We start from the raw sequence: 70903 nt of genomic DNA on the forward strand, positions 1-70903 counted from the left end.
CTAAAGTAAATATTCGATAAACCTAGATAGGGTATCTGAAGTTTTTTATATATAATTTANAATGACAAAGTTAAAACAAAAGGGTACTAAAGTAAATATTCGATAAACCTAGATAGGGTATCTGAAGTTTTTTATATATAATTTAATGAAATATTAACAGAGGAGCCGATGAAAAGAGAAAAATGAAACCACAGGATATTAAATTGATGCACTTTAAACCACAGGGTACTAAAGTGAGAAAGTGTAAAACCACAGGGTACTAAATTGATACACTTTAAACCAGTGGATGCTAAAGTGAAAAGTGCAAAACGATGGAGGTGGTATTTGAAGTTTTTCTACTTTTTAATGTATGATTGTACGTGTCAAACATATATATTTTTAAGAAAAACATAGCACGCATGCTGTCTACTTCGTTTATTTTTGAAAAATAAATTCAACTAGAAATATAAAGTAATTAAGTTTCAAACTTAGAATTTCGAATATCAACAATCAAATTCTCAGCCAACTGTAATAATTACAGTCGGTAACACATAAATATATAAGATAGGACAATTCTAGTAGGGACATCAAAATATTCCCCTATGTTAAATAATAATGGTACAATTTTAGATGCATAAATAAATTGATATATTTCAATTTGCCTTCTTATAATTTAGCACGTATTTTCACTTTATCATTCATAATTTTTTTTAAAATAATTAATTATTATGTAGTTTTTATTTTTATTTTATTGTGAGAATCTACTGTTAAATAAGATTATAAAGTTATATTTTTTATTTATCGCAAGATGATGAACGAAAGTATTTTATCATACGATAAGCTCTGCTTTACTACCTTGTGGTTCGACAAAAGGAAATAATTTTACTATCTTGTTTAATGATCAATTTTTATGATAAAACAAAACACAAAGTAATTAAAAATAATTTTTTAATCATAGAATAATAAATTAAAATTATGTTAGATCATACTGAACACATTGAAATTATATCCTAAATAAATTGGCTCTGGTCTTAATATACCTACTATATATAGCACGTAGGTTTGCACAAAATAATCATAATACACTATGAATCCTTCATGCAACATATATAAAAGTTTTCATAAATATATAAGTGGTTGGTGGCCGCACAGATCACATCTACATGGGTATGACTCATCATGATTGGTTTCTTTGTACCTAGTCCTCCTCTACTCATTGTATTTTAAGAATACAATATTGTTTGATTCTTTTCATTTTACAGCACATTTTGGAGACCACTAAACTTAATAAAAGGTAAAATTATAGAACTAATATAAATTTGAGACATTCAAAAAATAACTATCCTAACTTGAAAAATTTTATACCTTTTTTTTTTTTATTTTTTTGATTTGATTTCTGAAAAATTATTGCGTACACCACCCAAGGCATCTGTCCACATTTTTTTTTTTCGTTGTTAATATACTTTTTCATTTTATCCCAACCATTGAATTAGATGGGTCAGAGCAAATAAAATCATGATACAGAAATGTATTAAATTATGATACAGAAATGTGTAGATGCACAAATTTGTTAAAGGTATAATAAAATCAAATCAAACATATCAAAAATTAGATAGTAAAGATAAAATTTTTCAAGGTTAAATAGTTAATTCGAAAGGACCTAAAGTTCATGTTTTTATATGTTTTAACCTTAATAAAATTTATACAAATTGTTGAAATTATAAGTTGTATTTTAAATCCTGATAAGCAGTACTTTGCTAGATAGTGGAGGAGAACGGATTTGAATCCTGGTACTGGTGGAGGAATACGTGAAAAAAATTTACAAACTGACATGTTATTTTTTAAAGGTAAAAATTTACATAATTTATCTGAACTATTTATCATTTTGATTTGGCTATTCAATCTCTCAAAATATTGATTTTACCGCCTAATCTTTTAATTTCTTTAATTTAAGTCGGTCAAAGATATATATTTTGATTTCAAAATTTGAATGTATTATTTATTTTTACAGATGTAGTTAATTGACTCATCTCAACATATTTGAAATGTTAGATAGTAAAGTCTAAATTTTAAAAAATTAAATAACTAAATTAACATAGTCTATAGTTTATGTACGTTTACAATCTTTTTATTTTTTGTTTAAAAAAGTGAAGATATTTTTAGTACATGTATACGAAGGTAGTGTACATGTGAATCTCTCTTCTTCTTCTTCTTTTTAAAATACAATCATTGAAACGATTCCTTATAAAACAGAACATTGTTTTTATTTTTAAGAGGATACATGAGCATCATGCGATTGAGACAGTAGTCAAACTTTACATCTCTCTCATCACATTCTCTCTCTAGAAATATTTCTTGCACCCTGTGTATGAATCATTTTTTTTGGTAAAACTGCAAATACCATCATGTGGTTTCACACTTTAGTACTATGTGGTTTAAGGTATATCAATTTAATATTATGTGGTTTTATTTTTATTTTTTTATTATCGATTCTATTAATTTTTTTCGTTAAATTAGTGACAAAGTAAAAACTAAAGGCTACTAAAGTAAATATTCGATAAACCTAGATGAGGTATCTGAAGTTTTTGTATATAATTTAACGAAATATTAACGAAAAAGCTGATGAAAAGATACAAATGAAACCACAGGACACTAACTTGATACATTTTAAACCACATGGTACTAAAATGAAAAAGTACAAAATCACGGAGATGATATTTGAAGTCTACCTTTTTAAAAAATATACTTAATAAGTAAAATTTTATATCTTATGCCATAGGTGCACTTGTGTTATGCATTACGAGCAATCTTGAGCTAAGGTAAAAACTATTGGTGTTTAGTCGCATGATTAATTTTCAAAAAATTATTTATTTTTGTACGAGACCTGCATATAAAATCCCTGTAAATCTTAGAATCTCTCTACTTCACGCATGAAGGAGGAACTCAATGCCATTCTTGTCCGGTGCAATGTCCAGTTTTATGAACTCAAAAAGAGTTTGCTAGACCTGAGAACTAGGGGTGTCAACGAGCCGAACACGAGCGAGCTGGTCAGCTCGTGTTCAGCTCGTTTATTAAACGAGCTAGAATTTCAGCTCGTGCTCCGCTCATTTATTAAACAAGCGAGCCGAACACGAGCTAGCTCACGAATAACGAGCTGAATTACCATCCCTATGAACAGAATCAACAAACACATGCTTTGCTATCACGTTGGATACACCAAATGCAAGCAATAATTTCGCCAATCACTCTCTCTGTAAAAGAAAATTAAAAAAGCAAATTCCCATCATCTACTGCTTTATTGCTTCCCCTCACCTCTCTCTCTCCAACTCCACCACTACAAAGACGTATGTATACCCTCGCGATGTTTATGGCTATGGTTATGGTTACACTCACCCCGCCTTTCCCCTTCTCCTCCTCCTCCTCTTCCTTTCTCTTCCACCGTAAACAAACCCCCGCCGGCCCAAAGCTCCGCCACCTTTCCCTCTTCCCCGCTCGCAGTCTAAACCCTAATTCTCTCTCAAAAAAGCTGCTGCTTTTCTCTCTCTCTCTCTCTCTCTCTCTCTCTCTCTCTTGATGGGTGTGGGTGTCGAAGCAGGGCGGGTGAGGAGGAGGCGGAGGCCGTGGCGGGGGCGCGGCGCGGGGGTGGCGCACTGCCCGCGCCGCAGCGCGCTGGTCGCCGACGAGCGACCGCCACCGGCTCACGCCCTCGCCGACGCCCACGCCGCCCACGCGCGCTCCCTCCGCTCCGTCGGCGCCGCGCTCCACGCCCTCCTCCGCTCCCCCTTCCCCTCCCCCCACTCCTCCTCTCTCCCCCTCCCCCCTCACCGCAAGCTCGACCACCCCCCACCCCCTCCTCCTCCTCTTAACCCCCTCCTCCCCTCCTCCCCCTCCTCCTCCCACCTCCATTTCCACTCCTCCGATTCCGATTCCGATTCCGAATCTGCCCCGGTCGCCCCCTCCTTCGTCAACCTCAGCTACGCCCGCAACCACCCCGCCCCCGCCTCCTCCGCCGCCCAATTCCCTTCCTCCAACTACCAATTCCCGCCCCCAAGCTCCGATTTTTACCCCCCCTACTCCTACCCTTATACGAGCGACGGAGCCGCAGGGGCCTTCTTTGGGCCCTCTTACCCCCTCCCCCCTCCTCCCTCAACGGCGGCGGCGGCGGCGGCGGCGGCCGGTTCGGGCTCTCCGTCGTCGTCCAAAGAGCCCCCGCCGCCGCCTTCGCCGCCGAGAGGCTCCTCCTGGGACTTCCTCAACCCCTTCGAGTCCTACGATAGCTACTACGCCGCGGCGAACGCCTCTGGCCGGAGCTCGAGGCGGGTGAGGGAGGAGGAAGGGATCCCCGAGCTCGAAGACGATCGGCGCGACGTTGTTACAGGAACGAATGGGGAGCTAAAGAGGTCATCGGTTTCGTCCTCTGGTAAAGCGGCTGTAGCGGAGGACGACGGTGCGTCGATTAAGAGGGGTGGTGGTAGTGGCAGCAGCAGCAGCAGCAGTGGCACTTGTAGCTTGGAGCGCGAAGATCGTGCGGCGGAGAAGAGTGCGGCGGGTGATGAGGAGGGGAGAGGCGGAGCGCGGTCGGGCTCGGCGCGGGCCGGACGTACGGTGATGATTCGGAGGTGGCGCAGGAGATTAAGGCCCAGTTCGAGAGGGCGTCGGAGTCGGCCGATCGAGTTTCCAAGATGCTTGAAGTGGGAAAGCTCCCTTACCATCACAAGCATTCTTCCTATAAAGGTGAAATCTTGATTCAGATGGAGCTTATGCAGAAGTGTTATTCCCAAAGTTGCGCTGGAGCTAGAAGTAGAAACATCAAATTGAGGGCTTATGCTTTTTGGGTCCAGAACCTTATTTCAGCTTCGTACTTGGGCTAGATGTTTTTGACTTTTCTGAATGACTAGCAATTTGCTTCAGCTTCTCTAAAAAAGAAGGATTTCCAAAAGCTAAGCCAAACAAGCATCTTTAATTTTGTTTTTCCCATGACATACTTTGCTCTAATTAAAGGTATTATCTGAATATTTTTGCTGGAAAATAAAAAAAACCAGTGTCAGCAAAGATGATTTGCGGGTTACCGGCTCTCTCCGCTTCTACGGACGAGGACTTGTATCATTTCGAAGAAGACAAGGCGATGGATTGCGGTAACCTCTCTTCAACATTGCAGAAGCTGCACATGTGGGAGAACAAGCTTCTTGAGGAAGTAAAGGTGTGCTTTTGTGCTTCTCTATCCCCTTTGTTGTTTCTTAATGAAATAATTTAAACACCACCTACTGTTTACTTTGTTTTAGGTAGAGTGTGATCTTATTGCATAAAGCTTATTGGACAACAATGTTGACATTCTTATCAATGATTGAGTTCTAAAAAGTAAAATATATTCTCATGCGCGGTGTCTACTATGGAAAGCGTTGACTTTTATACTTTGGAAGGAGCTATCGACAATTAGCCATTGACCTATATTGAATTAGTCTACAATTAAGTTGACTTGTTCAATTGGTCTTGCCTTTTTGATTATTTTATTCAGTTTATATTATATATTATTATATATATAATAATAATAATTTGAAAATGCTGGTGAGAAATTAGAATTGCTTATCCTTTTAGTTTGTGTCTCACCTTTCAATTGCTATTCAATAAAGCTACCTTAGAAACACGAAAGGTTTGTTGTTTTCAGCTTTTAAAAGGACCAATCATATTTAACTGTTGATGTTTAGATTTTAGTGGTAGGTTTGGTCAAGTGATTCTGTCCCATATTCTGGGTAGGACCTGCAAGATGATAGCTCAGTTTCTATCAAAATCCTCAGTGATATTTTTCTTGTACATCTTCTCTAATTTTAATGGCTTTTCCTTCACATTTTATAGGATGAGGAGAAGATGAGGGTGCTCTACACTACAAAATGTGAGGAAATGAAGCACCTCGTTGATAGAGGCGCAGAGGCCCAAAAGATTGAGGCGATCCAGAGTTCCCTTAGGAAGTTATCCATGAGGATAAGAATAGCCATTCAGGTTATTGATCATATTTCGAAGCAGATCAGTAGGCTAAGAGATGAAGAGTTATGGCCGCAGACGTTTGAGCTAGTCCAAGGGTACGCGATTATTTGCAGTTGCTGCAATTTTCGAATATTCAAACATGCATAAGATATGAAAGTACATTTATTCATCTTTTATGTCCTGTTAATGCCGGTTAAAGCCATTTTCTTATCGTCTTCTTGTTCCTTTGCCTGCATATTACTTGTTTGCCTTCATAAGATATGAATTTGTGAATTAACCAAGTTTCTCAACAATTATTTGGTTCTTGATCAGTTTCTCTTGGAAAAGTTGCAAATCTAAGTTTTCGCTGAAATGAGAATGGTAAGATAAATGTCTTGTGTTAGTGCGAACAGTAAAATAAGAAATGATTGTCTTTAAGACTAGTCTGATATTGCACTGATAGAGATAAGTTGCTTGAAATCCAATTAAGAGTTTGGACATAAGCAATGGAGATCACAGAGGACAAAAAGCATCAGAGATCACAAAGGGTGAAAGTACTTGCAAGGTAGATCCAAATTAACTACGGAGGAAATGGTTAGAAAAGATGTGATAGCTCTTATGCTGACAAAGAATTATGCCCAAAACTGGGTTGAATTGAGGAAGAGGAACCATTCAGCTGAGCCCGATATAAAGCGGGATTAGACGAGTAGTTATTGTTGTAGAGTATAGAAGAGGTAATCAGGAGTTTCAAGGCAAGGCTGCATGAACTGGTGTTACCTTTTATTTAACTAGGGATATCCAATGATCTATCAACACCAATAAATAAGTCATCCTTCGTACATGCCTGTTTTGATTTCTGCCTGACTGGTTAAAATGGGTGCTTCTTCATGATTCCTATCAGCAAGAGAGGTGGTTGTGAAAAATGTGAATGAACTGTGTTTCTTTGTGTTCGTAGCTTTCGAAAATAATATAGCTGCTAGTTGCAAATGGTTACACTCTGATTTTCTTGGTTTTCTTGTATAATTGGATTGCACGCTTGTGTCGGCTTGACTTATTGACTTATTTCGTAAGCTTGGCAGCGGCCTGTATATAGTCTTTTAATCAATACTCTTATGTTTCAATTAGCACTTGTAACATGAGCTCCACTTGTTTTGTGCTGATGAAAAAAAGCCTTGCAGATTAACGAAAATGTGGGGAATGATGTCAGAATGCCACTGTACTCAACTCCAAGCCATCTCGCAAGCCAAAAACTTACTTTCTATTATATCTGGAGGCAGGCTCACTGATGCCCACATGACAGCAATTAGGCAGCTTGAGCTTGAGCTTCTGGAATGGATTATTAACTTCTCCAGTTGGGTAAGTGCTCAGAGGAGCTTTGTGAAAGCACTTAACGGTTGGCTTGTGAAAGGGCTCAATTACGTACCTGAGGTAACCGAAGATGGTGTTCCTCCATTTTCTCCAGGTCGATTGGGAGCGCCTCCTATCTTTGTAATATCTAATCATTGGTCACAGATTATGGATAGGATATCCGAGATAGAAGCAGTCGAAGCTATGCAGGTTTGTGCATCCATTGTTTTTAACTTATGGGAGCAACATAATTCAGCGCAGCGCCAGGATTCGATTGCGAATAGGGATACTGATAGAGCCCGTAGAATAATGGATAAGGAGCGGCAATTCATGCACAAGGCAATTGAGGCACAAAGTAGGAAAATGTTACACATATCGGGTCAGAGTGGTGCGCCCTTAGCCGAACCGGTGGCAGGCCCGGGGGGTGAGATGAGGAGTTTGCAGTCTAGCTTAAGTCAAATATTCGAAGCCATGGAAAGTTTTACTGCTATTTCCACGAAAGCGTATGAAGAATTACACGCCCGTGCAGAGGAAGAAAAGGAGAAGCTGGCGAGAGAGAATGCAATAGGTCCCTCAAGTTCATCTAGGACTTAAAATTTAACACATGAAATTTAATTCATGGATGCTGATGGTTATGGAGGTCTCCAAATTGCAAATTTTAGTTGGTTGGTCTCCCCAATTAGTCCCCATTCTTCCTGGGGTCAGACCAAGGGAGCTGCTCGGTTGGAGTATCGTTGCCAGTTCAAGGAGCTCATCAATGGCTCGTAGACTTTGAGGTATAAATGGATTACATGAAACCTCTTAAGGAATATTTCATTTGGTAGCTTTATCACATTAAGTGTTCATTACTAATGCTTCTCCCTGTTTGGCCTGGTTTTTGAGTAGCTTCTTTACTCTAGAAAACAATTGCTTTTACTAACCGGACTTCTGGAGCTTTTGCTGAAATGAGCTTCTGGGTCCCAATAAGTGAAAGCTCCAATAGAAGCTTTTGCTTCTACTGCATCAAGAGCTGTTGAGAAGATTTTAAAGAAAAAGCTGTCAAGTGTTTCTTCTAACCACTTCACTCAGACAGCACTCCAGCAAGTCCAAAGGCCCTCAGGATTTTTCGGTTTGCTTTCTCAGCAATAAGCGTAAGTTCATAATTTTCTTCATATTTTTGGTGTATTCTCATGAGCAGGTTGTCGATGCGAGAAATCGTCATCATGATGGTGGTCGATGATGATTGAACCAACATGCAAAAGCTTCCACCTCTGCTGCTCGGAAAAGAAGAGAGCAACTGTCGAAAAGAACTGAACAAATGTTAAAAATAAGCGGTAGCGATGTCACATTGTTGGCATCTCAGGTTACACTTTCAATGGCAATGCGCAAACCGAATCAGTATCTGCTTCAGCCTCAGACAAATCACAGATGGAATGAGATGAGAAAGAGCAGCATTTGGTGAGAATAATCCACAAGTTTATTCGCGATCGGTGTCGGACTCCGAAAATGCAATGTATCGACCACTTACATTATACTTGTAATTAATACGAAGTTCTCTGTTTCATAGAATGCATGAGATTAACTTGATTCCATTTGTAGGGACGAAAATAGTTCTAATCTTTCTTTTCTCTGTAAATTACGCAGAATTCAGTTCAACAATGTTCTTTCAACTGATCAATTAAATTTATGTCAGAACAGACTCATTGATTTTATTCATTTCTAACAAAATTCATCAATTCATTGCTTTGCCTCTAATCATGATGTTCCTAAACTATGTTAGCTGTGATTTTTCTCTAAACCATTCTACCACTTTTCTATTGCATCTTTAACATATTTAACAGTTCATTCCACTGACTTTGGCAGGTGCATCTACAATGAAAAATAAACAAAATTTAAGATCTAAACCAGATTGTTGAAGCTGATAACATTTGCTTTGTATTTGTTTGACCTAAACTTTAACAGTGCGAGTTAATAAACAAAATTAAGCACAACAGAAAAACCTTTAGTGAACTACATCAATGTGTATTTTTGTGTTTGAGGCCACCAAGTATGTTATACACAACAGGAAAGCAAAATTGATTCAACTAAGTTTCTCTCATCCAACAAATAGCTCTGCTTGGCCATCAATGAACAAGCTCATGAACTCCTCCCCATCTACAGTCTCCTTCTCAATAAGCAGCTGTGCAAGCTTGTGCAGGATATCTATGTGGGTGTTGATGATGTGCTTGGCCCTGGAATAAGCCTTCTCCACAAGGTCCCTCACCTCGGCGTCGACCACATCGGCAGTAGCCATGGAATAGTCCTTTTGCGGTGACATCTGCGGATTCACAAAGGCCGAAACAAGCTTTAACAGAGCTGTTGGAATAGGAAGTACCATTTGTTCCTTTTTCTTTTAAAATCTCCTCAATGACTTCTTCCCCTATTGGCAGCTAGAAGAAGCTCTGATCTCGAGCTTTTGCTTTTCAGACCCAAAAGTTTTTCGGGGCTTACTTTCCAGCGAACCATTCCAATAGAGAAGCTGTTGTAGGATCGATGACAAACATACGTTTTGGAAGATATTGATTTTGCAACAAAATATAAAAGAAAACTGATATAGCAACTCCTTCAATTGCTGACACAGAGGCATACCTGCTGGCCCAAGAATGGATTTCCACCAGGCCCACCTATCGCAATCTGCCCAATCTTTTTACTGAACCCAAATCTTTCAACCATTTGTCTTGCCACACGCGAAACCTGCATAAAGTCGTTAGAAGCTCCAGTCGTCACATTCTCTTCGCCGAAGATCACCTCTTCCGCTACCCTGCAAGGTAGTTTGGTACATGGGGCTTATTAACTTGAATATACATTGCAAACCATAAGATGGGTATTGGATTAGATAATATTATTTGTCACTAAACTCTGAATAGAATTTCATTTAGGTTATCAAAATCCAATTTGCTGAAGTTGATGCATTGAACTTTTAAGTTTTCCCCATCAATTCCCCCAACTAAGGGATGATGCGGCAGGTGATTTGGTAAAGCCATCATTCATGGTATGATCTGACAACCATATCAACTGCCATGTAACCCCCCGTGAAGTCGGAGGGCATCAGTGAAAAGACCGGATCTTAATGTAAGTCAAAGTTCGAAGCAAGGTTTAAAGTGCCGTGGCACGGGGGCGTGCCGTTACGTCCCTGGCACGGTACGGCACGGGCACGCTTGCGTGCCGACACGTGGCACGCTTGCGTGCCGACAGATACGCATGACCTCCAACTGGCACGCTTTGGCACAGACTTATTTTAGCTTTTTTGGTTCCAATAAACTCTTATAATATTATTTTGGAATATTTAAACAAAATAATATGAATATTTACTATGTATATCTTACTATACTCATCAATTAACATGCATGAAAGCTTTTTGGTAGTAAAATACAACTATATCTGATGTAGAATAAAAATTAAAATATAATAATAAAATTCACAAGTATAATAATTATTTAAATTTACATCTTTACATAGAGATGACTGCTTAATTTCACATAATCGTCGCGCTGGATCATATGGCATATTGTTATCTGCAGATACAAGATTTATTTGACAATATTGATATAAGTATTGCTGGTATTGTGAGAAATTCATATATTCCCAATATTACATCTATATTTTTGTTTTTTTATTCTTTTTAAAAATATCTGATCAAAATTTGTTTAGGAAATCGATTTTTGTTCCATTGATTCATCGAAAGTTTCGCGGTGCGACAAATTTTGATAAAATATTTTGTGAAGAAAAAATGGATGTCTGTGGTNAGACCCCCCCTGTACCGTGCCCCCTTCTTGGGGGCACGGTACGGCACGCCCCCGTGCCGTGCGGCACGGGCGGCACTTTAATCCTTGGTTCGAAGCATCAAATGCAATAAAATTAAAGTTTGATGACTTCAATTTTTCAGTCAGTTTGGTTACGAACAGTGAAAAATTCACCGATCAGAAATCAACCAACCTTCCACCGAGGGCGACAGCCATCTGGTTCTCCAGATAGCTCCTGCTGTATAGTCCAGACTCGAGCCTCTCTTCGCTAGGAGCAAAGAAAGTGAGCCCGCCAGCTTGACCTCGAGGAATAATGGAAATCTTAGCAACCGGATCGTACTCCGGCATGAGCGCGCCCACGAGGGCATGGCCGGCCTCTGCGATTTTCAAAAGATAAATACGTACGTCAGCATCTTAGGCAAATCAGGACAAATGAAAATTGATTAATGTGCAAAGTTGCAGGAAATCCTTTATGAATACTGTGATTTCACGACTAACGACGTTCATAGGTTGTTTCCTGCATTTTAGACTTCGATAAGTGAGAGAACTTCTTACCATGATATGCTACTAGTTTCTTCTTCTCCTCTGAGACGACTGCATTTTTCTTCTCCGGCCCAGCGATTATCCGCTCAAGGGCGTCAGAGATCTCATCCTTACTAATCTCCTTAAGGTCGCGTCTGGCGGCAAGAATAGCTGCTTCGTTCATCAGGTTTTGCAGATCAGCCCCGGTGAAGCCAGGTGTTCTTCTTGCGATCTTCTCAAAGTCAACATCCTTCGCCAGTGCTTTCCCTCGGGAGTGAACCTGTTAATGAGGAACTAGTTCTTTAGTGCTTTTAATAAGGTACTAATCTGTACACTATTCTTTTCAGAATATACATGGAATCTAGCTCTATTCAACGTCAGTAAAGAAGATCGCTCCAAAGAATGCTGCAAGGTAAGCTGTTAAAATGCCAAATTCAAGATTAGGGTGCAGCTAATCAAGTTTAAATCCGCAATTATTAGCAACTTTTTCTGCTAACAGGTCCGCGACTTTGGCTTCTCGTCATATTTGTTGCAACAACTCAATAACAAATTTGGAGTAGCTACTTCGGCATCTTCTCCCTACAGAGCTTTATAATATGAAAATAGACCGCAAATATCTCCATCTCTACTGAATAAAATGGAAACGATCATAAGATTTCGACTGAGTGAGGATTAAAGAAATCAACCAAAGTATCGCTTCGAACAAATCAATTAGAAAGATAGTCAGATCTGACAAAGGGCTCAAAACTGCTATCCGACGCCAATTCAACCAATTCAAGTTAACCAAAACCCCACAAACGGCGCGCTCGTGAGAAGGGAGATGCGATCGCAGCAAGTTACTTCGTGTAGATGTAGAATGCGATAGGCCACGGCGAACGAGCATTATAGAAGAGTAGAGAAGGATATTAAGATCTAGTAACAGGTTTATCAATAGAAACAAAGATATGATTGTATCAATCAACTCATTCTTCGTAATTATATTCAAACCACATCTATTTTAACATTAGATCATTCGAATTGTAGTGAATTCAACAGCAGATACTTAGATATCGACGATAATAAAGTTAAAGCTAGAGAGAGATTCAGAAACAAAAAAGCTCACCTGCAGGATCTTGACTCTCCCGGCGACATCGGGCCGATCGACGGTAACCTGGCGATCGAATCGGCCCGGGCGCAACAGGGCGGAATCGAGCACGTCGGGGCGATTGGTGGCGGCCAAAACGATGACCCCGCTGTTCCCCGAGAAGCCATCCATCTCAGTGAGGAGCTGGTTGATGGTCTGCTCGCGCTCGTCGTTGCCGCCGCCGAGCCCCGCCCCGCGCTGGCGGCCGACGGCGTCGATCTCGTCGATGAAGACGATGCAGGGGGCCTTGGACTTGGCCTTCTCGAAGAGGTCCCGGACGCGGGAGGCGCCGACGCCGACGAAGAGCTCGACGAATTCGGAGGCGGCGCAGGAGAAGAAGGGGACGCCGGCCTCGCCGGCGACGGCGCGGGCGAGCAGGGTCTTGCCGGTGCCGGGGGGGCCGACGAGGAGGCAGCCCTTGGGGATCTTGGCGCCGAGGGCGGTGTACTTGTCGGGGTTCTTCAGGAAGTCGACGACCTCCTGGAGCTCGAGCTTGGCCTGGTCGGCGCCGGCGACGTCGGCGAAGGTGACGCCGGTGTCGGGGACCTCCTGGAACTTGGACTTGGAGCGGCCGAAGTCCATGGGGCCGCCGAGGCCGCCGGGGCCGGCGCCGGGGCCGCCCTGGGCGCGGCGGAAGAGGAAGAAGAGGCCGGCGAAGGCGAGGAAGGGGAAGAGGAGGTTGCCGATGAGGTTGAAGAGGCCGTTGCCGGAGTCGCCCTCGGAGACGGAGATGTCGACGCCGTTCATGGCGAGGATGTCGATCAGGTCGGGGTCGTTGGGCACCACCACGGCGGCGCGGCGCCCGTCCACGGCCGTGAGCTGGAGCGTGGACCCGTCCTTGCTGAACCGCACGCGCTCCACCTTCCCCCTCCGCACCGCGCTCAGGAACTCGCTGTACCGCCATTGGGAGCCCTCGGGGAGGTCGGAGGACGACGACGAGCTCTGCGGCTTCGGCGCCGTGAGCAGGGCCTGGGCGAAGGGGTTCGCCTGCGAAGCGCTCGGCTCCTTCGCCGCGGCCTCGAATTGCGCCGGAGGGCTCTGCTCCAGCGCCGGCGCCGGCGCCGGGGCCGAGTCCTCGGCCATGGCCGGGGAGAGCAGGGCCCCGTGGGTGAGGAGGAAGGTGGCCACGGCGGAGCCAAAGGTGAGATTTTTACCGGAGCTTGGGTGGTCTTGGGAGATGGGTTTTGGGTTTCGGGGAGGGAGGAGGCAGGATTTGGCGGATCTGGGTCTTCTAGGGAGGAGGAGAAGAGGGTTTGTGCGGGGTCTCGGGTTGAGTTGGGAGCCATACAAGGTTGTGGTGGTGGTGGCGGAGGAGAGGAGGTGGTGGGATGTAGAACACGCCATTTTTGGTACTACCACCAAGCTCTGTATATCATATATAAAAGAAAAAGCTCCTCTTTTTTGATCTTTTATAGTGTAGTAGACGCAAGAAGAAGAAGAAGAAGAAGAAAAGGAGAAGCTTTGAGAGAGAGTTGGAGAGAGACTGAGAAGGAACTGGTGGGTAGGGGGAATTGGGGTGTTGTGGGATTTGATTCTACGTGGAGATGGTTTTATCCATCCATACGCATTTGATATTTTTGAGGAGGAAGAGGAAAAATGAGATAGGAGAAGTGAGGACTGAGGAGAGCCCCAAAAAAGAAGAGATTATATTTTTGCTCCTTTTTTTTCTTTTTTGTTTTGTTTTGTTTTCTTTTTTTCTTTTTTTTTTTTTGTGATTTTTGAGGTAAGTAGAAGAGCAAGTGGCAACTTGTAAAGGAAGTAATACGCCGCGTCTGAATCGGCTGTAAGTACAAATCTCTTATTTAGGTACAAGTTCCGGCCTAAACAGGTGGTAGTAGCTTTATGGAATGGGCCTGGCGGAAACAAGGCCCATAAGCTTTCTGGGCCTTGAATATGTCCATTAGGCTCCATCCAGGAGTTGCAATTTTGGTTTGAGGTTTCGTTTGGAATTGCGAGCAATTTTGCGGTACATACTATAAGAAAATACGAAGAAATATGTATATTTTGTTTGTTTCTGTACGCAATATCATATTTGGCATATCGCGACAAATCAATCGTAATTAACTTTTTATGGTTCGACAAACATAACTCTATATGTTTTCACTCCAACTCCGTTTTGCCTACTACCATTAGATGAACCTGAACACTAAACAGGCCCTGAATAAATTTTGGAAGGAGTTCGTGCGTATCAATTTATGCATGTTTGTAATTTGTTAGTAGTAGCTTAATAGCTCGGGACATGGACGTCGACCGGGAGGTCAAGGGGTCGAGCTCCTGCCTGAGGTTAAATTTGGGCTCATGTCCCTTGACTCACATAGTTATGGGGAGGTCGGCAAAGATGATGCTGGTTACTCAAATACCATACAAACACTTACACTTTCTACTCGAAGCAGGATTTGATAAGTGGCTTAGGTTGAAATAATGGCGAGAGCTTGCTTAATTATTGAACCTCATCCAAAACTATACAAAGGACACACCGTCGCTAGTACCAAGTCATTGTGTCCTAGCATCCTATGCAAAATGAACCCACCCTTTTCCCATCAAACCTAGTCATCTATGAATTATATGCAATTATCTCCATCACCAACTTATTTCATTTTTTGTCACATCTAGTCTCTTGTGTCACTATAAATAGCCTAGGGCTCTCAAAGCGAAAAACCACAGCAAAATTAATCACTTCAAATTGATAGTTGTAACACTCACTGCACTTCTGAACATGGCTCAAGAGCAGGTTCCAGTCATGATCACTGCTGCTGCAGGAAATGAGGCTGAGTGGGAGCTGATTCAAGCAAAAGAAGATCAGCCAAAGTCGGATTTCGTTGCTTCCAAGCTTCGGTGCGATAGCTCCGACTCGGATTCGAAGTCTGGTTCTGATTTGAACTCGGTGAGAAACTTCAACAGTTTAAGACTTTTAAACAGAAGACGATTATATCATTTCGAAAACAACCGATTTTCCAAAACTTTTAGCTTTTTAATAGTAGTGTATTGTATATCTTCGATGCAACGCAAATCAATTGATTTACTTTTTAGAAGACCTAGGATGTTATGAAATGGTATATACAAATTTTGGCGAGCTCCCTACGAACATGCTCTATCAATTTTATGTTACGTACGTTGAGCAAAAAGTGCTAACTTGGCGGGTTCTTTATGTTTTGACTTAGCAATCAAATAAGAAAAAAGATTTGAAAGGCAAATCAAAAGTGGAGGATCTGAAAGAGAAAATCAGAAAGAAGATAAGTGCGAAAAAAGAGCAAAGAAGGAAGAAAACGCTCGAACGCAACAGCTCTAAATCCGGTTTAGTTTCTGCTTCTGCCTCACCCCCTACGGTCGATCCTGACTCGGTAACACTACCTTACAAATATAATATTTTTTTAGTATTTTATTATATTTTTTCCTCTTTTTTTTTTATTAGATGATACAATAGCCATCCTAGTATATACCTATTATTGGCTAATTTTGGAGGATATGTTGGTACATGGTACATGCAATTCTAGACATGGTACTGTACTAATTGCTTGTGAATATTAGATTTAAAAAGTGAATTGAGCTAAATATTGAGCCAAAAATAACAAAAATGTAGCTTAATATGCAAAATACTTTTCTTACTTCTACTAGTGATGACAAAACCTCCAAAATACAGGCAAAGAAGAGGGGAAAGAAAGAGATCGCAAAGAGTGCTCACATGAAAGGACTTGACAAGCTGGAATGTAAAAGCTCCGACTCAGATTCAAACTCAAAGTCGGATGATGATTCTAAATCCGGTTCTGATTCTGATACGAAATCTAATCATTCTGGGTTGAAATCTGATTCGGAATCTAAGCCTACTCTGGTAATAATAATATTTTAACCTGAAATCCATGTCCATATGTGGTCACTAGCTTATTAACTATGTGAAAATAGGTTATTACATGCTACTTGTTACTTGTAGTACATAATTAAGAGTTTCATCCTACACCAATCATTTTTAGAGATTAAAAAAAGCACAATAAATTTTCATCATATGACTAAATTGCATCTACTTTCCTGAGCTATCATTTGCCATAAGATGCAAAAATATTAATCACAGTAAAATTTGTCCATCCTTAAAAGCACAAGAAAGAATACAATAAATTAAGTTGCTTTTTTCTATGTTTAATTTGTTTACGCGAATTTTATTGTGCTTTTAAGGATGGAGAATGATTTTTTTTTTGTATATTTTACATGAATTGTTCATTGTTAGCTTATTCTGATGCATGTTGGGTACATGGTAATAAAAGTTCTAACCATAACATCTTATTAATTGCTTATGAATATTAGTTGCAAAAGCTGAACTGAACCAATTATTGAGATGGAAATAACAAGAAAATAATTTAATATGCAACTTTTCTTGCTTCATCTAGTAATAGCAAAGTAGCTTAATATTCAATTTTCTTTTGATGACAAACACTCAAAAATACAGGTAAAAAAGATAGGAAACAAAGCGATTATAAGGACTACTCATGTAGAGGGACTAGATAAGCTGAAATGTAAAAAGTCCTCGGATTCAAGCTCCAAGTCTGATGATTCTTCAAAATCCGATTCGGACTCAAAGTCAAGTGATGACTCTCCTTCGTCTCCTTCTTCGAAATCCGATGACTCTCCTTCTTCTCCTTCTTCGAAATCTGATGACTCTCCTTCTTCTCCTTCTTCGAAATCTGATTCTGATTCAGATTCGAAATCATCAGATTCGAAATCATCAGATTCTGGTTTGAAATCTAACTCAGAATCTAAATTGATTGCGGTAATTATATTTTTAACCGGAAAGCCTTGTACATTTGTGCTTATTAGCCACTTTGACATAACATTATTAACTCTGTTAAGAAAGAACCAAAACATGATTTACTTGTTTGCTATTTGTTACTTGTAGTATACGAAAGAGATGACGGGAACTGCTCATATAGAGGGACTTGACAAGCTCGAATGTAAAAGCTCGGACTCGGATTCAAACTCAAAGTCGGATGATGATTCTAAATCCGGTTCTGGTTCTGATTCTGACGCGAAATCTAATGATTCTGGTTTAAAAGCCGGTTCAAAATCTAAATCCAGCGCGGTAATTTTATTATTCAACCTGAAAACCCTATATTTTATGCTCACTAGATAGCTTGAAGTAAGCTAATTAAATATATGAAAAAAGAACGAAAACAAGATTTACTTATTTTCTATTTGCTACTTGTAGTATATGAAAATTTCAACCTACACCATTACCTTTTTAATATGTGACTACATTCAACAGTTACTTTAAATAGCACAACACTATATTTTATGCCACTTCTACAACAGCACTATTTTCTACGACTTAACCGAAAAACCCCTACATCACATCTATTTACCTAAGATGTCATCTGTCATAGGATACCAAAAAATTGATCACTGTAAAATTTGCCCATGGATGCAAGCACAAAATAGAATATTGTGGATTTACCTTTTTTATATTTAATTTGCTTATGTAAACTTTACTTTAAGTGGGAAGAGATTACATGGAGGATGAGTCTTTGCATACCAACCTCTCATAAAACTTTAAGCTGCCAAAGAATAGTGTTTTATTATGTAGTTTATATAAAATTATTTTAGATATCTATTATTTGATTATTCTTCATTATTGTTACGTACATAGGAATAAATATTCTAGCCATAAGATTGTATTAATTGATCATGAATATTGGCAGCAAAAGCTATTGTGCTAATTGTTGAGCTAAAGATGCAAAAAAGTAGTTTAATATGTAATTTTTCTTTTTGTACTTATGTCTCCAAGATACAGGCAAAGAAAAAGGGAAAGAAAGAGATGACAGGAGCCGCGCATATAGAGGGACTTGACAAGCTCAAATGTAAAAGCTCGGACTCAGATTCGAGCTCAAAGTCGAACGATTCTGATTCTGATGCAAAATCTAATGATTCTGGTTTGAAATCTGGCTCGAAATCTAAATCTAGCATGGTAATTTTATTATTTAACCCTAGCACCCTATATATTATGCTCATTAGGTAGCTTGAACTAAGCTAATTAACTAGATGAAAAAAGAAGTCTTTACTTATTTTCTATCTATTACTTGTAGTATATAAAAATTTCAACCTACACCATTAACCTTTTAACATGTGAGTACACTCACCGACCGTCCTTAGAGCAAGTGGCAAAGGACTTGGTGGTTGGTATCGGATGTCCCAAGTTTGAATTCTATTTGATTCACATTTCAAGCTAAATTTATTTCTAAATAAAATAAATGAAACGAGTAGCGTGCTACCTATCTCTCAAAAATATATATATATATATATATATAAGTACACTCTACAGCTCCTTTAAACACCACAACACTATATTTTACAGTACTTAAGTACATATGTCATAGCATGGATACAAGCACAAAATAGAATATTGTGTATTTACCTTTTTTATATTTACTTTGCTTATGTCAACTTTACTTTAAATGAGAAGAGATTACATGGAGGATGAGTCTTTGTATACCAACCTCTCATAAAACTTCAGTCAAAGAATGATGTTTTGTATAGTTTATATATAATTATTTTAGATATCTATTATTTGATTAGTCTTAAATAATTGTTAGGTACATGGTAATAAAAAATTCTAGCCATAAGATTGTATTAATTACTTATTTATATTAGCAGCAAAAGTTATTAGGCTTACTGTTGAGTTAAAACTACGAAAAATAGTTTAATATGTAAACTTTTTTACTGATATCTCCGAAATACAGGCAAAGAAAAAGGGAAAGAAAGTGATGACAGGAACTGCTCATATTGAGGGACTTGACAAACTCAAATGTAAAAGCTCGGACTCGGATTCAAGCTCAAAGTCTGGCGATGATTCTTCTTCTAAATCTAATTCTGATTCTGACGCAAAATCTAACGATTCTGGTTTGAAATCTGGCTCAAAATCTAAATCCGGCGCGGTAATTTTATCATTTAATGCGAAAACCCTATATATTATGCTCACAAGATAGCTTGAAACAATCTAGTTAACTCTATGAAAAAGAACAAAAACATGACTCACTTATTCGCTATTTGCTGCTTGTAATACAAAAAAAGTTCATCATGTATCGTTAATTTATAGAAATTAAGAAAAGCACCGTTAAATTTTATTATGTGAATAGTTTGTATCTATCTCCTTATAAGATTTATAAGGATTTATAACTGCAAAATAACAAAAAGTAGTTTAATATGCAATTCTTTTTCTACTTCAATCTAGTGACGTCAAAGACTCCAAAATACAGGTAAAAAAAATACGAAAGAAAAAGATCACAGGGGCTGCTCATGTGGAGGGACTTGATAAGCTGGAATGTAAAAAGTCTGACTCAGATTCAAATTCAAAGTCGAGTGATGATTCTTCTTCCAAATCTGATTCCAATTCAGATTCTGATAAGAAATCTAATCATTCTGGTTTGAAATCAGACTCGGAACCAAAATCTAGTGAGGTAATTATATTATCTAATTGAAAAAGCCCGGATATAATATATATCTGCTTACACTAGATAGCTTGACATAACATTATTAACTCTATGAAAAAAAAAAAACAAAAGCTTGATTCACTTATCACTATTTGTTACTCTTAATACATAAAAGTTCGTCCTATAAAAAAAAATCAAGTAAAATTTTATTATGTCCATAGTTTGTATCTATCTGCCTAATATTTCTATATCTGTCATAGATATAGAAGGATTTATAACTGTAAAATAACAAAAAGTAGTTCAATACGCAAATTTCTTTTTTTTCCTGCAATCTAGTGACGGCAAAGACTCCAAAATACAGGTAAAGAAAATACGAAAGAAAAAGATCACAAGGGCTGCTCATGTGGAGGGACTTGATAAGCTGGAATGTAAAAAGTCTGACTCAGATTCAAATTCAAAGTCAAGCGATGATTCTTCTTCCAAATCTGATTCTGATTCTGATTCTGATAAGAAATCTAATCATTCTGGTTTGAAATCAGACTCGGAACCAAAATCCAATGAGGTAATTATATTATCTAATTGAAAAAGCCCGGATATAATATATATCTACTTACACCAAGTAGCTTGACATAGCATTATTAACTCTATGAAAAAAAAAAAAAGGAACAAAAGCATGATTCACCTATCGCTATTTGTTACTCATAATACATAAAAGTTCGTCTTATAAAAGAAAATCAAGTAAAATTTTATTATGTGAATAGTTTGTATCTATCTGTCTAATATTTCTATATCTGTCATACATATCGAAGGATTTATAACTGTAAAATAACAAGAAGTAGTTCAATACGCAAATTTCTTTTTTTTTAGCTGCAATCTAGTGACGGCAAAGACTCCAAAATACAGGTAAAGAAAATACGAAAGAAAAAGATCACAGGGGACGCTCATGTGGAGGGACTTGATAAGCTGGAATGTAAAAAGTCTGACTCAGATTCAAATTCAAAATCGAGCGATGATTCTTCTTCCAAATCTGATTCCGGTTCTGATTCTGATAAGAAATCTAATCATTCTGGTTTGAAATCCGACTCGGAATCAAAATCTAATGAGGTAATTATATTATCTAACCAGAAAAGCCTTTTATATATATATATATATATATATATATATATATATATATATATATATATATATAGTGTAGAGCTATTATGCTAGCTATCGGAAGTATAGAACAAAAGCACGATTCACTTATTCATTATTTGTTACTTATAGTACATGAAAGTTCGTTTTTGACATAACATTATTAACTCTATGAAAAATAGAACAAAAGCTTGATTCACTTATTCACTATTTGTTACTCATAATACATAAAAGTTCATTCTGTACCGTTAATTTCTAGAAATTAAGAAAAGTACAGTAAAATGTTATTACATGAATAGTTAATTTGTATCTATATGCGTAAAATGTCTTATCATAAGATATAGAAGGACTTATAACTGTAAAATAACAAAAAGAAGTTTAATATGCAATTTGTTTTTTACTTCTATTTAGTGATAACAATGACTCCAAAATACAGGTAACGAAAATACGAAAGAAAAAGATCGTAGGGGCTGCTCATGTGGAGGGACTTGTAAAGCTGGAATGTAAAAAATCTGACTCAGATTCGAATTCAAAGTCAAGCGATGATTCTTCTTCCAAATCTGATTCCGATTCTGATTCTGATAAGAAATCTAATCATTCTGGTTTGAAATCCGACTCAGAATCAAAATCTAATGAGGTAATTATATTATCTAACCAGAAAAGCCTTACATATATATATATATATATATATATATATATATATATATATATATATATATATATATATTGNAAATGAGTTGAGACAAAAATATATAAGGATAATATATGCTCTTATTTTCGGAGGGATATGCATCTTAACCAAAACAGAGCGATATACACAACGCGCTATTGCTTACAAAAATAAAGAAAACTTTTTTCATATTATAATTTTTCTTTGCACATAATGCATCCCACCTGCAATCCGAAACAGAGCTTTAAGATCAAGGTTCTATAGAATTCGTGAGTTGAGACGACGTGTCGCCTAATAAAGAACATCAACTGGCTCCCTACTCAGCCTTATGAAAAGAGTTGGTATATATATGTTCCAAACGAAAATAACTAAGGACTTACTTATTGATATCCAAAAAATTAAGTTTAAAATTTAGTTGCTTCACATTTTTAGCTGAATTTATTTCTTAAAAATGAATATACTATTTTTTTAAAGCCAATTTATGCGTGACAAATTAATATGTCAATATGTTAGTAATTTTTTTGAAAAAGTTAAACCTAATCACTCTTGTCACTCGAAATGATGTCAATAAGATAAATGGAGATGATTTATCTTATTGCAAAAAAAAAAAAAAAGAAAAAAAGGCTGAATATAGTATGTCATTATAGATATCTAATATCTAATCAAGTTGTCATAGTAGATATCAATCTCTGATTACACTCCTGATCTTTCAAATACTAAACTTTTTTTACAAAAATTAAGAAAATATACTTAATTAATTCCTTTTAAGGGAAACCCAAAAAAAAAGTGTACCTTGGCTGTGTGAAACTCCTATTACAAGCATTGTGTGAACAAAAAAAAAGAAAGAAAACAAAAAATCTTAATTTTCTCCTGCACATACTATATATGCGTGACAAGTCAATTCATACAATTATAGATAAGGATTTAAGTGCCCATCAGCCTATAGTAAAGCTCAAAAAAAATATAATTTTCAAGTAATTTTTTTTTAATAAAGTTCAAAAATTTTAATAAAAATGCATAATAAATAAAAAGAATATTTTGTTGCAAAAAAAAAAGTAAATATTGTATGCTATTATATATTGTCGCAAATGTAATTTTATGATTTTGTATATACAATGCCGTACTATACCAACAAATTTTCTCCACGCACATAAATCCTTACTAATGTGTCAACATCCACTCCTCAAGTAACCTTTAACTAGTTTCCAACACTAGGAGCTAATTAACTAACTTAATAATGAAAGAGAGGGAGTGAGAAGAGTCAAAAACATGTTTTTTCCCTTCAAAAAATCACGAGTAGAGCTAGAATACTTGTAAAAGTATCACCCAAGTGATACTTGTGTGTTTTTAGCCCTTGGATGGAGAGATGTGAGGTTGAGATGATGGTGGTAGGTGGAATAGTGTTTGATCCAAGGACTATTAGTAATCAAAAAGTAGATCCAATGGCTAAAAACATACAAATATCATTTAGGTGATACTTGTAAGGGTGCGTTTGGTTCGCGCTATCTTTTAAAGATTCCTAGTAATCCAATGGGAATAAAAAAATATGACGGTGTTTGGCTAAACGCGCTAAGTAATCTAGTTGGTAATATTGGATTCACTTGGGAATAAGATTCACCCCAAAGTACTAATCTCATTCCCTTGAGGGAGGGTGGGTATCCTCGTATTAATGGATTGGGGTAATCATAATATGTCTAATATCTTTCTTTCTTCCTACCCGCCGGCTAATTGATATTATTTTTCTTTACACTCTAACCTTATATCTCTCTCTAAACTTATTTTTCTCTCTAAAATTCAACTTTTTTCTCTCTAACTAAGCTTTCTCTCTTCTCTCTCTCTCTTTGCTAAAATTTACTCTTACTCTCTCTAATTTCGCTATATATTTTTTTTCTATTTTTTAATTATTCTCTCTCTCTCTACTGTTACATCTCTCTCCCTTTTTTCTAAAAAATGTTGAAACTTTTTGTAACATATATCTAAATTAATTAAATCTAATTAATTAATAATTGTATATTTTTTCTTAATATTAAATAACATGGCTAATTAATATTACCATCGCGATACCATACACGAGGAATTCCACCTTCTTGATATAGGATAATAGAAAGATAGATCTCGGATATCTTTTTATTCATACATAATCTTTTTAATGCGAACAAACGCACGCCTAAAAGTTATTCTAGTCCTACTCAAAAAATCACATCTTTAATAATAATTACCACTACATAAGGAGAGCACTTGTCTTAGGTCAAAGTTTGCTCCCAAGTTACAATTCCAAGTAAAGCCACCACCGTTCACACGAAGCAAGCCCATTAGTTGATGGAGAGCGTTTTCAAGTTTCCATCTTGGAAAGGTCACTCCTGGACTCCCAAAGCCAAGTGTGCTGAGCAGGCTGAGCTTCTTCCAAATCCAAACCTGCGAACTATTCCATTATTAAAGTTATTTGAAGCTTTTTTTCGTTTTTTTCTTTTCTTGAGAGATAGATAGCAAAGATACTTGCCTTCGTTATGTTTCATAGAAATAAAATTAGTCAGATTGGTCTGACTTTTTATACATGGGTATCAGAATTACAAAGTGATCGAGTTGGATTTTGATTTAGCCAACTCGTTTTTCAACTAATTTCGCGTTTCGTTTTATCTGATTTTATCCACTCTCTAACCAATTTGTAACATGCTAAAATAAGTAAAAAAAGGTTAGTTTCACGTAACGATCAGTTAGAATTGTGGATCGTATTATAATATGTAAGAATTTTTCAATTTATTGACTTAAAAACTTTTGTATCGAGGCTTCAGTTGGAAGAGACGTCGATAAATAATCACAATTCATCTTTGAAACAACTCACTCTAAAATGTTAGAAAACTCTAAAAACTCTTTCGATTGTCAACTCAGAATCGAACGTGAATACTCTAGATTGAAATCAAAATAATCCATTTACCTAAATTAGATCGTTTGAAGATGAACAAACTATATTTATGTGAAACTATTTAATGGTTATTTATCCGCATAATTGATTAATTGAGTTTCTCACCTTAATAATGCTGACTCATCAGCAACATGCTTAGGACTTTGAGAGGAGAAGTTGCGTACGCTAAGTACCAATTTAGTCTTTTAGGTTATCTCGCAACTTATTAACACAACATTCAACTTGTGATTGGGTGACTTGTCGCTTCCTCACTAATTTTTTATTTTATTTTGGGTCATACTTAGTCATTTTTTCAGAGAAATTGGTTTGCTGACATCATCCAAATAGATGGGAGCATGAAAATGGTGTTTCTTTTTTTCTTTTATTGTTATTATTAAAAAATTTGTTTACAGTGTATTATTGGTTGAATACATTATAATATATATATATTTAAGTCGATGGATGTTTATATATATATTTGATCAGATTACACTACAACAAAAACGGTCTATAGCGACACTTTTAAATATAGGCATACATTGTTAAAAACGTGATGCTAGCTAAAATTACCGACACTTTTAAAAAGTGTTGCTATATGTGGGGTCGCTAGGTATATAGTGACAGTTAAAGAGTGTCGCTATAACCTAAAAGAGTGCTGCTAATTTACCAACACTTATTTAAATATTTAGCAACCGTCGAAACTCTATCTCGTTGGCTGCGGTGGCGGAGGAGGACGACAGTAAAGACTCTTCATCTAGAATTTCAGTGGATTGAGTGAAGAGAGAAGAAAAGATGGTAATTAATTTTTCTTTTTTTTTTCTTTTCTGTTTGTAATCGGGCCAAATGGACTGGGTGTGGTGGGTTGAGTAGAGTAATTTTTTATTTTTGGTTGGATTGGGTTTTATATTTAGGCATTAGTAGATGTATTTTTAAGTTTTAGTATAAATGGGACACTTACTCAAAAGTGTTCCAAACATGTGTCCCTATAACTTAATTCTGTTGTAGTGTTAATACATCATATTTATTAAAAATAAACATCACTTATATTCTTCTCGGCTAAAAACAACTTGACTCTTGAGAAAAGAATGTAAAGTCCTTATCTTGACCTTTATATTTCCTCGCACGCCTGAGGAATTTGACGTTTATTAACCAAATTTGACTAAATTTAATAAATATGATATGTCCTTAATTATTAAAAATAATTCGCTAATATCATTATTTTTCAAGAGAATCTATTTGTTAAAATCAACTTTAAACCAGCTTCATCTGAACCGATTCAACTACCGTTTGGTTCGGGGTTAAAGAAAAATTAGTTATTTTATGGATAGGATTAAGTTCAGGATTAAGGTGGGGTTTGAATATTTTTGTGTTTGATCAGAATAGTGAAAAATAGTGTTTGGTCGGAGTATGTGGAATAAGAAGAATAGTGGGTTATTATGAATAGAAAATAATATTTGATTGAAATTTGGTAGGATTAGGTGGAGTTAACTAACCCGGAATAATTCATTTGAGGTGGGATTAACTAACCCTACCCATTTTTAGGTATGTTTGGAGATAATATGGGGGTTAAGGGATTATTCCACCCCTTAACCCCCAACCAAACAAAGGAGCGCGACGCGACGCGATTGCGAATTCGATTATTCACCATATATGTGAGCTGGAATATTCGCGAATTCGATTATTATATTTATTGTAAAATAAATATAATAATTTATATTTATTGTAAAACCTCTAAGGCTTCGTTTGGTTCAAGTATAAGCAAGAACTAGTTATACCGGGGATAGGTACAAGTATGGATTTTCGTAGGAACAAGGGTATTTTTTTGCTTGGATAAAAATGTGGGTATAAGCTGGAACTAGAAAATTTGTGTTTGAATGGTTATTGAAAATAAGAGGAATAATGGGTAATTGAACTTTTTAAATACCGAAAATATCCCTTTCTCTAAAATTAATCCTAGGCACAATTTAATTTAAATTTGCTTGTAAAATGTATTATTTTGATAATACACTAATCAATTTAAATGTCAGGAATTAAATTTTCAATTTTTTTGATATTTTATTAATTATTACCTTTATTTAATCAATTTTAAAAAAGAGATAAACTCAAGATTTTACAAAAATATTTGGAAAGATCATGTTAAACCCAAAAAACAGATCACACAGAGGAAGGAGGCGGCGCTGCAAGCACAGATCGCACAGAGGAAGGCGGCGGTGCCCAAAGAACAGATCGCACAGCGAAAGGCGGTGGCGGCCAAGGCGCAGATCGCACAGAAGAAAGCGACGACGCCAAAGGCACAGATCGCACAGAGGTAGGCGGCGGCCCAAAGCACAGATCGCACACGGGAAGGCGTCGGCCACCAAAGCACAGATCGCACAGAGGAAGGCGGCGGCGCCCAAAGCACAGATCGCACAGAGGAGGGCGGCGGCAACGAAGGCTCTAATCGCACAGAGGAAGGCGGCAGCGACAAAGCACAGATCACACAGAGAAAGGCAAAGGCGACAGCAGTGATCGCACCGAGGAAGGGCCTTATCCCGGTGTTTGGATCTTGTACAAGATCTAGGCTACGAAGAGAGGAATAAAGGCCCGGGGGTTCCTTTGATAGAGAAGAAGGCGAAGAGAGGCTGCCCTGGCCACGGGGGTCCTCAGATCGGAGGGTTTCGAGTGACGGCGACGTCGGCGAAGCCTAGATCTGACAAGGGCAAGGGAATTCCAAAGATGGAGCACCCTCAGATCTACAATTTGCAGCGACGGTGAAGATGGCGAAGACACGAAGGAGGGCATAGGGGTTCCATAGATGGAGAAGAAGGCCACGAAGGAGAAGCGAGTGGGGTTAGCGCTTATAGAGATGGAGAAGAAGGCGACGACGGCAGAGAGAAGGGAAGTATTTTCCAGATATGCCCCCGGTACAAACTTGGGATTGGCTTGTTCCAACCTAGGGGCGGGAACAGTAGTTCCCACCACCCTTAACGGGTTATACCAGTATAACCGTTAAGGCTGGTGGGAACTACTGTTCCCGCCTAAAACACCTTATTTGGGGTACAAGATATGGGCGATTAACCACTTATCCCCTATTCTGTACCAATATCAAACAAAGTGTAAGAGATTGCGAATTACGATTTATTATATTTATTGCGTAAATAATTTATTATATATTCACCATATATGAGCTGGAATATTCACAAGTTTGCTGACGTAGGCCTTCTATCATGCTGAGGAAACTTTGACAAAAATAGGTTGTTTGAAGAGGTCATACTAGGTTGGCCAAAATGGCAAAATGTTGTGTCATTAATTAGGGCAAAGGAGTATATGACTAGAAATAGTTGAATATTGGTCCAAAACCTTTTATTTAAAAATTAATTAAAGTCCCATTAATGTAATTTGCACATGTTGTTTACGAAAAAATCAATGTCAATAAAAAGAACGTCATTAATGACGTATTACGTGATATTCCTTTGGGGGGGGTTAAAGGTTCCTGAGGTGACATTATTGCACGAAATTAATCAGATAAAAATATCAAAAATTTATTTGAATTTTAAATTATTTTAAATTAGCTATTTAATTTTTTAAAATTTTAATTTTACTATATAATATTGCAGTTTGTTTGATTTAACTGGGTTAATGATATTTTCAAAACCTTCTATTTCAAAACTAATTAAAAGTCACATTAATATAGTTTGCCATGTTATTTGGGAAAAATGAATGTCAATAAAAAAAAAACGTCATTAATGACGTACTACGAGATATTCCTTTGTTGGGGGTTAAGGTTCTTGAGGTGACATTATTGCACGAAATTAATTAGATAAAAATATCAAAATTTTATCCGAATTTTAGATTATTTTTGAATTGGCTATTTAACTTTTAAAATTTTAATCTTACTATATAATATTTCAGTTTGTTTAATTTAAATCGGTTAACGATATTTTGACTTCAAAATTTGAATATATTGTTTATTTTTATAGATTTCGTTAATATAATTTATATAATTCTTGTAATTATAAATAATTAAAGTAATTAGTTTAAATTTTAAAGTTAAAGTATCGTTGACTGACTCAAATCAAACAAATTAAAATTTTGATAGTAAAATCGAAATTCTAAAATATAAGATAGTTGATTTAAAATGATTCATAGTCTAAATAAGTTAGGAGATTTGAAATATTTTTTAGCTTTCTATCTTATTTAAATTCTATCTTATTCTCACTACCTATTACCTTTCTTATTTTATTTTTTCCATTCAAACATTATTTATTATTTTTAAAATTAATTTATTTTTTTTAAAATATAAAATTAGTCTACTTTTTATTTCTGTCTGAACTTATACCTATTTATGAAATAGACAATTTTTATTTATATTCGAATCAAACGGTATCTTAATAAATATATTTATTTTAAATATTAGCAAAAAAAAAAAGAAAATTAATTTTATTTAAAAAAAAAATCAATCTTTTCAAAGTTGAAACCACAGCTCTTTTTGGCGAAAAATTCTAAAATGCAACGGGTATATTAGTGACGTGGCGTAACAAACAAATCAAATTAATCCTTTTAAAAATATATGTCCCATCATGATTGTAAAAAAATATTTTTATTGTACTTTTGTTTGAAAAGAAGAAATATGATTGGCTTGTTATTGATGACGTGGTGCAAGTGTGATAGTGTAGAATTCCTCCTTTTTGGCACCAGCATCGTCGTACGGACCCACGCTCCAACCGTCCAATCACAATGCAGCAACACGTCACCCTCGTCTCACACGCTCCGCACGTGCCACGGCGGCCTCCTCGCTACGCGGACCCCACAATCGCACGCGCCTCCAAAACGTCCCCCGAAATGGGTGATGGGACCGTAATTAAATGCTTGATGTTACAACTCGACTCCGATATCGCATCGGCCATTAATTACGGAACAATTTAATTACTTAATTAATTAACATTTTTTAATTCTGAAATTATTAAAATATGCTTGTGGACTTCAAATCTTACTAGTAAATTCTATAAATTTTAAAAATATTTAAAGATTTTTTTTTGAAATTAATAAAAATATTTTCATCAATCAAAAATAGACAAAATATTTTCGAATTTTTTTAAAAAATATATTAGATATTATTTAAAGAAAGGTTAATTTTAAGACAAATAAAGTGAATTGCAAATATATTACTACAAAATTCAACTTTTATATGTTGTTTCTACAAAAATGCTAATATTTTTAAATATGTCCCTCTGATTTATTACTATTAAAATACTATTTATTTTATAAGTAAAATAATTTTTTTACCATCACAAATATATTATTCTAAAACTCCCAACTATTAAGCAAAGAGGAGTAAAAATATCAATTCACATCATTAATTAATTAGGTTTAAGTATTTTATCAATGGTTAATTAATTTTTTTTTAATAGATCCTAACGACATGAATATATTTGAATACATCAAAACTTTGTAGGTTTATATTTATAATCTACTATGTTTGTAGGAATTTGTATGAAATTAATCATGTAAATTATATATATAAGAAGAAAAACTATAGTTAGTTTTTTTAACCCATAATTATATAAATTTTGATAACAGTAAAATATATTTACTGACAAAAATATTATTTTTTAAAACAATAAATATAATAATTTAAATTTTATAAAAATATTTATTTTTTATCAATACATGATTGCGGAACCGGAAGATCCCTGGCCGCCCCACTGGCGGCGGGCACGAGCCGGCCGTGTTCGGCGAATCGGTCGTGGGCGCGAGCGGCGGGCTGCGGGCGGGCCGGCGAGGGTGCGCAGTGTGCGAGCGGCGTGGGATGGGCGCGCGTGCGCGCGGGCTTGAGGCCGGCGCGGAGCGGGTTTTTTTTATTATTATTATTTGGCTTTTTTCCCGGTGGACCACTACACTCTCTCTCTTTTGCTTTTTTTTTTTTTTTCCTTTTCTAACTTTCTTTTTGTAGTAATTGATCACATATAAAAATTTAAATTTTAAATTTAAATTTAAATTAGAATTAAATTTTAAATTTAATTATATGAACGGGGGAAATAAAAATTGTACGGCAGTCTTCGCTTCGGTGGGGCCCACACTCGCCGAGTTTGTATTTAAATTTAAAAATTAAATTTTAAATTGAATCTAAATTTTGATTTTCAAACTTAAATTATTTTAAAATTGATTTCAAACTTAAATTTTTTAAATTTTGATTTCAAACTTAAATTTTGTAGATTTTGATTTCAAACTTTAATTTTTTTTATTTTGATTTTGATATTTGAATTTACATTCAAAATTAAAATTTTAATTTAAAGTGATATTAATAATTATAATAATTTACTATTGTATTACCTTTCCGCCGCATCAAACTTATTAATCGGGAACACTTACAAGTTCGAACTACTCTCCGCGAAAGATCTGCAATAAAATAATATTTAAAAATATTAATGCATAATAGAAAAAAAAGATAATATTGATAATAATAATAATTTACTGTTATATAATCTTTTTGTCGTGAAGCGCGGAGCCTTTAATTAGTATTTATTATTTGTTATCATTGTAGGGATCAGGAGTGTGCGAATGTGGGAAGGATGAAAGGATGGGGATCTCGTTTTGGGTTTCTACATCACAGCTTTAATTTTCTGCATGTGCGGGTTTTGTATTTTATGGAATTAATTTTTATCGCTCAATATGGCGAGATAAATTCGTACATTTTATATTTTAAGTGCAAAAATTTTATAAAATCAATTTGAATTGATTTTATAGTTTTGTATTTTTTTAAAAAAATATTTTTTTTTCATCAGCTCCTTTATTAATATTTTATTAAATTATATAAAAAAAATTTAAATACTTCATCTAGATTTATCGAATATTCACTTTCATATTTTTTAATTTTAATTTTGTCTTTGATTTAACGAAAAAAAATTAGTGGAGAGAATTATAAAAAAAATAAAATAAAATCACGGGATACTAAATTTATACACTTTAAACCATACGATACTAAAATAAAAAGGTGTGAAATCACACCAGTGATATATGAAGTTTTTCTTATATTTTTTACAATTGAAGAAAGTAATTTATAAAATTACAGAATTTTGAAAATATATTTTTTAAATATGTGTAGCTAAATAAATTAGTTATAATTATTATGTAATCTGCTATATCTAACTAAATATAATTTATATAATTATAAATAAAGCGTTTTTAAATGCATTGCTTTTCTAATTACCTCCAACTACTAGGGGGTGTTTGGTACTTTGGTTCAGCGTAAAACGAAAAATTATTTTCAATATAAAAAATACTTTTCCATTTGTTTGGCACAACATAACAATATTTTTCAATGTCGAAAAAAAATCAAGTTTTTATTTTTCGCCGTTTTTCAGCTTTGTTTTCTACCGTTTCTCTAGAAAAAACGAAAACTCCTCTGCCTAAAATTTGCTTCTTTTATTTTTTTTTTTGCTACCGAACCAAACAGATATTAAAACAAATATTAATGGAAACTATTTTTTTTATTCATTCTTTTTATCTTTCAATCCAACAACTATTCATAAAAACTAATTTTTTCTTGAAACCAAATACTACAAAATGTCTAAAAAAAATACCAAAATTTCTTTTATAAAAATTATCTTTTACCATTTTACGTTGATCTCGACGTATCCGAACCAAACGATCCCTAAGAATGAAAGGTCTCCATCCATTTATGCCTTGGTCTTAGCAAGTAGCATGTAAGTTAACTTAGGGTTGGGACCATTTTAAGGACCACTGTAAGCGTGGCAGCTCATTGCAATCATTGGGTACCGGTTCTAATTACTGGTCCCTTCTCCAAATTGGGTAACGCCAAAAAAGTATTCTTTATTATAGTTATTTTATATATATAAATAATAAAAAGTAGAAGTCCGACTAGGATATTATCTATAGCACCAAGTATTTTGTGCTATCAAGTTTTTCGTCGTTAAATTTAAATCTTTTGCTATTTTTTTTCGTTAGTCTATACTATTAAACCAATAACTCACTTAACCTTAGAGGGCCTGCATCGTTCGAACCGTACATTTTTTTTATCAAATGGTCAAAAACCTAATAGGACTAATAGTTTGGTGCTATTGATAGTATTCCAGTCTAGTTCTAAAAGTTAGAGTACTATATTTTGGAAAGTTTTCAATAATAAAATATCTGATGCGGTGATCAACTCTGATAGAAATAATCTGTATTGAAACATACAGGAACCAAATTTTATAAAATTCTATATTTTTATGGGTAAACTTCAAATACCATCTATGTGGTTTCACATTTTCTCACTTTCTCACTTTATTATCCTATGGTTTAAAGTGTATCAATTTAGTATCATGTGGTTTTATTTTTTCCTTTTCGACGGTCCCTCTTTTAACTTTACGTTAAATTATATACAAAAATTTTAGATACCCCACCTGTTATTTATCGAAAATTCACTTTAGTACTCTTTAGTTTTAACCGTCACCGATTTAATAAAAAAAAAATAGTAGAGGGGATAACAAAAATAAAAAATTAGAATCACAAAGTACGAGAGCGATATACTTTAAATCACAGAATACTAAAGTGAGAAAATACGAAACTATAGGAGTACGTAGCATTTGAAGTTTTTTCTATTTTTATTACATGGAACTCTATATTTTCAATGTAAAATTGTCACTGTCTCTTCCACTTCTACTATCAAATTTTCTATGTTAATCATGTTAAGGTATTGAATTATTATTCATGTTGGAAGGTAAAAGTCAAAGCAAAGTTCAATATGCACCCTATGTAGCAAACATAAAGAGTGGATAAACATCATGCATGATATGTTTATCCATTTCTCAATTTCTTTTTGGCATATGCTTTTTTTGAGCAATATTATTCAAACATTCTGTAGATAGGTATAAATCTTATATTTAATTAGTCTTTTTTGTGGTCTAGATTAATCATGTTTTTAACTTTTTTAAAATAAAAATTTTAAATAAATTATATTAATTTTTTGATGCAAGAGTGTAAGATCTACATTCTAGTAAGAAGTTTGTGCATGTGTAATTTTTTCAATGTATCAAATATGTACACTAAAGAATCTTAATTTGCACGCGAAGTTACCTAAACATTATTATGAACATCAAGCACAGAAGCTTTTTTTCATACCGATTTTTTAAAAAAATCTATAAAAAAATCAATTTTGCTCTTGAAACTTTGTTCTTAAAAAATGCAGCATCAAGTCAAAAATTATCTATGTCTATGTCTATATCTTCTATACATTATTTTTTTTAAATTTGTCACATGAGAACATTTCCTTCATTGTTGAGAGTGTGGGCTTCACCTCGAATCGGCTCAAATCCTCTTGGATACAAGCTGACTCGCGAACAGCAAGCTAAATTGCCAACCCTATTAATAATACAATCACAAATTTAAGAATAACATACTTGAAATATTAGTATTACGCCAAATTATATCCTCCCCATGCCATAAGGCTCAATAAGAATGATTAAACACAAATGTTTTTATCTTAAATAATCACTATATATCAAAAATAGAAAAAATTTTAAATACCATCTCTGTGATTTCACACTTTTTTATTTTAGTATTCCACAGTTTAAAATGCACATCAATTTAGTACCTTATAGTTTTATTTTTCTCTTTTTATTATTCCCTTCAGTAATTTTTTTTCATTAAATCAGTGACAAACTTAAAACTAAATGATACTAAAGTGAATATTCGATAAACCTAAATAAGCTATCTGAAAATTTTTGTATATAATTTAACGAAATATTATCGGAGAAGCCGGCAAAAAGAAAAAAATAAAATCACAGTATACTAAATTGATACACTTTAAATTATAAAATACTAAAGTAAAAAAATACAAAATTACATATATGACATTTAAAGTGTATCCTTAAAAAAAAAAAAAAAAACCCTTCTTGTTGAGATCACTGTACATGCATTTACTCTCTCTCTCTCTCTCTCTCTCTCTTTCTCAATATTACTATCTCTTTCCTAATTATTTTCTGCAGAGAGCATGGTAAAAATGTGGCATCCAAATCATTCATCTTTACTGCTCCGATCTCCCACTTCGGCTCACTTTGGGAAACCCCGCCAGCTGTTAAAATTTTGGCTAAATTATCTAAAAATCTCCTGTCAAAATTCGATTTTTTACTTTTCCTTCCTATCATTTAAAAATCTACATCTTTTTTCTTTGTAAAATGAAAAATATTTACTTCGCCCCTGCCGTTAGTAATCCGTTAGGGTTCCGTTTATAAAATATTATTATATATTTTTTTATGCCAAAAATAGCCTCAGCCTTCTCTTTTGTGAATATGATTAGAAGCAAAATGGTGAGGGGCAAAATAGTTATTTTATAATCATAGTTCATACCGTACCCTCCTGTGAACATTTTTCATTTTATAATGGGGCAAAGTGTAGGTTTTTAAATGACAGGAGTGAAAAATGAAAAATTAGATTTTGACAGGAGGGTTTTCTGTAATTTAGCCTAAATTTTTTTTTTTTAGAAATAGATAGCATGCTATCCGTTTCGTTTATTTCATTTAAAAATAAATTTAGCTGAAAATGTGAATCAATTAGGATTCGAACTTGGGACCTCGAATACCAACCATCAGGCTTTTTGCCAGCTTTTAAAAATTATTTCAAGTTTGTTCTCAATCAGCCGGTCACAAATTCCAAATTATTCTATATGTAAATATTTTATACTGCATGTAATTTTAATTAACAATGTTTTTGCCAATCTTCTTTCCTTTTTTTTTTTTTGAGAGAGATAGGTAATACGCTACCTGCTTCATTTATTTCATTTAGAAATAAACTTAGCTGGAAATATGAATCAATTAGGATTCGAATATGGGTTTCGGGTACCAACCACCAAGCCTTTTGCCAAACTATTATTCTAATGTTGTATTAGATCTTATTCTATTTCAGAAATGCTATGGGTATATATGCTATGTATGGATATGCATCCTACAACCTTAAAATTGATAAGCAAGAATTAGCTATTACAGGGATAGGTACAAGTATCGGGATAAGAAAAATAACGTTTGGATGAAAATTGGATTGTTCCCGGGGATAAGAATAATTTTAGATAGTTTTATATAGAAAATGGAGGTGTTGGTGGGGATAACCGAGAATTACTATTCTCGGGTAAAAAATTAGCGTTTGGGTATAAAGGGGGGGATAAGGGCCTATCCCTATCCCTATCCCCTAACCAAACATTTGAAGTTTTAGTTCAAAATTTTAATAATGATGAAACACATGAGCCAATGTAGAGCGCAAGAAGGTTACGAAATAAAATTTAGGATAAACTTTAAGGCTAATTACAAAAAAAAAAATCTGTCAAAATCTGATTTTTTACTTACCCCCATGTCACTTAAAAATCTACACTTTGCCATCTTATAAAATAAAAAATGTTCACAGAAAATACGGTGTGAACTGTGATGACAAAATGACTATTTTGTCCCTCACTATTTTGCCCCTCACCATAATCATAGGAGAAAAGACTGAGGGTATTTTTGGCATAAAATATGTATAATAATATTTTATAAATGGAACCCTAACGGATTACTAACGGTAGAAGATGAAGTGAATATTTTTTATTTTACAAGAAGGAAAAGTGTATGTTTTTAAATGACAAGGGGAAGGAAAAAATCGAATTTTGACATGAGAGTTTTATGTATTTTAGTCAAATTTTAAATACCATTCCTCTGGTTTCGCACTTTCTCACTTTAGCACCCTATGGTTTAAAATTATCAATTTAGTATCTTGTGATTTCATTTTTTTTCTTTTCGTTAATTTCTCTGTTAATATTTCATTAAATTATATACAAAAAACTTCAGGTACCCTCTCTAGATTTTATCGAATATTCACTTTAGTACCTTTTAGTTTTAACTTTGTCGCTAATTTAATAAAAAAAATAGTGAAATAGATAATAAAAAGAGAAAAATAAAACCACATGATACTAAATTGATGCACTTTAAACCACATAATACTAAAGTGAGAGAGTGTAAAACCACACAGGTGGCTTTTAAAATTTTTTCTAATTATTTTTATGTAAGCGATTATTTTATATTCTCTAGTATGATTTTGGAGCATAATGGAGATTCTAAATTTGATCCTGCTAGATTTTCGATTCATTAAATTTGTTTCGTTTAATTCAAAACCACATCTTGCCCCTATCAAACTCGTGAGCAAGAGTGTTAAATATAATTATTAAAAAATATTCTACGTGTACACTTTAAAAAAAAAATACAGCTCTTACGTATTCCATTCTAAAATTCATAAATTTAATAAATTTTTAATATTCTAAGAAAATGTTAAATAAGACATTGAGATATTATTGGCCACTTGATTAAGTAGATGTACGATCTACATTTTTTTTTACAGTGTATAAATAATATTGTTCAAATTTTAATATTAAAAAGATAAAGATATTCACTTTTGTTTTTTTTTATGGGTAGATCATAATTGACTCTCTTTCATGTGGTAATTAAGATGGTCCCAAATTAAAAAGATTGTTTTATTTTTAAATTTATTTGTTTTCTTTTACACTTTTACTTCTATGAGGAGGTTAATGAACTTTCCCCATCTCCCAAATTCCATCCACTTTTTTGGGACAGCAGTAGCTGCTGCTCCTACGCATAAGCTACTATCATGATTCAGAAGCAGTGGGGAATTAAGATAAAGCATTAAAAGCACATCCTACATGCCTAGACTAGGAATTACTGTGCTTTTTTAACAAATATTTTGCCTGCACCAGGTGTATATATGGGTTCATCGCATAACCGGCTTTCTGATAATAATAATAATAATAATAATAATAATAATACCATGATAGATGTCCCTTCTCAGTAGTCCGTGCAGCGTCCGTTTTTTTCCTAAAAAATAGGCAGGTCTGTCTCAATCTTGCTAGTGCGATCTATTCAGCCATTGTTCAAAATGTCATAGTTTGGTGAAGAAATTTGATTCTACTATATCTTATATGTAGGATTATTCTTTCTTTTTTTCTTTTTTTTCTTTGAGAGATAGGTAGCACGCTACCCGCTTCGTTTATTTCATTTAGAAATAAACTTAGCTAGAAATATGAATCAGCTAGGATTCGAACTTGGGTCTCGGGTACCAACCACCAAGCCCTTTGCCACTTGCTCTAGGGACGGTCGGTAGGATTATTCTAAATTTTTGGTAGTGTTATATTCTTTCTCCCTTTAAGTCCTGACGTTATCATCAGACTCAAATACACTCATAAGTATGAAATGATGTGAGACTTGTCTAGCTAGCTATAGCCTACTTTATGGGGGAGCAATGCTCAAATTCTTGCGCTCTACTCGTTTTATGACCCTATCTCAGTTGAAACTCATCTCACACTTTTAATTAATAATTGGCTTTGATATCAGCTATGACCCCGCACCTTCGAAGAATAGATGCCAGAAAGAGAGATATATAATTGCGAAGAAATGAAATATTAAATTACTTAGAAAATGACTTAAAATACCGTACTAATTTATAGGCCTCTAATCAGCATTAACAATTTAACACTAAGCTCTTCAAATCGAAATTCACTGAGTATATAAAATCTAAAAAGTGAGTGTATCAGAAACAGTAAAATTTGAAAATTGTTACTTCAAAAATCAAATAACGTCAGTTTCTACGCTGTTTATTTACGAAACCACTTAATACTTTAACAAACAATATATTTTAAATTTATAATATTTTGTATGCGAATTTTTGAGACAGCATAAATCACATCTACTAAATTAAAATCTAATTTTAAATATTAATTATTAAAATTTAGGTGCAGTACATGAAACATATAAGTACACCGGGTGCAGGCAATAATTTCTGCGTTGTGGACAGTGAATAAGAGTGAGAGTGTGAATAGTGCTGCAGGGCGAAGTAGGCGTGTGAATTTCCGAGGGAGGTGGACGGTTCGCACGTGCGGGCGGCTACTTTATGGAGAGGGTACGGAAACCCTAGAATGTACCTTACTTTTTTATTCAATGAAGCTTTTGTGGAGAATAGACGGTATAACGGGTACCACCCAACATAACCCGATCCAATAGTACTAAAAGGACAATAATTTTATCGGGACAGTACGGAGCAGTTTTACCAATCGTCCATCATAATTTTTTAAATTCACACAATTTTATATTATTTTTTTAAAAATTATTATACGGTAACTTTTCATTCATAGTTAAGTATTGGCTTTACTTTGAATCAGCTTAAGTCATTCATCTTTTTTTTTCTTCTGCTGTTACTTTCGTTCATCGACAAGATGATTCCTACCTCTCATCATTGTCTTTTTTATTGTTATTTTTTCTTTTTTTTTTGTCGATGTAATTTATATTTTTTTCTTATTATCTATCCGTCGTATCGGATGAATTACTATACTAGTTCCACATAATAGATGCCGGATAAAGTTGTCTTACTTCGAGGACTGTTTCTGTAATATTTTTATTCATAATTTATAAGAGGATATCTCTCGGAATAAAAATAACTTTTTTTTTTATGATTGTGTTTGATTTCTCAAAAATCATAAATAATTATTTTTATGAATAAAATTTTTATAAAAAATACATTTTTCATAATTTTTGTTTTCTTGATTAAAAAACTAAAAATTAAATTTGAAATTTTTGTAAGATTATTTTTTATAAAAAAATTAGATAGATAACAAGGTATTTTTTCCAAGGCCAATTTGTATAAAAAATCCAAAAAATATGTCATTTTCTTAGATTTTACAAATTAAGTCTTTATTTTTAATAAACTGACCATTTTTCCTCTATCGCGGTATGCCGACATCGCGCTTCTCTCTTCAATCTCGTCCACATCTTTGTCGACGTCGGCAATGCGTTCAGATATAGCATAGATTGTGAAAATACATACGATTGCGGCACTTTGACTTCAAAATTTAACGTAATTTCTTACTTTAAAAAATTTATAGTTGACATAATTTTATTATGTTAATTAAATTTGTAAAAGTAGGCGACATTTTAAAATTTTGAAGTCAAAGTATATAGTTCATATTTCAGATAAATTTTGTACGCTTTCACCAACTATTTGTTGGACTATATATTTCGATACAGATTATTCTATTCGTAATCTAATTCAGTCAAAATAAAATTAAATCTACATTTAACAATTTTGCATATGAAATTCAAATCCGTATTAAACTCGTTTGTTGACAAAAAAAAATTAATTTGTATGATAAATACGTAGAATAAATAGGAGACACGGAAATAAGTCAAAAAGGTAACAATCAAATGGTGTCTATAGTTAGGCAAAAATTTCTCATAGTAGAGAGAGTCTTTTTTTTTTTTTTTTTTTTTTTTTTTTTTTTTTTTTTTTTTTTTTTTGTATCCTCCTTTCTCTCTCATTTACTATCATTTTCTCTGTATTTTTCTATACCTGTTTGGGGTTGACAAATTTTAATTTGAAAGCTAATTTAGAAGAATAATTTTATTTTCTCAAAAGTGGATGAGAATGAAGTTATTTTTAGCCGTAAGTATCCGTATGCATTTGTTACTGTAAATTAAATTCATATGTCATTTTATCTTTGAAAAATATTGTAATGAATTTTGTCTGAATATATACTAATGTATAGTAATTAATGAAATCAATAGTGTGAGGAAAAGAAATAGAAAAAAAAAATGGGTAAAAAATTCACTACTATCCATATATTTTTTTCTCCTTTTTATGTATTAAGTTTTTATAAAAATAGATAAAAATAGTGGAATAACTATAGTTTTAAAAATAATGATGAAAAACTAACAGTCAACAAAAATTATTTTTAATTAAAAACACATTTAGAGACAAACAAATAAGTCATAATCAAAGATATTCAATTTCATACGTTGGCGGGTTACAAATTTCTCCTATAATTTTCCAATAGGATAAATTATACTTTTCGTCCTCAAACTAAGAGACACGTGACACTTTAATGCTCACCTGCACGAACTTTCGAAATTTTTGTAATCTAAGTCTCACACAATCTAATTATTTTTATATCAATAATTTATCAATATTTAGTTAAAATAATTGAATTGGAGGAGATAAAAATTACAACAACTTCTAAAATTTGAGCACTAAAACTTGTCATAGTTTGAGAACCAAAATGTCCAAAGTTGTAATTTAATTTTAAACTGATTGAGACCGACTGTCCCTGAGTCACAATCAAGATCCACGAGCGCTGTATCTGTATGTTTTAAGTAAATTGATTGCGTATTTCTAACAGCTCAAAATTTTGGGATTAATGGTTAGCGCCAATAATTCAACAAGTGGTATCGAAGTCAGAGGTCATATGTTCGATTCATATGTTCGATTCTTGTATGCTGTAAATATGTGCAAGTGCTGGAGAGAGGATTATTGGCTTAAATGAGCCAACATCCTGCCCTGTAGCGGAAGGTGGGCTGAGTCACAATCAAAACCCGCGCGGCTTAAATGAGCCAACATTCTGCGCTGTAAGGGGAGGTGGGCTGAGTCACGATCAAGACCCGCGTGCGTTTTAAGTATATTGATTGCGTATTTCTAACAGCTCATTATTTTTTAAAAAAGTAAACGAAATGAATAATATATTATTTTTCTCTTAAAAAAAATAAAATTATAAACTAATTGGGCAATTTGAAAATATAAAAAAGTACATGTGTTTTATCCACTGCGATACAAAACTACCAGGCCAAACTGGGCGTTCCAAAAGGGCCCTTATAAATAAGCGCTTTCAGAGAGATTGACCCACATCATCATCATCATCATCTCTCTCCTCCCTCTCTCTCTCTAGCTGTGCAGCGAAGCGCACAACTCTGAAAACTGCGGTTCCCAAACGCAAAAGCCAAAAAGCAGCTGTGAGTAACAATAACATATACACAACCCAAAAAAAAAGGAAAAAGAAAAAAAAGTAGAGAGAGAGAGAGAGAGAAGAACAGGAAAAAGCAAAAAGAGAAAGAAAAAAGATGGAGGAGGGGAATAAGGTGATGAAATCGAGGTTTCGGAGGGTTTGTGTGTTCTGCGGAAGCAGCTCCGGGAAGAGGAACAGCTACCAAACCGCCGCAGTAGAGCTTGGAGAAGAGTTGGTATATACTTATTTTTATTTATATATATATATATATAAGTTTTCTTACATACTTCTAATTTAATTGTTTATAAGTCGCTTGCGACGTGCGCACGCATGTGTTAAGATTATTTCTGAACTGTTTTCTTTGTTACCGGAGTGTAACAAATTAAACTACTACTACTACTAATATTGATTTTATATATTAAAAAAAAAAAAGGTGGCGAGGAAGGTGAACCTGGTGTACGGAGGAGGGAGTGTCGGGCTCATGGGGCTGGTCTCTGAAGCTGTTCATAAAGGTGGTGGCCATGTCTTAGGGTGAGCACATTAAAAAAAAAACTCAAAATTTTTTTTTTAATCTTTTTATTATTATTATTTACAACTTTTGCGGTTTTTTTTCCTTTTTTTTTTTGGTGCCAGGATAATTCCCACCACTCTAATGGGCAAAGAGGTAGGGGACAATTTCTATGTATGTTTTTTTTTTTTTCTTAGTTATTTATTAAATTTATTTTATTTTATTTTTTTGTTTTGTTTTTTTTTTTGGTGGGTGTTTTTGATGGGTAGTAGATTACTGGGGAGACATTTGGGGAGGTGAGAGCAGTGGCCAGCATGCATCAGCGCAAGGCCGAAATGGCTCGCCATTCTGATGCCTTCATTGCTCTGCCTGGTCTTCCTCTTCCTCTTCCTCTTTCTCATCTTTTTTCTTCAATTATTTATAGTCGATATATTCAGAAATCGAAATCGGATCTGAGTTACTTATTTTACTGGCCTTCTTGAATCGTCCTTGTCTTAACGCGCCACCATATGACAATATTTTTTTTTAATTCACTTTAATTTATCTTTAGTTTTAAGTACTAGATAATTAACAATAGTTTGTCCTTAGCTTCTTTTTTTTTTTTTTTTCTTTTCATTTGTTTTTGACAGGTGGATATGGGACTCTTGAAGAGCTCCTGGAGGTGATTGCATGGGCTCAGCTGGGGATCCACAGCAAACCAGTTAAGCCCCCATCTCATCAGTTTCCTTTTCATTCGCATTCAATTACCAAAAAAAAACTCGCAATGTTTCTGCAACGACTCAGCCCACTAGTTCTCAGTTTAAATTCTAAACGACAAATCTCTCTCATCGCGTGTTTCTGTGACGATTCAGTTCGCTAGTATTAATAATTTAGGACATATCTGAAAATATTAGGACTTTTATAGGAATAACTTATAAAAGTGAAACTTTAAATATATTTGCAATTCACTATGTTTGCGGGGACCTTTGTGCAATTAATCCTAATGACAAATCTCTCTCGTGGGCTTGTGGCATGTTTCTGTAGAGACTCACTCAGCCCGCTAGTACTAATAATTTGTACCGGCGATCTCAGTTAAAATTCCAAACGACAGATCTCTCTTTTCACTTTCAAGTATCAATAAAAAGATTTAGATTGAAGAGGATAAAATGAAAAATTGTAGGTGGGTTTGCTGAATGTGGATGGGTACTACAATTTTTTACTGGCGTTCATCGACAAAGCCGTCGACGACGGCTTCATTCAACCGCTGCAGCGCCACCTCTTCGTCGCCGCGACCAACGCAAAAGACCTCGTCCAAAAGCTTGAGGTAAGAAATTCGCTTTAAGATTCGGGCTTAATATATTTTGGTTAGAGTTTATGAGGAAAAATCGCTTGCACTTTAACGCTTGGCTCAGTTACCGCGCGCCCTCATAAAGTTATATATAAATAATGCAGTAGAATTATAAAGATCTCTGTTATCTGAATTCTTTAATATATTTTTTGAAGTGTAAATTAAATTTATGTTGAGATCTGAAATAATGTGTTATGCTAACTCATCTAAGCAAAATTTTGCGGCCTAATTTATCAAATTTTTTTTTATTTTTTTGGCTCTATTTGTGATAGTGACAAAATGGAGAGTGATAATTAATGCAATTTTTAATACAGGAGATAATTAAGACTAGCTAGGCCTTAAAAAGTATAAGGGTATTTTTTTTTATATATATATATGTATATAATCTAACCCTTTTTTCCGCTTAAATTATATTAGGGTTTTTTTTTCCACACTTACCCTATACTCTAGATCAAAGAAAAGTTAATTTCCCTTTTGTTCTTTTTGTCATTTTGCGAGCCCCCTTTTGGTTTAAATTTAGTATTGGGGAGTGTTATAGTTCATTGAATTTGATCTAAGTTGGTTGAAGTAATTAATAATAATTAGGTTCAGTGAATGAATGTTTTTGTCAACAGTAAAGTCGTATTTTGTCATGACTAATGCGGTGGATGAACAATGAACGGTTGAAATTGACTCTAGAAATTTCTGACTTTTCAAATTTTTATGGATCTCTTGAAATGTTGCTTTTATTAGCTGCTGGCGATGTTGATGTGTTAGTATACATGAAATTGAGCTTTCAAACTGCTAGAAATTTCGACTTTTCAAATTTTTATTGATATCTCAAAATGTTGCTTTTATTAGCTGCTGTCGATGTTGATGTGTTAGTATACATGAAATTGAGCTTTCGAGCTACTATATCGACCCCTCAAAATGCTCCTTCTATAGGTTGCTGTTGTTGCTGATGTGTTGGCATACCTGAAATTGAGTTTTCGGGCTACTACTGACTCCTCAAAGTGCTCTTTTGATCAGTTGCTTTTGCTGTTGATGTGTTGGTACACATGAAATTGGTCGAGTTTTCGAACTACTATACCCACCCCTGAAAATGCTCCGTTTATTGGTTGCTGTTGTTGTTGATGTGTTGCTGTGCATGAAATTTAGTTTTCGAACTCACTATCAACCCCTCAAAATGATCTTTCTATGGGTTGTTGTGGTTGTTGATGTGTTAGTATACATAATATAGAGGATTTAATTGATATTCGCATGCAATTTAAAAGTTTCATATATATACATACATATATATATATAGAGAGAGAGAGAGAGAGAGAGAGAGAGAGACCAAATAGTACAGTACTTGTGAAAATATATCAGCTCAATTCTCTCTCTCTCTATATATATATACTAATACATTAACTCTTTATGAGAGTAACGTTAACAAAGACCCAAATTAAACATTGTTCATCGCCTCGTACTACATACTAGGTTACTAACATTTCCTAATGAGTGAATTTAAGCAAATTCAAAGAACATTATTTATTTTATGATGAAATCTCTTTATGTTAATTAATACTGTATACTCCTGTGTATTTCATTACTATCAATTAATACGGTTGCAGGACTACGTGCCCGCCGCTCCGGACGCGGCGGTGGCGAAGCTGCGGTGGGAGATGGAGCAGGTCGAATACAACTCTGCGCTGCATGCCGAGATCGCGCGGTAGTGTCTGCAGGAGCAGCAGCGGTATGCGGTACACATGCGGCGAAAAAGGAAAGAACATATTTGGGTGGATTTTGGCTTCTTACGGTGACATAATTATGTTTTGTCCGTAGATACGTAGTTTATGTAACACCATATATGCATGTACTGTCCTCTAAATCTAGGGCTACAAAATGTACGTACCATACTGGTACTATATATATAGTAGCTATATATATATATATATATATATATATATATATATATATATATATATATATACACTACGTACTGACCCAATTATATATATATATAAGATATGTCCACTTTATTAATTAGTTATAAAAATATATGACTAAGTTTGTGTTCGAGAGTTTGTATTTTTGTTTAGGTGAAAACGTGAACTATTCTGAATCAGTTATCTAATTTTTAGAAATTTTAATTTTATCGAATCGGTCAATGGTATTTCGATTTTAAGAGTTTGTGTTAAAAGAAAATAATAATGGCCCATCGTGTGGTTAAGTGTAGTTTTAGTTTGTGGCATGCTTGAGCTTTGAAAAGTTTTGTTTTGTTACTCTATCGTGTTATATTAAGGGGATAAATTTTATGTGTTAGTAGGTGGCAATTTGTAGTACAGTATTTAATTAGGGTGCATTTTTATGCGTTTATTTTGTGGTTTGTAAAATATATTATTTTAACAATAAATTCTCATAGTGATACAAAAAGAGAAAAAAAAAAATTACGCGAGGTATCCTAATCCAAAGGGTCCAAGGGTTAACAAGTGAATACAAAAAGAAGAAATCACAATATAGTATCGTAAAACTGTTAATTACAGTGTAAAGTAGGTGATTCAAGTGAAAACACTAATATCACCCAGGGGTCAAAGTTTATTTTTTGTGGTGTGCTTTTGTTCTCATCTCTCCTATGTGTTGGGGGGGGGAAGCATGGAGTAAAGAAGTATATATATATATATATATATATATATACTTCTACCCCATGCTTATTAAGCTCCTAAGCATCTCCCATTTCCTCTCTCTCTCTATATATATATATAGTTCGACTATTATACTATGCCTATGCCTGAGTGTTTCTAATAACACCAAGTATTTGGTATAAAATTTTATAAGAAATTAAGATCATATTTTTTATCATGATTTCGATTTCTATATTCAGATTGTAGACGGCGAATTTTGTTGGTGATTCGTCCTCGTTCACAATCTGCAAAAGAACGGAACATTTCGAATCTAATTTCCTTATCTTCCAAGATAAAATCGTCACAGGAATTATGGTTAGAGTTAGACCGGAACTTCCATATGTTATATATATATATATATTTATATATATAAACTGATGTAAAGATGTTAAATCACGTCCGTCCATCAAGAGCGTGTCCATATACATTTTAACCGTTAGATCTACCATATTTTTATAAATCAACTTGAATAAACCGATTGTCTCTTTATATATCGCGCGTCTTGAATAAATTACATGGACCACATCCAACATTTGGTGCTATCAAGTTTTTCATCGTTAGAGCTATTTCTTTAACTATTTTTATCTGTTAAATCATACTATTTAACCAACCACCTACTCAACCCTAGAAGACCACTATCATCCTAACCGCACATCCCTTCATCCAAGAGTAAAAAATCTAATAGTACTAATGACTTGGTACTATCAATAATACACTAATACAGTAGGCCAAAAAAATGATATGATAAGTTAGTAGAAAAATATACATCACAAATAAAATAGAATGTAAGATTTACATTCTATTATAGGATTATGGGTAGCATTATTCTAATCTTAGCAGCTTAATTGCGTGCATAAAATGCTTACTACGTACACAGCAGTGGTTGGTGGTGGGTTCCCGTAGGAGTGTTATTTTTAATAAAATGTACAAAGAAGTAATGATTCAAAAATAGTCTTAACATTTGTTCGGTCCCATGCATAATAGAATTGAAAATGATGCTTTGCTGGAAATTTCGAGTGTGTGTGTCCCAATGTGCCCTGTTTCATAGAAAACTTTTTTTTTTTTTTGAGAGAGATAGGTAGCACGCTACCTGCTTCGTTTATTTTATTTTGAAATAAACTTAGTTGGAAATGTGAATCAACTAGGATTCGAACTTGGGTCTCGGGTACCAACCACCAAGTCCTATTCTGTTTGTTTTTCTATTAAAATCGAGATTAAAATTATAGTTTTAGACATGCAATTCTATTAAAAGTATGTTGGCAAGTATATATCGATACTTGTCTTTTTAGTTTATTATTTTTTTTAGCCAGACGATATTAGATGATCTTTAATACCAAAAAGATCTGAAATCTATCATATAAACTTACACATATTGTTAAAATATCATTTGGTTTTGAGTTTGAGCGCTCTTTCCACTGGCTCAAAAGACAACTAGCAAGCTATCCGTTTTGTTCATTTTATAAAAATAAACTCAAATAAAAAGTATAAAAAGTAATTAGATTTCGAATTCGAGCTCTTATATAGATATCCAACGTCAAATATTTAGCCAACTCCATTAGATACATTCAGTTACTGATCACTTCATTTACTAAGTAATTCGAAATTTCTTTCACCATTACATAAGATTTTACTTTATTTTTTTTCAAAAAAAAATTACTGGTTTTTCACAGTTGTGTTTTTGTTTTTTTTTTTGTTTTTTTTTTGTTTTTTTTTTAAAATGGGTTGCATCCAAGTAGATAAAGTTGGACCCACCACCCACTCTGCTTGTGAGCTGCAGTGATAGTGTACGGAAGGGCATATTGCGCCAAGAGAGACATGTTACATTCCAAGCTCTCATAGTACAGCTACACACATGTTGTTGTCCTGCGCTCGTGGCTCTGATGGGTCCCACCACTACTAGTTCATGCTCAATAGATCTACCGAGATATTTGCTGCAGCTGCTGCAGAAATGCTGTTTCAGTAGAGTTGATAAATCTGTTTCAGTAGAGTTGATAAATCGACAGTTATGTCTGTGCACGTGTCGTAAGCTGAAAATCATGTGTGCCGAGGCTTCAGATTATCTGTTTACTAAACTTTTTAGATAAAAATATTCGGATCTTGTGTAAATTATGTATTATTTTCAGTCGGCTGAACAGGCCATTCTACAAGATGATTCTGAAATTGCGGAAGCTTGGTCCGATCAAGCTGCTGAGTATTGGAAACAAGCTATAGCGCTTACTCCAGATAATTATATTGAAGCACATAATTGGTTGAGAATCACGAAGCGCTTCGAATAAAACCACTCCCTTTTTTTATGAATTAACCTTTCGAAATTTTTATATTTCTCTTTGATCTTTCAATTTGTTTGATTTAAGCCAACCAATGACACTTGACTTGAAAATTTTTATATTTCTGTCCAATCAAACAAATTAAAAGTTTTGATAGTAAAATCAAAATTTTGAGAAGTTGGATAGCTGACTCAAAATGGTCTGTAGTTTAGATAAATTTTTTACATTTTTAATAACTTTTTATTATATTTGACTGTCTTATAAGAAGAGAAGTAAATAGAGTTCCAAAACTTATTCAAAATATTTGGTTTTTTTTTAAAGGTTCAACTACATTTGTCTGAAGCTTAAAACGAAAGGTAGGTAAGCAAGCACAGTTTCATTTGTAAGAATAGTTAAGTGCATATGGAAAAATAAATAGAAAAGTAAAGTTTGATGTGTATATAGATCACATACTTGGACTCATATATGGCCCTAGGGTTGAGGGAATTTTCTTAACAAATAAGTATGTGAATAATTTCTACTTTTTTTTGTATTGGTGCTACTATTTATATATTTTCCTCGAAATTATTATGTGTGCACGAAATTTTTTTCAATGTAAGTAGTAAATAACTTAATAGTTGACATTCGATGTCCTAAGTTTGAAACCTAATTGCTTTTGTATGATTTTTTAACCTATATTGTTTTGATTATCGCTTCAATTTGCGATTCTTTGTAATACTTCTAGTTTTTGTGAGATTTAGTCACTTATTTAAACATAATTTTTATTTTATTGATTTGGTGTGGCGGATAAGAGAGACCGCGAGGAGTATTTTCGGGCTTAAGAGTTTATGAGAGAGGTTCGTCTTCACCTATGGATGTAGGTCTGTGGTGGAACCATATAAATTACTTGTGTGCTATATTTTTTTTTTTTTTTCTCTTTCTCGATTTTCTTCTTTTTTTTTGCACTCGACAAACTCGATCTTTTCTACATTTGTCATCACAAAATAGCATTAGAGTTGGGACGTTGTTCTATTTGAGTGCTCAAAATTTTGATAATTTGAGATCCAGAAGTTTGATCGCTCACTGATTTATGGCAAGTTTTCGTTTTGTCTTCGCCTGTAATATAAGAAAAATTTTCAACTATCGCACATATTTTTTTATTTTAGTTTCCTGTGGTTTAAAGTATATCAATTTAGTATTCCGCGATTTTTATTTTCGCTTTTTATTATTCCTCCACTAATTTTTTTTTTTTGTTAAATTAGTGACAAAGTTAAAACTAAAAGGTATTAAAATGAGTATTCAATAAACCTAGCTGGGGTATCTGAAGTTTTTTTGTATATAATTTAACAAAATGTTAACGAATGAGCTGACGAAAAGAAAAAAATGAAATCACATGGTACTAAATCGATATACTTTAAATCATAGGGTATTAAAATGAGAAAGTACGAAACGGCAGAAGTTCGATATACTTTAAATTATAGAGTATTAAAATGAGAAAGTACGAAACGGCAGATGTAGTATTTAAAGTTATAAGCGAGCGACTGACTCGGGCAAATTTTTTTATATTATAATAAAAATTAAATAGGAATGTACTAGTAGGGAACAGTGTATGGACAATGCATTCATTTTGCCTTTAGTCCATTGAATGCAAGTATTGTTTAGGCAAATGTTGTTTCATCCCAACATGTCACAATATATATATATATTAACATTAAGGCTGTTCAAACACCAATAAAGTTGGCAGAATCACACTGTGTCAACAACCTGTCATATCTCTCACTCTCTCTCTCTCTCTCTCTCTCTCTTTTGCTGTGTAGTTATTAATGTTTGTTAGGGTTTAAGACCAAGCCAAAACACAAGGCATGTAGTTCTTTTCCCAGACAAATCTTGAGCCCTGCAATTATTTTTTTTTAAAAAAAGGGCTCCTCAACGAGGAATTCTACACTGTCACACTTGCACCACGTCATCAATAACAAGCCAATCACATTTCTTTTTTTTAAACAAAAGTACAATAAAAATACTTTTTTACAATCATGATGGGACATATATTCTTAAAAGGATTAATTTGATTGGTTTGTTACGCCACGTCACTAATATACCCGTTGCATTCTAGAATTTTTCCTCCTCAACACCCTTTTTGAGTCTCTCTTTTTTGCTTGCTTTGGGTAGTGTAGATGTGATTTATGCCATTTTCAGCAGGGATCTAGCAAAGTAATAATGATCATGATATATACACATTAATGGACATAAATGTAAATTGTACCTCATGCTTTAGGATATGTGGGGGAAGGAGTTAAAGAGCAATATATAGGGAGCCTTTCCTTCCCAGAATTGGTGAGACATTGGAGCAATGCTGGGGTTGGGGATCTTCCCCAAGATGGGGGGGAATTGAGATGCTCCTGTCATTTCCATTTCCTTTCCTTTCCCTCCCCATAATTCACTCCCAACAAGAGCTTTCAAATCTTTGTTCTAGGTGTGGGGATTGCATGTTCCCCCCAGGGTACTGTAGTTTCACCTAGGTATCTTTAACCTCACATAATCTCTCTCTCTCTCTCTCTCTCTCTCTCTCTCTAGAATGATTGGAAGTAATGTTCCGCGTATCTCAAAATGTACACAGAGAATATTCTCGGGACAATTTAGTTTTGTACGTCTGATAACTTGTGCAAGCGATACGAGCTTCTAGAGCAAGGATTAAAGTGCCTATCGGCACGGGCCGTATTTACCGTATCGTATCGTGGCAACAGGATATCGGCACGATACAGTCTCCGTGCCAATGGTACAACTTAAAATTCTCTATTCTTGAAATTAGTTGGTAATTTTTTCAACAAAGTTCAAAAGATTTGATAAAAATACATAATAAATAATTGGCATATTTTGTTGTTAAAGAAAATAAATATTTTATGTCATTATATATCGGCACACATATTTTTTTTTGATCGGCATGCATCGCCACGGTCCGACACGCACCGTGCCGTATCATGCCGACAAGTTTCTGGCACGATTCCGTGTCACGACACTTTAATCCTTGTTCTAGAGTCTACATCTTGCCTGATTTTATGTTTGAATTTAAAAATCTGAGGCGATCTCTAATTATCGTATATATAAAAGCTGACTTATTAAAAATATTATGGTGTATTGTGAGGAGACAGAAGACATAGAAAATTATTCAATGATTAATTGCCAACAAACCCTAAACTCATTAGTGGGTGCTTTCATTTCTTAATTTGTCTCTTGCGAAGTGATTCCAAGAATGTGCAGCAGGTTTTAGAGGTCAACCTACAGTACAAATTTGGTGATTGTATCATATATACATTGTATTATGTACTAAAACACAAAGTTTAGTAAAGCGAAGGGTGTCCTCAAACACTATGCATTCTCACAGTTACATATAATACTGTCCCAATTCAAACATCTTTCTCTTATGATAATAGAGAGAATAAAATAAATTTTTTTCTTTTTTTTTTAGGTATTTTAAAGCTTATACAAAAGCTTTATTTTCACTAGGTTGTTAAATCTTACGTGACATGCCAATAATCAATCTCACATCAAATAATATAAAACAATATAAGAGGTCAATATGTTACGGATATATTTAAATAAATAACTAAACTTAAGTATTTTGAGCTCAACGAGTTATTAATGCTAGTAAGTTAGATTGTTACAATTGGAAATGTAAAGCTTGTCTTATATCGCCTAGTGATTTTTAATTATGTGTGTAATTGAATTAAAGAAAACATCAAGACGGAGAAAATAAAGAGTGTGTGTGACATATCAATAATTCTACATCTTTGTATTGAAAAAGGAAAAAAAAAAATCACTGAGCATATCAATGCATGTGCTATTTCAAAAAAAAAAAGAAACAAAAAAAAAACATATTAATGATGCTGATTTGCAATAAATGTAACTTTAATGTGACTAATGCATCTCTTTAGTCTCAACTTTCCCTTCAATGACATTCAAAAGTCGCAAGCACATATACATGCACAAAAAATCTAGGCTATAGTACTATATCTTTTTAGCCTTTTGCATCATTAAATATATATAGTAGTGAAATTATTATGACCATTAAATTTGGATATGTGACAAGAGCCGATGGAAAGAAAATACCAAATCAACATGAAAACCATAAATGCAATTTGAATTAAGTTGTTTGTTTAAAAAAAGAAAAGAAAAAAGTACCAACCTAGAATTTGATGTAGGTTTGGTCTATATGTGTTGCTTTATTAGCTTGTAGTTAGCTAGGTGGAGGAATGGATTGCTAGCTAAACATAGGAGTGATTCAAATTTCCCATTAATTATTGGTATTTGTTTATTTGCTAATGTAATCTCATGGAATCACCTAGGGCGCACCGACAAATCTAAATTTGACTCTAATAATACACGATTTTGTATATTAAGTCCTCAACAACCCCTGCAGTAGGGTTGATGAGTGGTAACACGTCAATTCGATATATGCTGACTATTCCTGTGAATCTGCTTTTTAAACAACTTCTCTACTTAACAAGCTGAAACCACGGATAGACGTTAGTAAAAGTGAGGTGACCCATGCGACAAGGCTTGTGGGGCCTTTGCCGATGTGGTTGGGCCGGGATTATATTTAGAGACTCAAAAGATCGGGCCGAGCCCAGGCTCTCCGTTTCTCGGGTGTTTGTTATTCGACAAGGTTCGACCGGCCCGGCCCGGCCAAAGATATCCAGGCCCAAAGTCTTGTTAGTGATGGGGCCTAGTGAGCGTTACCACAACCCTGGTGAGCTTCAAAAACACAAAAAGAAAGGAAAAGAAAAGGGCAAAATAAAGCATTTAGAGAAGCATCATAGAAGCACTTCCTCAAAAATTTGGCCAAACCACTTCCTCCTCAAAAATTCAGCGCAGCAACACAATAATTGAATGAATAAAACAAAAGGAAAAATTGGTACCAGCTATAAACACACCCACAAAGTATTACAGAAAAAAAAAAGGCAATGCCAGCTATAGCTTGTACAGGTAGCCAAAATGTGTTCTTTCAGATCTATGCTCCGCTCCTCGAATCAGGAAGAGATGCTGTACAGCTCTGTCGCAGAATGCAAAGCAGAAGCAGTTTGTCTTTTACGACGCAGCGAATTCCCCCAATTTGAGAATAAAAATGAATGAACCAAACAGAATTCGCATAAAGAAAAGAACACCCTTTTGCTGCCTCGCTTCATTATCGTTAATCTGAAAGAAAATCTTCAAACTCGAGATCCTCCTGTCTAAGGAAAATATCATAATCTGAGCCGGTAACATTTCTTGCCCCTCCTCCTAGAGGTGCATCTTCCCCATAATCTAAGTCTGAAAATTGCATCTCTTCATCATTATAATTATTGTAAGTTGGCTCACCAACACTTTTACCACCTTTTCCGCTGGCACTATCAATGCCGTTTGGCACAAGGAGACCGGAGCCCTCTCCTGTCCTAGCTTCGGCGTTCTCGCAAATACAAGTCGAGGGGTTTTCATGGAATTCGCCCCTCCCCGGCCTCACCTCCTTAGGCTCTCCCATGAATCCTCTCTGATAGGTCCGCACCTTCGAGGTAAACGCCTCCCAAGACATGTTCGTGCGGTTCAGGAACAAGGAGTAGAGTTTCTTAGCGTTCGGTCTTATGGTCCTCTTGTGCCCGAAATATCTCCTGATATAAGTATATCAATCAGAGTAAGAAGAAGACAACCTAGTTATGATCAAAGCCAAAGAAACCCTAGGTTCCTCTTTCTGAGTGGCGTGGCATTTTATTAAAGGTATATATGTAAAAATTTAAGTTCCTTTGAGGAACGTATAAAAAAAAAAAAATCAAGTTTTCAAGGAAATCTTGTGATATTCTACATAACTAGATAATTTTGCAGGGTAAGATACAGAAAAAGTGTAATGTCGAACAAAGATCTAAAGCTTACCTTCGGCCAGCTAAAATTCTAGCCATGTTCCCATTATTATTGGTCACAAATGCATCACTCCCATCGCATACTATAAAGTCGAGAGCGGCCATACGAGATGAGAATGACGAAAATGAGGCCAGCTCCTCCTTGCTGGCTAAAGTTTCCTTCGAATAGAAATTGGGAAAGAGTGCCTTCAATGGTGCTAATGTCTCCTCGCCGCCGTAAATTTCACCAGAGGCCACATAGATGTGAATGTTATCACCATAGCCCAGTGCCCTCAGCATGAGCCCAACCTCTTCTGGGGTTAATGGGCACTTCCCATGCCTTCTTTCTTTATCTGGGTTGCTTATCTGTATGAATTTCGATATTTAAGACATGCATGAAACAGCTTAGTATTGTGTAATTTGGGGTTGAAAAATGCTAGACTTACATGCAAAGTTTTCCACCTCTTGCGTATTGCACCGAGTTCCCTCATTTCCTTTTCTCCCCCGCCATAATAGCACCCAGAAAAGGCAAGCATATCAGGTTCAAATCTGCCAAATTGTAAGCAACATTATTGGTAAGAAAACTTCTTCGGCCATCCTACTGACACTGTATTGAACAGCTTGAAGAGTGTAATTTTAAAATCCAAAGCTATTTTGCCAAAAGAATGTCACTGGGAATGTACAGTAATAACAGTCCCAATGCAATAGATATATCAAATATAAAGCAAGCATTACAATAGTAATCCCCAGGAAGAGAAGGGTAATGTTTTTAGAAGCATTTATTTTGGTTCTAGAAATTAAAGAAAAAAGAGTATTAGAGGAGAGAGAGAAACTGTAGAAGTAGAGCAGAAAGACGAGAATTCAACATTTATTAGAATGTAACAGACTAAGTTCATGAAGTGATAATCACAAAGAAAACAGATATAGGATGTTAAATGCGAAGAAATTCATCAAACTGTATGTAAAGAAAGCCTATAAAGTTAAGCATTATGAAGCTAGATAAGGAAATATAAACGAAATTTGGGAATGGATAACAGAAGTATAGAAAGATCAAGTTAATAAATCAGGTGTAGGGCCAGCCAATGTCTGTATCTTATGAGCTGGATCGACAAAGTCTCATGTGTGTATAATCAGTTGACTTCTCATAACCCAGCTAGGTAGAAAAAGGAGAGCAGAGCTTAGTAAGAATTTGACACACACACCCGCAGCTCCCCAAAAAAAAGAAGAGCAAAAGAATAATTCTTAATAAAGGACTTACCTAAGGTGAAGGGCAATGAAATAATTGCTTTTTGCCCTCATTCTGTTTATAAGTTTTTCGCCCATTTCTTGAATTGGATCAGTAAATCTCAAGGCATGATAATTTACTCTACACCTCAGCTTTTGCAAGTCAGTATCCAACTTGTTTGCAAGTCTGTAGTCAAACTTCGTCAGCTGAACCACCTGCACAGAACACGAAGCACAGTTGCATGGGCTACACATCTCTGTCTACAGGGACAAACTGAAAAGCAAACTTTAATTAACCAACAAAAGCAGATAGCAAAAAGCAACGAAACGACTGAAGAGTATCTCGCCTTTTCTATCCGCCATAGGTTATGTAGTTTGTAGGTGAAATCATCTTCTAATACTATATGTACAAGAAGCTTCTGTCATAAAATTACAGCCTCAAAACGAGTTTTATCTACTCGAGGGCTTTGAGTTTTGGCTCATGCAATGAAGGCGAAAACCTCCAAAAATTCCTTTAGACATTTAAAGATTTAACTCAAAGAAGAACAATCAGTCTGGGAAGGTTCTAAATTCTACAAATAAAGGATGTGCTACATACATATATTACTAAATTAAGTACAAGTAATGCATATAATATGCAGCATGTATTCTTTGTGTGTTAGATACTATTTTGTTCATATTCAAGGCATTACAGGAGGCCCCAAATGTACAATACTAAACATACTTGCATATGATAATATATATATATCGTGATACAATTATCATAAGTCTGTTCAGGAAAGTCAAGCAATTCACAAACTGTATGTACAATCTCATAATGCCTAAACATTCTCTTAGACTTCCAACCAATTCTATTTACAGTAACATTTGAAAACAATACCATGCACTTGATTAGTCATTGCATCTTGAAATTTGTCTCCTTCCCCTAAATTATTAAATTACAAAGTTTACCAGCTATAAACTTGCTATATATGCATTGGTCCATTCTCCATTTGAACTTGTAAGAGAATAATAGGCATCTTTCAAACTTATTTGACTACTTTCTATGTAATTTCACGTTTTGAACTGTGCAGCAACAGAAGTTTTCCTATTTGCGTTGTCCTTTGCAGTAGCCAAATATAGCAGTGAATGAAAGTATGAGATTCAAGACAAAGCATATAAATTTAAATCTGAAACATTGTTTGACGTACATTACAAAACGAAAAATTGGCAAGCTTAAATAAGCTGGCTTTTACATAACTCCGTTCCTATTTATAAGTTGCAACTCTAGTACTTGACCTCTCTGCTGGCATCAAAATAAACAAAGAGTAGTTCAAATCATAGTCTACAATTCTACTTACTTTCAAACGGATGGGACAAAAATAGTACACATTTGGATGAATTAGATACTATTTACTATTTAGAAGAACCATTACATTCTAACACCTTGGCATATGATGGATATACTCAACGCGTTTGATTATCAAACATTTAGATTTCAACTAATAAATCATGCTAAGCAGAATAAGCTACCACTTCAGAGAGAGTGCTTTGTAGAAATGACCCATAATTTTTGGAATTTGTCAGAAAATAAAAATTCAATAATTGTCGTCTTTTACTAGATCAACTATTTTCCCGAATCCTGAAAGAATGTCCTCTCAGTTTCAGTTTATTTTCCTGAATACTGAATGAATGTCCTTAGTTTCAGTTGAACTGTGCATGAGTGAACTCGTAAGATATAAGCCAGCATCGCAGTCAGTAGACACTAGTTATAAATGGATGGAAACTCAAGTTCCGATAACTATGAGCAGTTCAGTCAGAAGAAGAGTATAATAAATCTCATTTGACAATTTAATATAAAACATAACACATGGCAATTGGCAAGTAATATAATCTTCTGAATTGCACATTAAGAGAAACTTCGAAAAGCCAAATCATTGCATAAGTCAAATGATAACGTGAATCGTCCTAGTCAACAGTTGATCTTTTGGGCGTCAGTATACTGGTCCTTTTTCTCTAATTTGTCTCCAGAGGAATTCAGCATCAATATCAAGGGCTTACAAGAAATAGATGATTGATCACAAAATAGGACGTAGTCCTGCAATAATGTTTTCCATGTTTTGAATTGTGTTGTATGGCAAAAAATGGCTTGAATGACCAAATGGAGAAGTTGATAGGCAGACAGGGAGAGAGGATCATGACCATCTTATCTTATCTGTTTACCTGTCATTTGCTACTTTTTGCTTTCACAACTAACACAACTTCAATATTTCTCTCTCTCAATCAAGAATTACTATATGAGACAGAAGCCAAGTAATATTCAATATGTTTAAAAGAAAAAAAAAATCAAAAAAACATTTACATCAGTAAAATATGTGAGATATACAAAAACATGTTTGCTAGTAGATTTAGGACTATAAAATTGGACCTTCACATCAGTAAAGTAAGGCTATGCAATGGGGCATAAGAAGCATGCCTTTGTTAGACCTGATTCGGAGATAAATTTCAAAAAAAGAAAAAGAAAAGAGATGAAGATAAAAGCAAGCAAACTAAAGAATATGGCATATTGATAAACCTTTTCATCGAAACAAATCTTGATAAATCTCAGTAACTCACATGCTTTTTCAGAAGAACAGGTAAGACACGATTTAGGTAACATCTTTTAGTACATTTCCGTGGAACACGCATTGTATAAGGGCCCCTGATAACTTTCCCACCCTTTTTAGGCAGTTCTTTTATAATCTTCACATCTTTTGCAAGAGTAGAGATAAACCAGTTGACATCAAAAATTTCCGAGAAATCACTGCACAGAATCAGTAAAAGTGCACAATGTATTCCCGAATTCAGCTTGGAATATTCAACAATGCTAAAAGATCAATAGAAAAGAAACATAAAACGACTGGTAAGTAAACAAACCTAGCATCTTTCCAGAAAGATCTTTGGTCCAGCTTAGGAACAACAAGGGTGGTATTTAAAATGCGTGCTGCAACAACAGCATCAGTTATCTGCAATGAAAGGTAAAGTTCTGCATAAGTTAACTAGGCAACAGTCTAAGTGTTGCTTTCAAGATTACTAGCAAGATAGATATCTATGGCAGAGTTTGGTGATTGTGCATGTCTGCTGTGTGAAAAAAAAATCAAAAGCCGGCGTTGATATCACAGATCATTATAGTACTCCAATGTAGTGATCACTAATGGAAGCCCTAATAAGCTTGATGGTTTCACAAACACAACAATGAAGAACTATACCAGTTATGGAAACAGTTTTAGCTTGGCATAGCTCATACCTGCATTTGTGCATGTAAGCAAAATGTAGAAAGCTTAAAGGCGCAAAAATTTCATTGAATGATTCGAGCAAACAAGCACATCAAAATAATGCAGAATGGCTCACTCCTGTTCTCTGCTGGTTTAGACCACCGCTTGTCGCAATCATCAAGTATCTATCCGGATATGTGATAGCTTTAGCTTCTGCAGAATAAGTAGATAAGAACCCATTTTCAGGAAACATAACCTAAGAAAGAAGAAACACAATAATGTCTCCAATATCCATTCAAATTGTCACTTTATCCTCTTCTCTATAAAACCTTAGAACTCCTAATACCAAAACAATGAACTTCAAAAAGGAAAGGTTTGAGAAAGCCACTCATTCTATCATAATACAGTGGTAATTCACCAAATTTATTCAATTTTGCGTCAAATTACCGATCTATATGTACCTGGAAAGTTGCTACTCGCATTGCTGCATCCGTAGTAGAATTTAGATAGCTTCGAACCCCACAGATCACTCCTCAAGCTCCCTCCACCACGCTATAAAACGAATCAACACTAATCACACTAAAATCTCAGATAAAACGCCATAAAACAGGGGTATCACTACAAAGTTACACTCACCGGAACATGGAAATTTTCCTCACCAACCGCGTTTCTTCGGAAATCACCAGAATTTTTCAGCTTCAGAATGTAAGGAATAGAGATTAACCATCGGAAAAGGAACCAACGAGGAGATAGATTAGGGTTCCTACGTACCGCGAGATCGGATGAGGGAGGGAAGGAGCTGTTGCTGCTGCGGCCGAGGAGGCGCCGATCGGAGAGGGAGGAGGAGTGGTGGTCGAGGAGGGGCGGCGCGAGGAAGGAGAGGAGCGCTAGGGCTACGAGGAGGAGCAACACGGCGGCGGGGAACGCCGACGCTGCAGGGATCGGGCACCTTCGGCGGCGGTGGTTGTGGTGGTGGTGGTGGCGCCGCCGCGCGGTGGCGAAGGCCATCATCGCCCCCGCCACCCCCGGCCCCGTTCTTCGCGAACCCTACGTCGACGGAGACGATGGAGCTCGGCGTCGTCGTCGTCTTCGCTCGCGCGGATGAGGCGGAGGTATATCCATGGCGCCGCCGCTACAATGCGCCCCTACAGTGCGCCGCTACGCTACGCTGCGCCGCTATAGTGCGCCGGCGTTGTTGCTTTCGAGGAGGGACATACTTTGGTAACCTTGGTGTGAATTAATTGTGTAAAGTTGCTTGTGTTGTTCTCTCTCTATCTCTCTCTCTCTCTCTCTCTCAAAAAAAAAAAAAAAAAAAAAAAAAAAAAAGGAGTTTGTGTTGTAATTGCAATATAAGAAGAGAATAGGATGGACATTACCATGGAAATTTTGTAAATTTCTAAGGTTTTGTTTGGGATTGCGGGCAGATTGCGTTAAGGTTTTGTTTCGGGATTGCCAGCAGATTGCATTACGTGCGGTAGAAACGACGATGAAAAAATATTCTGTTTGTTTGCGTACGTAATATTGCGTTCCATATATTACGGTTAGTCGGTTACGATATATTTTCTACAGTTCCATCGAAAAACGTAGAAGCATATCCCTATATACTTTTTCTCAACTCCATTCTATATAATAACGTTAGATTGACCTCAATACCAAACTAAGCCTAAGAAAATTAATAAAAATTTATTTTTTTTAAAAAAAAAGTTTTTATGAAAAATATTATTTTTATAATATTTATTTATTTTTCACATAGAGTAGACCTTCTTATAAAATTTAGAAAAAACTTCAAATACCATCTCTATAGTTTCACACTTTTTTATTTTAGTACCTTATAATTTAAAGTGTATAAATTTAGTGTCCTATAGTTTTATTTTTACCTTTTTATTATCGATTCCACTAATTTTTTTCATTAAATTAGTGACAAAACTAAAACTAAATGATACTAAAGTGAATATTCGATAAACCTAGGTGGGGTATCAGAAATTCTTTTGTATATAATTTAACGAAAAAGCTGACGAAAAGATAAAAATGAAATCATAGGACACTAATTTGATACACTTTAAACCACATGATACTAAAATGAGAAAGTGCGAAACTATACGGGTGGTATTTAAAGTTTATTCTAAAATTTAAAAAAAGGATCAAATTCTATCTTTATTGAAAACAAATATTTTTAACTGCAAAAAATTATTTTGTTTGAAAAATCAAACACTTCCTAATTTAATATTGTGGTCGTTTAGTAAGTAACATAGTTATCGCTTGCTTAAATTTTAATAATTATTTAGAAAAATATATACAGGTAGGCTCTTTTTAATTATCCCACATTCAATTTATTTAAAAATTTAGTGAGTTTTTTAAGGTTTATAGTACTGAAAATATATTAGTGTTACAAAACTATTAATTATGAAAAAATATGTCCTCTTATACAAAAAATATATATATAAAATTTATATCCACGTTGGGATATATGGGTGGTATAGCCACGTGATACGTGGAATAAGACATTAACAAAAATTAGAGGGTTTAACTATAAAAAATTACAAAAAAAATAATTTAAAACTAAAATAAAATAATTAAGTCGAAGTGTCCTAATATTTGGCTTAGCTTTTGAACTCTTTATTTAAAAATTCTATTGTGGGTATTTTATTCTTTATTCCATCATTCTCCTTTTCTTGGTTGTTGAGAAAAGAATCTAGAACACTTTTTCTTTATACAATAATTGTTTTAATCATGTTTATTTTACAGGAGAAAACATGAAATAGTTTTTAAATTTTAAAGGCTAAATTATATAAAATTTTTCTGTCAAAACTTAATTTTTTATTTTTTTTCTGTTATTTAAAAACCTACACTTTACCTTCTTGTAAAATAAAAAATGTTTACTTCGTCCCCAGCCGTTAGTAATCTGTTAGGGTTCCGTTTATAAAATATTATTATATATTTTTTATACCAAAAATGTCCTTAGTCTTCTTTCTAATGAATATTGTGAGAGATAAAATGGTGAGAAACAAAATGGTTATTTTATCATCACAGTTTACTTTTTTATTTTACAAGGGAGTAGAGTATAGGTTTTTAAATGACGGGGAGAAAGTAAAAAATCAGATTTTGATGGGATGTTTTTTATAATTTAGCCAAATTTAAAATGTAAATTATTCGATAAAGTTTCAAATTCTACTGTATAATAAATTTTAGGCACTTTAAAGTGCTTAATAGTGATTACAATACGAAAAAAAAATTTAGAAACTAAAAAACCTGAGTAAAAAGCTTAGGTAATTTATTCCAGTGTAGAGAACATGCACTTCGTAAATTATGAATTATTTTATCAATTAATATTTTGATCATGTGAAATAAATTTATCTATTTCAAACTACTTAAAGCAAGGTTAAGAGATTATTTATTCATATGAACAAATTATTCTACGCTTTATTAGCCAAATTAAGCAAATAATTGCATCAAAAATTAAGGATCCAAAATGCTATTTCTGAAATATTTAGGGGCGTAAGTGCATATCTGACCCAGCCAATTGCAACAGCAAAGCTGCGATCACCATGAACCGTTGGATCAGTATACTACTATACTGTTAGCGTCGATGCATCACCAGCCGTTCCTCGACTCAATCAACGCACATAATCTCATCTCAACCGTCAAATTACCGCGTTATCCCCAAAGAATGCTAATCCTTCGGTGAAAAACTGAAAATGTATAGAGACCCCCCTCACCTACAGTAAATTTCAGATAGACCCTAAACTATTTAATACTTTTCCCTTTTTTTAACCGCTCTAATTTTATAACCGGCTGTTTCGCATATATACTAAAAATTAAGTGCACAAATATCGTGAGTTTGAGCTCATTATCTAATAATTTGTATTGTATAAAATCTCACAAGTATTACTTGAATCTACTCGTGAATGGCGTTTAGATGACTCCAATAAACTTAGTACTAAGTTCAATCTATCGTACGTACTCATAATTTATTTACTATACGAAATTTGTACATTAAAATATTTTCTAAACTAGTGGTGTACTCCCTCATTGTATATATATATATATATATATTATTATCTTACCTGTATTTTTCCAAGGACTAAATATCGGCCCATGCTCGTCCTTCACAAATCAAAATAGCTAAAATTTTAAAAAATGCCAATTGAAAAAGGGATTTTTTATATTCAGCCCTCTCTTAATTTTTTTTATAAATAGTTTCATAAAATTTATAATTATAAAACTGGTCCTATCCCCACTATGCAAGCACCACGTCAGTGATTGTGAAGGGTTAAGTTGAACACGATAAATTATTTATCGTATTTAAACACGATAAATTATTTACTGTGTTTGGACAATTTAAACAATAGCCAATTCCACAGTACAAAATAACTCAAATAGTCTCGCAGTATATTTTAGTTTAAACACGATAAATGATTCACCATGTTCAACTTATGCCAGTCAGTCGGTGAACCATTCATCGTGTTCAAAATAAGGTGATACTTCACCGTATTCAATTTATAGCAGCCAACCGTTGAAGTGGTGTTTGCATGACGGGGATAGAGTAAATTTTGTAATTGTAAATTTTATGGGACTATTTGTGAAATTTTTTTTTGTGAGGGGCTAAATGCAAAAAAGAGCCTTTGAAAATTGAAAAGGATATAAGGGGCTATTTCGAAATAATCTATAATTGAGGCGGTCACCGTACATTATACCCAATCCTTCACAAATCCTCCCCCAAACCCCGCCCTCGCTCTCTCTCTCTCTCTCTCTCTCTCTCTCCCCTTTTTCTCACTCCCCCAATTCAGTATATATAGGAAGAGAGAGAGAGAGGGAGAGAGAGAAAGAGAGAGAGAGCTCATGTATTCGCTAATGGCGATGAAGCCTCTCTCCGCCCCCTTATTCCCTTCCTCTCCCTCTCCTCGCCTCTTCACCTCGCCCTCGCTTCGTTACTTCTCGTTGAAGAGGGGGAGCCCGCGCCTGCCGAAGCTCGCGCGAGCGTCGCAGGACCCCGGAACGGTCCCCTCGAATGGCGATACCAAGACCCCCAACGGGAATTTGGNTTCTTTTTTTTTTTTTTTTTTTTTTTTTTTTGCTTCCGTGGTGAATGTGATTGTTTTGGTTGATCTTTTTTTGGTGTTTGATTGATCAGAAATTGTACTGTAATCAATATTTTACTTATTGTTTTTGAATTTTGTCCTACTCTTCGATGCTAAGATTGTTTATTGTATAGATGTTTAGGTTTGGAACGGGAGTATGAATTTAGGTTTAGGGTGAACGCAATTTTTTTGTTTTTTAAGGTTTGGAATCGATTTTTGAGGATTTTGAGCTTTTCGTTTTAATCATGTTTTAGTCTGAGATATGTCATACAACACGGCAAGAATCATGCTTTTTGATTAAGAACATTAATCACATTCATATCTGAGAAACATAGCATGCATGCTTCAATAAAACTTGGGCTTTAGTTTGGGGTAAAACTTTAGCCTTGCTGCGGCTTCTTACTGCGTTCTGGCATTCTGTGTCTGCATATGCTTAATAATTTGACTGGGAACATATTTTGAGGAAGCAATCTGTGGGTTGGTTTCCCATCAACATGCAATTAGCCTGTGTCTTGGTACCAAAACTTGTTTGCATGGTGGCTAGTACGTAGCATGGCTTAAGGAGAAAAAAGACAAAGCTGAAAAGGAAAATATGCGAGCTTTGACAAACCGCGGGTACCCTACGATCCCAAATACGCCTATTGTAAACAAGCTTTGTAGTTTCAGTATTATACCCATCATTGGTGATGTTTAGTATTTCGTAAGCTGGTATTACGATTAATGCACAATAGAATCACTGGAGATTATTTAGCTGAAGTTAATATCATTAGTTTTAGATCTTAAGGATTCCATTTATGCTAAAGAATAAAAAAAAGGGTACTTGTTACCCTTCTCTCACCTGTTATGAATAACATTCACTTATTTATAAACATTCTGCAACTTAGTGACTTATTTGATTTAATCTGAAGACATTGCTCATAACTATTCTGCAGAATTCACTTATTCCTTCTCTTCAACAGGTAACTGAGTGACTTATTCGATATTGTCTTACTTCAGAGTATTCAAATATGTTTGCATTGTTTACCATATCATGATATGCTGGTACGTATAGTATGCCAACTTATTGCATACATGCCATGTAACATTTATTAGTAGTATTATGGTACATACATAGTGAAGGCATAGTATATGACGTGCACGATGAATTGTATTGTTGTGCAGTATGGAACGATATGCTTTGATATTCAGATTAGGTTTATTTTATAAATGAAGAGATTAGAAATTTGAAGGTGAAAAATGGAAAAGTTTATTGTACTAAATAAAAATTTAGAAATGAGTAATTTTTCCTCCTCTCTTCATTTTCTCGTTTCATTCTCCTTTGTGGCTTTCTTCTGGCACTCATTATGTGGCACTGGCTCTTCGACTTTCACTAAGTAGTGAGCCTATCAGCCTAGCCATCAAGAACAACTCTTTTATTGTCTTCTCATGTTATTTCATATTGACATTCTTGTCTTGTCCGCTTCCTATGCAATTTAAGCTCCTTCTGGTATCTCAGTTAACAAGGTAGTCATCCTCACCATGACATAGTTAGAAAAATCATATGGTATAAAGGAACAGTGGTGGGGAATAATGCTACTTTTCATAGTCTAATATCGCAATTTTGTTCTCTGTTTGAGCTCCTGAAATTATATTTATGTCACATGCATTCAGAAATGATGAAACCAACACCTTACTACAGCCTAAATACAATTTCTCTGATTTTTAATCTTGAGCACATCCTAAGAGCCTCTAATTTTGGCCATTTGAGTACAATATCTCTTAAGAACATCTATCTTGAACAAAATGACTTATTCACGCCGGCAGAAATGACTATATTTTGATACTCCTTTACTTCAACATGGTCATCATATTATCCAATAGTCATGCATTAATGAAGATAGTGTGAGCTATAGCTATTTCTCCATTTGTTGCACTTAATCATGGCGGCTAGCCAGCTAATGGCCACATGAAATTTGAGCTAATTTGAGCTAATTTTATTGCAGCTAGCTATTGCTCTTTATCTAGCGTTTTATCATGTTATAAGAATAATCTTTTAGATGCATCACATGTGGCTTTCCAGAAATTTTTTGCTTATCTCTACTCCATATCCTCTGCAGAAAAGCAGGAGGGAGATCCTTTTGGAATATGTAAAAAATGTACAACCAGAGTTTATGGAATTATTCATAAAGAGGGCACCGCAACAGGTAGATTCATCTGATCTTCTTGTTTCTTGAAAATTGTCGTTTTCTTTTCTTTATATTCTGAAGAGAAGGCGTTTAAGTTCATCTCTAACTTCTCCTAGAAATTCTATTTTTCGAGGGGCGAATTCTATACTTGAATATGCTAAAAATCTCATGTTTGTGAGCTAACTTCTATGTGCTTTTCTTTCTCTTGGAGGTTGTTGAAGCCATGCGCCAAACTGTGACAAATATGATGGGAACACTTCCCCCTCAGTTTTTTGCAGTTACTGTTACAACGGTATGCTATTTTAGATATATGTTTTATTCGGGATCTGCAACGTATCCATCTTTCTACTAGCTTAATGCATAGTACTATTAACTTGGGTTCTGATGCTTTTTTTTTCCCTTTTTTTTCGGGAGTAGGTTGCAGAAAACCTAGCACAGCTTATGTACAGTGTTATGATGACCGGCTACATGTTTCGGAATGCACAGTACCGTCTGGAATTGCAACAAAGCATTGAACAGATTGCCCTTCCTGATCCAGAAAAAAAGGTTTTTCTTTATAGTTTTAAAAAGCGGTCTATGCCGTTGCATATGCGGTTCCTTGACTTAAACACACTGCATGTTGATATGCGGTAGTATATGCAGTAGATCTGCAAAGCAGGTCTGCCGTGCTTTTAGTAGCACAGTAGCCATTGTGCTCCTAACTTTCTAATCATTCATAAATTTTGATTTACTTGGTTGGGCTGGGGGGAAGAAAGTGTATGCTTCCATGCTACTTTTTGAGCGAGTTAATTGCAAATTTTATTATAGTATGGAGGTCATCTCAAATATTCTGTTAGCATGACAAGTATGATACTGATGATATGAGAAGCAAGGAGCAATCGATTAGGAAACTAATGCCTTCAAAAGTCAATCAAATGAAGCCCTAGGCATGCTTTAAATCATGAGGAAGCTCGTGATAGAGAATTAGCACTGTTTGTTGCTGCATATTTGGGATTCCAACTTATTCAAGTTGTACTAATTTAGCATTGCCTCGAGCTGGCCACTGTCAGCAAGACTAAAGCTTCGATAGCTTTTAGGTTCTGTAATGCAGCGATTGCTTTTCTCAATTTCTTCTGCTTAATATATGTACATAAATAGATACAATGTCTATATATACTTCTGTTCCTTTTCCTATGTTAATCATGGTATGATTGTTCTATGACACTCTTGTGTTGCTTTTCATAGGATTCACCAGATTATGCCCCTGGTACCCAAAAAAAAGTGTCTGGAGAAGTTATTAGGTGGAATGAGATCACTGGCCCTGAGAAGATGGATGCTGTTAAGTACATAGAATTGCTTGAAGCAGAACTTGAGGAATTGAATCGTCAGGTTGCTCGACGGTCTTCAAAGGGGCACAATGAACTTTTGGAGTATCTAAAATCCCTAGAACCTCATAACTTGAAGGTATGAAGAAATTCTGATGCTGCTAGTCATGTTATTTATACATGGCTTGATTTATTAGATGTTTAATTGACATTCCTGACATTTTTCCTTTCTGTATGTATTTGTGCGACAAATGAATATTGCTAAAGTTCACATATTTTTCCTCCTCCTACGGACTGCTTTCTTTTAGATTTATTGAGGCATAACACTGTAAAACAGATAGTGTTAGTTTCTGCCTAATCCAAAAGGATGATTCTTCTTGTTTTTGTCGCATAGCTTAGCATCCCGTGTTCAATATTTTTATCGATCAATCAAGTAAACATCTGTCTTCTGTATGAAATCGATCAGTGTGTTCTTTTGTGATTCCCTTCATCTGCATCTCTCCTTGTTGTACTCTCACTAGAAATCGGCAGATGATGGAGAACCGAAGTATATTGACATCTTTCTGGAGTTACAACTGTTGACGAGGAAATTTTCTATTTCCACCCTTTTCTGCTTCCGTTAGAATGTGTTTTAATCGTGATCAAGATCTTCACAGTTTGAATTTTGTCTTATTTGTTTAAACAGTGGATGGATGGTAATTATTCATTGTGAATGAAAACAACCTGACTGACATCACATCCAAAAGTCTTTCTATAAATTTTACGTTATGAATGTGGGATTCTCATGATGAACCACTAGTTTGACATGAGCCATTTTGAATATCTACGAAGTCCTTGATGATGAGAAGTTTTGGAAAGTAGTGGACTTTGTCATTACGTTAGGCCTGTTGAGTGTCAAATTCATCCACCTTATTATTGCATTCTTGACTCATGTAATTAAGGAATGACCTAATCATTTTTCTTAGAAAAGGTCTGAATTATTGCATAAGATGCTGACCTTTTTATTCGTCTATAGTCTTTCATCTTTGAAGTGCAAGCAAGTCGAAGAACAAGTAGAGCAGAAATTGTAAGCCAAAGCTGATTAAAAAAAGTTGATATATCAAATATTTTGACGGAAAAAGAACAGCTTACTTTTGCTTACAAAGAAAATAATAATTTGGAATAAACTTGTAATCAACAAATAATACTACTATTCGCCTTTATCTTTGTATATATATATATATATATATATATATCTAAATTGTCTGTGTTGTGATAGAACAACATGGTGGATATATGCAGGAACTGACTAGTAGCGCCGGTGAAGACGTGGTTTTCGCCATGAATACTTTCATCAAACGCCTTTTGGCAGTTTCTGACCCTGCACAAATGAAGGTCTCTTCACTTGCAAGCTCTCTTTTATGTTCTTCATAAATTTATCGTGCTAGTGAATTCAAACTTAGTATCCCGTACTTGTTTTTCGTTTGGGTTCCTTAAGCATGCTCTGAAGTTATTTCAATTACTCCTTTCTCTTTTGATAACTTTTATACTAGGGCGCATTTGGTTCATGGTTTGTAATATTCTAGTAACCATCCATATTCTCCTATTGAAAATATTCAAATTATCACCATTCAACTCATTTTGCGTAGTAGTAAAAGGTGTTAATAAAGTAGTAGAATCATTGTAGATTCCAAGCGGTAGAAATACTATATTATCATAAGTTAGGAAATATTCTTATTTTTATGTTTGATGGGAATTATTTGTAGTCTATGAATAAGAACATACTAGTTCTTAACAACCTTCCAATCCAAGTGACTTGATGACTTAGTACAAACTTACCATTCCAAATATTAAATATATTATATTTCCTGAATATTACAACCCTTGAACCAAACGATGCCTAAGTATTTAAAATTCTCTAGTTGCATCCGACATAATTATTTTCCCTTTGCTTAGACTGCTGTGACCGAAACAAGTGCACCAGAACTTGCGAATCTGCTTTTCTGGCTTATGATTGTCGGGTACAGCGTACGCAATATTGAAGTGCGCTTCGATATGGAAAGAGTGCTCGGAACTCCTCCGAAGCTCGCTGAGCTGCCTCCTGGGGAGAACATATAGGACAAAGATTACATTGGAGCAAAGTTTTGGTGCAAATGAGGATAAACAAGAGTTACAGAAATGAACAACTAATTGCTATTTATCCTTGGGGATTGAGGTAATTTATTAGCCCAACTCCAATTTATATACAATTTATAACCGAGAAAAGCGGTTTCAGAAAGAATGTTGTCATGATTAAAAGCTGAATGAAGGAATAGGATCTATTCGGCTTTTGCGGTATAATGTTGGGACTTCTTGTTACTTACCAATGGAGTAGGGGATGTAATTGTATAACATGTAAATTTTCTTTTTACAGCTTTGAACTCATCTTAGATGGCAAGAGTTTGTTGTGTTATCAAATTTGAGTTGGGTGAAACTATGTCGTTTGTGTCAGGTCAAATTAAGTTAACTTTGATGAAAATGAGAAGCCCCAAAAAAGTTATTTTGGTTTCTCTCTAGGTTAAACACATGTAAAACTTACCTCAACCATGAGCCATTTTGATTTGATCATTTATTTTTTTAAAATTTTGATTTACTGTCTAACATTTCAATTTGTGTAATTTCGGTCACTCAACAGTACTTTAATTTCAAAATTTGAATGCGTCGTTTATCATTACAGCTTTAGTTAATATATTTTATACAATTTTTGTAATTAAAGTTAAAGTACTGTTGAGTGTCTAAAGTTAAACAAATTGAAAGATTGAATAGTAAAATAAAATTTTAAAAGATTAAATAGTTAAATTCAAATTGCCTATATGAGATTAGTTTTGTACATTACTCTTTGTGGTCACATTCAGAAAACTTCCCATGTGCAATAATTGGCTCTGAATTAAGTGGACTGTGTACTGATCATAGTATTTTCTATGTCACCCCAAAATAGGATCATGATTCTCATAGGGCCTTTTATAAACAAATAAAAGAGTACAATGATCCCTTTAAAAATTTTATATTATTAAATAGACCCCTCAACTAATCGACACCTTTTTAATCCCTCGACTGTACTTTTTCTAATCGACGTATTCTTAAATTTAAATTTGTTAATTTAGTTATTTTAATTTAGTTGAGCTGAAATTTTTATAAAATTTAGCCATAGTTGTTATTTTTTTCTAATTTTGTTTACTAAAAGATAGCTAAATTAAAGTTGATGGAGTCATCGAAAAATTTAATAAAATTCTAATTTAACTAAATAAAATAATTGAGTTAAAAAAAAAAAATTAGAGTAGAGTGGACTATTTCAAAATGGCCTGTGGTTGATGACATCTCCGTACAATTTTAGCTAAAACAAAAACTAAGTCAACATTAGGATTACATTTACTCTTACATTTAAACCAAAATGTAAAAACACCAAACCAATAATTTTACTGTAATTAAATATTATAAAATAATGCCCAAAATGTGAATGAATTAACCAAACTTAGAATAAGATTCTGATATAGATATTCCTGATGCAATAAACATTCTACAATAAGAATGGTGATAGCAATAAGAGAGGGAATCTTTTGAGAATCAAACATTAATTTTGAAAATAAAACGAAGGGAATCTTTTGGTCCTAATCCTAGAACAAGCTCGTGTATCACATGATTCTTTACCTGTCCCATAACCAAGAAGGAAATTATTGTTTATTTGATTAGAATTAAA

General features: G+C 34.7%; 7 protein-coding genes across 12 annotated transcripts; 5 read left to right on the forward strand and 2 right to left on the reverse strand.

Moving 5' to 3' along the window:
• LOC109727121 lies at positions 3553-8982 on the forward strand. The gene is given in 6 exon segments (XM_020257020.1): positions 3553-4530; positions 4533-4713; positions 5022-5179; positions 5833-6056; positions 7119-8063; positions 8465-8982. Coding segments are annotated over 5 exon segments (2304 nt in total). The 3' UTR covers positions 7882-8063; positions 8465-8982.
• LOC109727377 (ATP-dependent zinc metalloprotease FTSH 1, chloroplastic) lies at positions 9176-14303 on the reverse strand. The gene is made up of 5 exons (XM_020257485.1): positions 12673-14303; positions 11604-11850; positions 11242-11425; positions 9895-10066; positions 9176-9583 (listed from the first exon to the last, which is right to left on the reverse strand). The coding sequence occupies exons 1-5, from the start codon at positions 14035-14037 to the stop codon at positions 9362-9364; spliced, it is 2190 nt and encodes a 729-aa protein (XP_020113074.1). The 5' UTR covers positions 14038-14303; the 3' UTR covers positions 9176-9361.
• On the forward strand, positions 15366-21743 carry LOC109727001 (clumping factor A-like). 4 transcript variants are annotated; one of them, XR_002220674.1, is made up of 10 exons: positions 15366-15577; positions 15855-16034; positions 16334-16522; positions 17132-17452; positions 17579-17761; positions 18464-18643; positions 19416-19610; positions 19932-20667; positions 21009-21209; positions 21676-21743. XR_002220674.1 is itself a non-coding variant. In XM_020256847.1 (8 exons), exons 1-8 carry the CDS (start codon positions 15410-15412, stop codon positions 20151-20153), a joined length of 1638 nt encoding a protein of 545 aa, XP_020112436.1. In that variant the 5' UTR covers positions 15366-15409; the 3' UTR covers positions 20154-20671. The 4 variants fall into 4 exon arrangements, 1 of the variants encoding a protein (XP_020112436.1); XR_002220675.1 differs by having other exon boundaries at positions 18470-18643; XR_002220676.1 differs by lacking the exon at positions 17132-17452.
• Positions 20317-27123, forward strand: LOC109727122 (clumping factor B-like). The gene is made up of 5 exons (XM_020257021.1): positions 20317-20385; positions 20467-20667; positions 20973-21209; positions 21676-21876; positions 26965-27123. The coding sequence occupies exons 1-5, from the start codon at positions 20317-20319 to the stop codon at positions 27121-27123; spliced, it is 867 nt and encodes a 288-aa protein (XP_020112610.1).
• On the forward strand, positions 41487-45515 carry LOC109727726 (cytokinin riboside 5'-monophosphate phosphoribohydrolase LOG5-like). 3 transcript variants are annotated; one of them, XM_020257908.1, is made up of 8 exons: positions 41487-41829; positions 42028-42125; positions 42228-42258; positions 42375-42474; positions 42732-42802; positions 43262-43405; positions 44354-44460; positions 45022-45515. In XM_020257908.1, the coding sequence occupies exons 1-8, from the start codon at positions 41710-41712 to the stop codon at positions 45230-45232; spliced, it is 882 nt and encodes a 293-aa protein (XP_020113497.1). In that variant the 5' UTR covers positions 41487-41709; the 3' UTR covers positions 45233-45515. The 3 variants fall into 3 exon arrangements, with proteins under 3 accessions (XP_020113497.1, XP_020113498.1, XP_020113499.1); XM_020257909.1 differs by having other exon boundaries at positions 44354-44475; positions 45022-45123; XM_020257910.1 differs by lacking the exon at positions 44354-44460 and having other exon boundaries at positions 41489-41829.
• Positions 53117-59874, reverse strand: LOC109727339 (uncharacterized protein At1g04910-like). The gene is made up of 10 exons (XM_020257420.1): positions 59413-59874; positions 59278-59337; positions 59103-59193; positions 58778-58854; positions 58304-58392; positions 58004-58190; positions 55443-55624; positions 54631-54733; positions 54219-54550; positions 53117-53959 (listed from the first exon to the last, which is right to left on the reverse strand). The coding sequence occupies exons 1-10, from the start codon at positions 59650-59652 to the stop codon at positions 53506-53508; spliced, it is 1815 nt and encodes a 604-aa protein (XP_020113009.1). The 5' UTR covers positions 59653-59874; the 3' UTR covers positions 53117-53505.
• LOC109727123 lies at positions 63493-69640 on the forward strand. The gene is made up of 9 exons (XM_020257022.1): positions 63493-63639; positions 64628-64678; positions 65816-65902; positions 66096-66176; positions 66302-66430; positions 67109-67327; positions 68204-68254; positions 68470-68562; positions 69124-69640. Exons 1-9 carry the CDS (start codon positions 63493-63495, stop codon positions 69283-69285), a joined length of 1020 nt encoding a protein of 339 aa, XP_020112611.1. The 3' UTR covers positions 69286-69640.

The sequence above is a fragment of the Ananas comosus genome, linkage group 22 (genome assembly GCF_001540865.1).
Source record: "Ananas comosus cultivar F153 linkage group 22, ASM154086v1, whole genome shotgun sequence".
Lineage (NCBI taxonomy): Eukaryota > Viridiplantae > Streptophyta > Magnoliopsida > Poales > Bromeliaceae > Ananas > Ananas comosus.

What these genes read in the sequence shown, in the direction of transcription:
- LOC109727377 (XM_020257485.1), bottom strand. Translation starts at nt 14,037, where the DNA reads ATGGCGTGTTCTACATCCCACCACCTCCTCTCCTCCGCCACCACCACC. An exon ending in GGAGAGTCAAGATCCTGCAG is followed by an intron (nt 11,851 to 12,672) that starts GTGAGCTTTTTT and finishes CCTCATTAACAG; the next exon opens with GTTCACTCCCGAGGGAAAGC. An exon ending in GAAACTAGTAGCATATCATG is followed by an intron (nt 11,426 to 11,603) that starts GTAAGAAGTTCT and finishes TGAAAATCGCAG; the next exon opens with AGGCCGGCCATGCCCTCGTG.
- LOC109727001 (XM_020256847.1), top strand. Translation starts at nt 15,410, where the DNA reads ATGGCTCAAGAGCAGGTTCCAGTCATGATCACTGCTGCTGCAGGAAAT. An exon ending in CTACGGTCGATCCTGACTCG is followed by an intron (nt 16,035 to 16,333) that starts GTAACACTACCT and finishes TCCAAAATACAG; the next exon opens with GCAAAGAAGAGGGGAAAGAA. An exon ending in CAAAATCTAAATCCAGCGCG is followed by an intron (nt 17,762 to 18,463) that starts GTAATTTTATTA and finishes TATGTCTCCAAG; the next exon opens with ATACAGGCAAAGAAAAAGGG.
- LOC109727122 (XM_020257021.1), top strand. Translation starts at nt 20,317, where the DNA reads ATGTCCATAGTTTGTATCTATCTGCCTAATATTTCTATATCTGTCATA. An exon ending in CGGAACCAAAATCCAATGAG is followed by an intron (nt 20,668 to 20,972) that starts GTAATTATATTA and finishes CTTTTTTTTTAG; the next exon opens with CTGCAATCTAGTGACGGCAA. An exon ending in CAGAATCAAAATCTAATGAG is followed by an intron (nt 21,877 to 26,964) that starts GTAATTATATTA and finishes CCCAAAAAACAG; the next exon opens with ATCACACAGAGGAAGGAGGC.
- LOC109727726 (XM_020257908.1), top strand. Translation starts at nt 41,710, where the DNA reads ATGGAGGAGGGGAATAAGGTGATGAAATCGAGGTTTCGGAGGGTTTGT. An exon ending in TAGAGCTTGGAGAAGAGTTG is followed by an intron (nt 41,830 to 42,027) that starts GTATATACTTAT and finishes AAAAAAAAAAAG; the next exon opens with GTGGCGAGGAAGGTGAACCT. An exon ending in ACCTCGTCCAAAAGCTTGAG is followed by an intron (nt 43,406 to 44,353) that starts GTAAGAAATTCG and finishes CTCCTTCTATAG; the next exon opens with GTTGCTGTTGTTGCTGATGT.
- LOC109727339 (XM_020257420.1), bottom strand. Translation starts at nt 59,652, where the DNA reads ATGATGGCCTTCGCCACCGCGCGGCGGCGCCACCACCACCACCACAAC. An exon ending in TAAACCAGCAGAGAACAGGA is followed by an intron (nt 58,393 to 58,777) that starts GTGAGCCATTCT and finishes CTTTCATTGCAG; the next exon opens with ATAACTGATGCTGTTGTTGC. An exon ending in CTGTTCTTCTGAAAAAGCAT is followed by an intron (nt 55,625 to 58,003) that starts GTGAGTTACTGA and finishes TGTTCTGTGCAG; the next exon opens with GTGGTTCAGCTGACGAAGTT.
- LOC109727123 (XM_020257022.1), top strand. Translation starts at nt 63,493, where the DNA reads ATGGCGATGAAGCCTCTCTCCGCCCCCTTATTCCCTTCCTCTCCCTCT. An exon ending in TTCCTGATCCAGAAAAAAAG is followed by an intron (nt 66,431 to 67,108) that starts GTTTTTCTTTAT and finishes TGCTTTTCATAG; the next exon opens with GATTCACCAGATTATGCCCC. An exon ending in CTGACCCTGCACAAATGAAG is followed by an intron (nt 68,563 to 69,123) that starts GTCTCTTCACTT and finishes CCCTTTGCTTAG; the next exon opens with ACTGCTGTGACCGAAACAAG.